The following is a 72,089-nucleotide window of genomic DNA, read 5'->3' on the forward strand; positions in this document are numbered from 1 at the left end:
TTCCTATTAGCTGCTATCTCAACCTTTTAATTTAACTGATAATACTAAGGATCGAACCTAGAACATTCTGAATGAGAATAATTTTCAGCTATATCACTAAATCTTTCCAACCACAATTTGCATTTGTATAAAGAACTTGTGTCTGAATCCTACCAGTCACATGTGAATTAAGACTCTATAAGTTAAAAAAAACCATTATTTGGCTTCTAAAGAACATTATGTAGTCTCTCTCCTGCCACAGCCCCTCTATTCCACTAAACTATATTCAGCAAAATCCTCGGTGGCTTAACTGGAAGAGCTTCAAAGGCATTTGTTCATATAAATAATGATAGATACAGTAGTAATTCAGGAATTCTATGATTTTTTTTTTTTTTGTCTCTTCGAGTCAGCTTTGATTCCTGGCAACTGCCTAGACAGGTCTCTGTAGTTTTATTGACAGGATTTCAGAAGTGGATTGCTATTGTCTTCTTCCTAGGACTGAGAGAGTAACTGATTCAAGGTCACTGCCCAAAGCAGAACTACAACTGATCTAGATATCCACTCTTCCGTTTTCTAGCTCGACACCTAAACATTACACCAGACTGGCTCTATATGATTTATACATATTTTATATGCTATTGGTGGACTACTTGAAGAGTCATTTCAGCTTTTTAGAAGATGCCATTCTCCACCCCTCATACCTAAACAGAATTAGACTACTAGAGTATGGAGTGCAACTTCATTTTGTAAAGAGGCAGGCATTGTGAAGTAAAACTTCATTCATGCTTGTCAGGTTCTCTTCAGTTCTTCAATGTCTTTAAAGTGTTTCCTCTTCAGAAATGGTTGTTATATCCACCTTGCCACACCTACTTTTGAGTTAAGGTACACTGAACATGGATTGTTACAGGTATATTTCCATATTAGCAAAGTATTCATGAACAATTTGAGCTATAATCAATAGGGCCTCTATGAAAACAGTATAGATTTTTCGTAAAATCCAATACAATCCATTTGCACAACACTCTACTCTTCGGTGGATTAATGTCTTACATCCTGCAAATCAGGATTCGAGATATTCTTTAAAGATTATTAACAGAGAATATGTTCCTTCCAATAACAACTTACAGACCACTTTTTTTTTCTATTTTACAAAGCTGCAAAGCGGTAGCATATGCGTTCCAAAATACATCAGGGGTTTGTCTCATTATGTCTGGTCAATGTTTGGCATAGCCAAATGGGTATGTTTTTTGCTACAAAGTACATAATTAAAGACAAGGAAATTCATATAGAAGTGGTTCCTATTCATGTAAAAGACTTTATAAAGGGTGGTGTTTTAGAACTATTGTACTAACGCACTAACCCGGTAACCCTTCCCTATTTAAAGGCAGGTTTGACTGACGGAATGCTTCAAAAGACAGAAATCCCTTTTGAGTTGCCTATTCTTTTGTATTTTGTATTCTTTATATTTTATATTTTCTTTTTAATAATTCCACAAAATACAAATTTATTCAGTGAGGAAAGTCCAAGTGTGTTGTTCTTTTTAAAAATGAAAGGACACCGTGCAATACTTCCATTTGCCAGATGCTCTCTCCCTAAGCCAGCAAACTAAGAACCTCAGTTTACAGTCATGCAGCAGAAACATAAAGAGGTACTTCAGAAATAGGAATCCAGACTGCAGGTCCTGACATTTATAGATGCAAAGAAGTGCTCCTGGATGCAGGAGGTATATTTGGGTAAGGCTGAAGCCCCATCTGTTTGTTATCTTTCAGTTTTTGCACTATGATTCTAGCGACGTCCTCTCCTTGACTGTCAGTAGTATCAAGCAGTTGCCTGACTCTTGAGGTCCTTGTAGGTTTGGTGTTAACAAGTTCATAATCCTCTTTCATGATTAAATCCCTGGAAAGAAGGGCATCTAAACACTGGTTAATGCAAGTGTCAGTCATCTGATGGACAATATCCTCTCTTTTAGTTTGGATCCAATGATGAGCTACAGCGAAATCTTGTGATTGCATAGTCCTCAATATAAAGTCTAATATAGAGAAGGAAAGAAACAACAAAATCTGACTCAGTCCTAAAAGAAAAATAACATCAATCTACACAGAGCAACTTAAGAGAAAAGAACATATTTTCCTATTTTTTTTTAGATAACAGTATGATACTTCAAAACTACCATATTTCCTTTCACCCTTATTAAAATAAAAGCTGTGTTCTCCCATTATTCACTACATACTAGCTCTTCCTTCAGCACCTCAGCACGTCCTTAATTGTGTTATCTACCACTTTATCACATCTGGAGACACAGCCATTGCTTTTGTTAGATAAAGACAATGGCCAGTTATGATCAAATGCATTTGAAGGTGAAAGAAGGTAACATAGACCATACATATTGTTGCAGTGTGAAAATCCCAAACTTTAGATTAACATTTTACCTAAATATTAGGGTCACTTAAAGCATTTGGAGACTGTTCTTCAGAGTTATTAAGCAGATAGCGTGTTTCAAAAGTCAGTGCGTCCCACACTTTGAAGTCATCTCCAACATGAAAGAGACAATCCTGGCAGAAATATGTCCACACTTTTCAGAAATAAGTGCCTTCTGTACATGTACCTCCAAATGTTTTGTACAACATAGCTTACACAAAGACTCTTTTTTCATGATTAGTTATGTTTCTTTTAGATGTTCACTTCATTTTTTATTCTACTTATTTTGTTCTAAATACCCTTTTAAGGAACACATTTTTAATGTTATTTAATATTGTAAATTGAAATATCAGAACATTAATTATAATCCTCATTGTTTAAAGCAATCACAAACTCTGCAGCGACATGTAGATTCTGTCCAAAAGTTCTACCTTCTCTATAGTTTCCACTTTCTTCCATACTCGTAAACTGTGTATAAGCTGAAACCATAAAATGATTTAATAGTTCCAGTATATACTATCTGAAGAATTCTATTTCTGATCAATCTTTGTGATAGATAGTATGTACATTGCTACCAAGAAAAAATAGTTAAGTTTTCTTTTTATAAATTCCCCCATAAAGTAACTCTCACAAAGATGTAAAAGAGAATAATGCATGCACACTTGTAGAAACGGTGTTATTCTAGGGATCTGATCCAGTTATATGATAAAACAAACTGATCATGAGTAGGGTTCAAAACTCTCAGCTGCATACCTGGATTAGCTCCCGAAAGCTGCAGCAAGCCTGGTGTGGAATTTGATGAATTAGAACTATCTGTGTTAGATGAAGAACTTTGTTGAGATACATAAGACTCAGTACTCTGAGAGTGTGGAACATAACTGAGCAGCGAGTGTGGTTCATCCTTAACTATCACAAAACAAAAGCATCTTATTAATTAATAAAAAAGAATAAAAATAAAAACAAAGCACAAAATAAACCCAGAACTACTCCGGCATTTACCTACAAATTACCTAACATCCCAGCCACACTGCAAACACAACCAGTAGATTGATTTCTCTCATTATCCTAACAGATAACATCAAACATTATTTTCTATCAATCTAAAAGCACTTTTGTTCTCCTGAAACATAATCTGGTATCTTCCAAATGTGTTGCATTGTACAGTACGGCTGTTGGTAGTGCAGTTGGGAGTGCTGCTCAGAGATGAGACCAGCTGCAGCCCAATGGGTCTAGGAGTACCAGGTTAGTATAGGTACTTGCTGCTTCTTAAAAGAATGGCCCTGCAATCAAATTCCCAAATCAGAAAGGCAGGATATACTAGAAGGAAAGACAAATGGATTGAAAAAGAAAGCAGGGAGATCAAGGCCACAATGAAATGTTAAACATAAAGTGATTGATATTTATAGTTGCAACCAAGTTTTTTATTTTTTGTTGGTATTTTTTTTTCTGCTAGAAAACTAAATGTTGCATCTTGGCATAGTGAGACTGAACTTACTTTTAAATCTACAGATCTAGGGTAAATCTATCTTTTATTACACAATTTGATTTTTATTTAAAACAATATAGTTGGAATCTATCTATTTACCCACATAATACTTTAAAAAGAATATTGTTTATTGATACTGATTATTGTAGAATACAGGTAGTCTTCGACTTACGACCACAATTAAACCCAAAATTTCTGTTGCTAATAAGACATTAAATGAATTTTACCCCATTTTACGACCTTTGTTATAGTTGTTAAGTGAATCACTGCAGATGTTAAATTAGTAACACAGTTGTTAAGTGAATCTAGTTTCCCCATTGAATTTGCTTGTCAGATGGTTATAAAAGCTGATCACATGACCATTATAAATATGAGTCAGTGCTAAGTGTCTCAATTTTAATCACATGACCATGGAGAATGCTGCAATGGTCATAAGTGAGAAAAATGGTCATAAGTCACTTTTTCAATGACATTGTAACTTTGAAAGGTCACTGAATGAACTGTTATAAGTCAAGGACTACCTGTACTAATCTTCAGTCTAAAACAGTGGTTCTCAACCTGTGGGTCGGGACCCCATTTGGGGTCGAACAACCATTTCACGGGTGTCGCCAAACAATGCAGTCCGCCATTTTTTTTCCCTTTTCCTTAGCTGTGCTACTCCCTTTTATTCTATTGGCTTTTGAAAGCCAATAGAATAGGCTCTCTTGAATAGAGTCTAATTCTATTGGCTTTCAAAAGCCAATAGGAATTGTCCAGGCTGTCTCTGCCCTGCTGAGCCCGCCAAAAGTCCCATTCTGCAAATGGTGCTGCACCAGTTGAGTAGTCCTTGACTTACGACCGGTTGAGTAGTCCTCGACTTACGACCGGTTGGGGGTCACGGCATTAAAAAGGTTGAGAACCACTGGTCTAAAATATCCTGGATATCTGTTCAACACTCTGTTTTGGTTCAATTCATCATTAACATTCTGTGAACCAGAGAGACACTATCTTGTTATGCTTTATCCATAAGAGGTGAGGGGTCCTTGGTGCTCTCTGAGTGTGGTTATTTTCTTGCAGATGTTTCCTTACCCCAACTAAGTAATATCATCAGTGCTAGTCTGATGACTCTAGCACTGATAAAGTTGCCTACTTTGCGTAATGAAATGGCTTTAAGAAATCAATCAAGCTCAGACAGCACAAAGGATGCCTCATTTCAAATCTAAGCTCCAAATATTCTCCTTTATTGATATCCATAAGAGGATTATGTAATTGCCACTAGTAAACTTCAATTGTGTGCAGAGGACATACCATCTGAAAGGAGGTTGCATGGTTTTGATATATTCTGGGGAACACTTGATAGATAAGATTGATCATCTTGGGATGAACAGGAATTCTGGAAAGGACAGAATCACATGGAACAAAGATTTTTGGTTTAATTTTTTAATTGGCAAAATTTAGCAAACAAATACAATGACCACAAAATGCACTAGTGATTATTTTTAAATTCCTATTCACATATCAGTAATTAAAATAAATGCACACAAAAAGAAAAACTTACAATAAAATTCTATATAGTATCAATTTTGTTTCAACATGGAATTAGTTTAATCTTTAAACTCATAATGGGGTCTCAATACTAGCTGTCCAGAGCCGCATATGGCCCATGGGCTGGACATACCTGAAGTACATGAAGTAATGGCTTGACTCCATGTACCCCACATATATGAAACATCTTGTTTTTTTTCTCTGCACATTTTTCCTATGCAGTATGAATCTAGTAGGACATATTTTTGAACAGAAATAGCATTGCAGATTTCTCAATGGTACCCTTAATACCATTAATTCTACTTTATATTGAGGTCTGAGGGCATATAGAATATTTTACTCATTCTTATGAGTAAAAATTTGTTTAGTTTGAATTTTTCAGAATGTATAATCAATATAGCTAAAGTCTAATCTGTCTGAGGGTGCCAGGAAAGCTATTTTAAAATGTTACATTCATACCAAAATTGTTGGTTATAAATACTACACACAAACACTAATTGCCACAGCTGTATTGTAGTTCATTTAGAATGCAGCAAAAGTACTGCAAAGATTTTTGGGGAAAACTAAAGCTAAATTCATTGTTCAATTCCTGCATATAGCTCTTCATCAAGTGACATCATTTTCTCAGCCTTAAATAATGATACACCTCCCCCACCCATAATAAAAGAGCACTGTCACTTGCCTTCAAATTTCCACATAAAAATTACCAATGTTCTTTTATTTTTTGTCATTTTAGTAATAACAAACTGACATAAATTATATCTATACTTTTAATTAATGACAACTCTGTGAAGAACATCTCACTGAATGTGACTAGCCCAAAGTCACCTGGGAAAACTTCCATGGCCAATGGTGTACTTGAACCCAAGATTTCCAGGCCTAACCTAACATTAATAACTGTATAGATTCTCTACCACTGTTATTGCCATTAAATCAATTCATTATGCCTATTCTCTGATTCTACAGGGATATTCATCAAATTCAGGGTCAAATTAAAGGTTATCCCTAGTATGATCAAAGACTGAGGTGAAATTGTATCACCTTTTTATATGGTCATTTGCTCTTCTCCAAATGTCTGCGGTGTATCTCTGTGAATGCATGAAAGTGATTTCCCCAATGGAAAAAGCCATTTTTTCTTCCTTTAAGAACCTGTGGTAAGGATGCTGTATTTTAAAGGTAATGCAAATTCCCATCTGTCCCAAATTAGGTAGTTAACATAGCAGGAGGCAGCCTAAAATCACTTGATAATCTATACTGGTGTAAAGTTTGTCTCCCCACCTTCTTCCCAAAGAAAACTAAAAAAAATCTGATCTTTCAAGGACGAGCCCTACCCCAAAGTTCAGAGATTTCCACACAGGCATTTCCCAAACCCTTTCTAGAGGTACTGGGGGTTAAACAGCACAGAGAATATCAGCTACTGAGTGACTGAAATGACCCTGAATGTTAGATATCTTTCACTGTCTTCAACAGAGGAATGTATTATTCATGCAAATATTATATAGCTTCTGAAATGATACTGAATTATAAGTGCTGGAAGATCTATTTATTTCAAGGAAGACAACAGTGGTCCGAAAACATGACACCTCTCTGTGCCTATATGTTATCTCAGTTTCACCCTTTGGAAGCTATTCTTTTTAAAATTCATATCTATTCTGTGGCATTCAAACATGGAGCAGGTGTCCCTCTGTATCATAGTATGGTAAGCAGGAATCAGTACCATATATGCCAGCGTATTAGGTGACCCGATGTATAAGACGACCCCCGTCTTTGGCACTGAGTCACATTCCTAGAACATCGTCTTATACACCGGAAACTACCAGTATTTCCAGCGTATAAGATGACCCCCGTCTTTGGCGCCAATTTTAATGCTTGCGGAAGTTGCTTTATACGCCGGCATATACGGTAATTATCCATGTTGGGCATTTGCCATTTATCAGAGTTTATCTCCTGCCTTGAGCGGATATATGAATATGCTAATTTATAGGGTGCCTATGATTAGCATAGTATAAAATTGTTAGCTATCCCCTGAAAGAGCCTCAACATAGGTCTGAAATGCTGAAAAATGCTGTATGTTTATCCTTGGCATTGTTTAGCTCACCATAAATCTTTGCATCACTTGCTGAGACTTAATGTGTTCCAACTTCCAACCCAATATAGTTTACACATGAAATAATCTTATGTATTCTCTATGACTCTCTACAAAACCAACCATTGATCTTTGGCAAAAAAAACCAAAACAACAGTTTAAGAATATTAAGGTGTTTATGTTAATAATAGAAAAAATGTTTTACCTCTTGTATACTAATGTTCAGTGGTATATTTAAAGATATTGATTCATTACTGGATATCTTGTTAGGCAAATGAATACATGTCCACTCATACTGTGCCTGAAAGAGTTATCAGCATAAAACAAAATGGTGTTATGAAATCAAAGCATAATTATGAGATAAAATATCCAAGAGTCCTGCGTCTGAGTAAAAGCACAATTTGGGACATGTGCTTACCTACAGCCAACTGCTTGCAAAGATTTTTATTGTTTAACACAGCAATAAATAAATTTATTCTATCAATAAACAATAAATAAACAATTTCTGTTTACATTATATACATATATTAAACTATAATAATACAAATAAACAATACATAAATAAATGAACAGGATATCCCTTTAGCTAAACATGCTTATAGTTCTATCTGTGATCAGGCATCCAAACAGAGCAGTTTTCTGATTACATATATCTCAATGGACTTATGATCCCATAAGACCCCATATATCTTAGCATAACTCAGTCTGGGGAAGTGAACATTCTGTATATGATTAATAGTGCGAGAATTCTAGCTTCATATATATGGATGTCCTGTTTCTTTTTGGGAATAATTTCTACTCATAACAATTATAATATGAGCACTTACTTTGGCCCTCTTTATCTCTATTACTGCTTCAAGCATAGGTATCTCTTCAAAGGTCCTCATCACAGATTCTAGTTCTATTAAGCAACCTAAACAAAGACAGTCACTATTAGGTCTCTTAACAGAACATTTAAATTATGGAAATTACATTCCTGAAAAATATTTTATAACATACTCCCTAAGGCTAGTTTCAAGGATGTCAAAAACAGCTGTTCCTGGGTAAAATTAGCTATGCTGGTCACATAACCATGGAAATTATCTTCAGACAACACTGGCTCTCTCAGCCAAGGAACGGAGAAGAGCAAAATTCTACATTCAAGGAAAACTACAGTTAATTTTAAAGGAAAAAAAGATAAGTAATTCATTTTTTCAACTTTTGCACTAAATATTGAAAAGAGAAGGTGAAGTGGAAAGCTACACAGGCAGGTTATAACCTCATTTGACAATTTTAAGATTTTTTTTTGTTGCAATTTGTTCTTTTGAAAGAAAAACAACTCTTATTAGAATCTTCAAAATGTCCATATTTTGGTTAAATAATACCTGCAATTAAATATAAAAGGCAACCACCGGTACATTTAAATTTTAAAATCTGAAACATCAGGTTTATTGCATGTTTTGGAACTGTAGTTTTGACATTATTTCACATAATTACTATTTTAATGAGCACTTAATTCTGGTTAAAATTAAGTATGTTTCCATAAACCTATGTTACAATGTAATAATGCATTATTTCAGATACTACATGACCTAAACTGAAACTATTACATAAACCTTGCTTATATCTGATTAAAGTGTAAAGTGACTCTTAACACAGAAGCTAAGAAATCATATGTTTTTGATTTTAAAACTTTCCAGAATTTTCATAAAAAAGTTCCTGTCATACCATATTCCAAAACCTGGCAAAAGATTTAAATCCTTTAAATCTTAAGAAAGTATTTCTCACCAAATTATTATTATTTGTTATTATATTTATTATTTACTTTCACCAAAACTGAAAAAACAACAACAAGATTAAGATTTCAGGTATTCCTATTATAATTTAAAACAATGACTTTTAGAATTTTCCTTCTTAATGAAGAGAAAAAGAAATACTGAATGAACACACCAAATCACAATCTATGTAGTATATGATATGATTTTGAGTGCATTTCAGTGCTAAATAACTGGCATACATTGTTTCTGAGTGCAGAACAGGAACCAGGAAATATCAGAGTTAAGAATTTGCGTGCAATGAACACACTAGATGGCCTTAGGTAAAATAGTATGCTGCGACCTATGGGAAGAATAATATTGACCTGTTCACTCTTCAGTCATTCCAAAATTGGATAGAGATCAGGCTACAATACAGAAACAACGCTTCCATTCAAACACAGGTGTACAGCATAAAAAAAATCAAGGTCCAGACCCTACAGACAGCTCTATTTCAGTTCATCCAATTGCAGAAAGCCTCTCCTTCAGCTAAATGTATGAAAACTGGGAAGAGAAGTTCCACTCTTCCTCAATTTAGAACTCCTACACATATGCAGGTGAATGGCTGGAAGATGTGAGAAACTTCCTAATACACTGAAAACATTTGTTTATTATGTGCCACTTTTTTTGTCAAGAAAAGCCCATCTTTAAGGTCATAAATAACAAATATATATATATATATATATGGTGAAAATATAAAATGAACACCAGGGTAATAAAAACTGTAAAAGTTTTTAATAAATTAAAACTATAAAAGTTTTAAAAAGCGCCAAGCTTTCGCCGTCACCTGCCGGCATCCTCAGGGCTGGCGCGCCAGAGAATGAGAAGGTCTTTTATAGGCGTGTCAAGGCTTGCGCCCGGCTCCTTGATCTTGTTATCGGGCCTAATTGGTTCAGCCGTGTGCAATTAACCTGTACTTCTTTTCTCTTTTTGGTTGCATTTTTATCCTCATCCATTTCCAATTCTCCCAACTCCGGATTAGCTAGATGGCAATTCCAGTTATTTCGGTTGCCTTTATGTTCTGACCTCACCTCAGGCTCAGGTAGTGCACATTCCACATTCCTTTCTCCACCGTATCTTGTCCGGTTGTTACTTATAGAATCACATTCATTTCCGGTCTCAATACTTTCGTTTTTAATGTGTCCGTCATCCTGATGATCTCGTAAGTTACTATGGGTCCGGTGCAGCGTGGAGGGGTATTCCGCCAGGTGGAGGGGTCGTCTCTTATTCGTTGTCATGCCCAGCTGTCTTGCGCGTGTCCTACTCCGAGTACTCAGTCCAGGGGGTGTGTGTACAGCAATCAAGCCGCGCCCCTCCTGGTTGCAGTGCTCTTCCTCAGTTCTCCCCTTTTTTACGTTGTTAAAAGCATTCGCATGTGTTCCATGGGAGTCCTCAGGATCGTCGGGTAGTGGGTGTGACGGCTCGATCTCCCGCACCCTGCCGCTCTCCGATCTTCCCTCCTCCTCTATAACGGTGTGCGAGAGTTCATCATCAACCACCTCCTGTGGTTTGTCCTCATTGGAGCTGATCGTTCCGGCTGCATGAGGGGGTCTTCTCCTCCTTTCCGGACCAGCCGTGATGTTTCTTTTGATGTGTAGGCAGGCCGTTACGTTTGGCGGTTCGCCCGCACTTCCACCTGCCGTATCTTCCCTCGTCTCTTCTTTGCTGTCAGGGGTCCGGACCGTGGTTCTTATCACCCCCCTAATCCTCTGGGATTGCAGCAGTCTCACGGGGGTGGTCGAGGTATCTCGCGATTGCTTTTCTTCCTCTGAATTGCACATGGTTTGTGGGGTAGTTCGGGTACTGCCCAAGTTGTTATTGGGCCATCGGGGGTGTTGCCGCTGATTATTGGCACTCCATGATCTTAAGGCCAAATAGGACGGACATAGGTCAATATGCCTGTTAATGGACTTACTGTCCGAGAGCTATGCCTCTCTAAGAAGGCGGCCCCCTTTAGTACTATCATTTGCCAATACACTGACGCCACTAAAGTTAAACTTATGGCCCAGATCCACCGTGTGGGCCCATATTTGGGAGTGACAATCTCTCCTTCTCACTGCCCATTCGTGCTCATGGACCCTGGTCTTAATGCGTTTAGCAGTCTCCCCAATATAATTGCATTGGCAGTCCATACAGTCAATCCTATAGACGGCTGCCGATCTTTCGATGCTGGGGAGCGGGTCCGTAGGGCGCATTATTGCCGCCCGCAGTGTTTGGTTGGGTCTATGGGCCACCTGTATTTTATATGGTGCCAGGATCCTAGCTGTGGCTTCTGATACATTATGGATGTAGGGGAGGGCAATGCGTGTGGTGGCTTGAGGCATGGATTCTTGAGATACGGAGTTACTCCGGAGTCCAGGTAATTTCCTGAACTGGTTAATAAATTTGACTGGGTAGCCGTTACGTCTACATATTTGGAAGAGGTAGTTTCTCTCTTCCTTTTTAGCTCTGACGGTGCTGCAGTGTGTCTCCACCCGTTTGAATAGCGTCCTGACACAACTGGCTTTATGGGCCCTCGGGTGATTACTCCCAAAGTGGAGAATCCTGTCTGTACATGTTGGTTTTCGGTATACCCTGGTAGCTAGACATCCATCCACCTGGCGCTGCACTAATACATCCAGAAATGCTAAACTGCCCTGATCTTCCTCTTCCATGGTGAATTGGATGTCCGGGTATACCAAATTCAGGACGCCCATAAAGTCAGTCTTGTGTTGTTTCTTAATGACCGCAAACGTATCGTCCACATAGCGGGCCCAAAATTTTGGTTGATGCTGGGCCATCGCTATGTGTTCTAGCTGCTGGAGTACCATCTCTGCAACCACACTGGAGATCGGCGACCCCATAGGTGTTCCTTTAATTTGCTCATATATAACACCCTGAAAGGTGAAATAGGTGTTGAGGCATATTTCCATCAGCTTTACAAGGTCCTCCGTTTGAAGGGAGTCCTGATGCTGCCCATGGTCTCCCTGATTAAGCCGGTCTCTTAGGACCGCAACCGCAAGTTCTTGCGGGATGGAAGTGAATAGAGAAACTACATCAAAGGAGACCCAACCAAACACTGCGGGCGGCAATAATGCGCCCTAAGGACCCGCTCCCCAGCATCGAAAGATCGGCAGCCGTCTATAGGATTGACTGCATGGACTGCCAATGCAATTATATTGGGGAGACTGCTAAACGCATTAAGACCAGGGTCCATGAGCACGAATTGGCAGTGAGAAGGAGAGACTGTCACTCCCAAATATGGGCCCACACGGTGGATCTGGGCCATAAGTTTAACTTTAGTGGCGTCAGTGTATTGGCAAATGATAGTACTAAAAGGGGCCGCCTTCTTAGAGAGGCATGGCTCTCGGACAGTAAGTCCATTAACAGGCATATTGACCTATGTCCGTCCTATTTGGCCTTAAGATCATGGAGTGCCAATAATCAGCGGCAACACCCCCGATGGCCCAATAACAACTTGGGCAGTACCCGAACTACCCCACAAACCATGTGCAATTCAGAGGAAGAAAAGCAATCGCGAGATACCTCGACCACCCCCGTGAGACTGCTGCAATCCCAGAGGATTAGGGGGGTGATAAGAACCAAGGTCCGGACCCCTGACAGTAAAGAAGAGACGAGGGAAGATACGGCAGGTGGAAGTGCGGGCGAACCGCCAAACGTAACGGCCTGCCTACACATCAAAAGAAACATCACGGCTGGTCCGGAAAGGAGGAGAAGACCCCCTCATGCAGCCGGAACGATCAGCTCCAATGAGGACAAACCACAGGAGGTGGTTGATGATGAACTCTCGCACACCGTTATAGAGGAGGAGGGAAGATCGGAGAGCGGCAGGGTGCGGGAGATCGAGCCGTCACACCCCCTACCCAACGATCCTGAGGACTCCCATGGAACACATGCGAACGCTTTTAACAACGTAAAAAAGGGGAGAACTGAGGAAGAGCGCTGCAACCAGGAGGGGCGCGGCTTGATTGCTGTACACACACCCCCTGGACTGAGTACTCGGAGTAGGACACGCGCAAGACAGCTGGGCATGACAACGAATAAGAGACGACCCCTCCACCTTGCGGAATACCCCTCCACGCTGCACCGGACCCATAGTAACTTACGAGATCATCAGGATGACGGACACATTAAAAACGAAAGTATTGAGACCGGAAATGAATATGATCCTAAAAGTAACAACTGGACAAGATATGGTGGAGAAAGGAATGTAGAATGTGCACTACCACCTGAGCCTAAGGGGAGGTTAGAATATAAAGGCAACCGAAATAACTGCAATTGCCATCTAGCTAATCCGGAGTTGGGAGAATTGGAGACGGATGAGGATAAAAATGCAACCAAAAAGAGAAAAGAAGCACAGGTTAATTGCACACGGCTGAACCAATTAGGCCCGATAACAAGATCGAGGAGCCGGGCGCAGACCTCGACACGCCTATAAAAGACCTTCTCATTCTCTGGCGCGCCAGCCCTGAGGATGCCGGCAGGTGACGGCGAAAGCTTGGCGCTTTTTTAAAACTTTTATAGTTTTAATTTATTAAAAACTTTTATAGTTTTTATTACCCTGGTGTTCATTTTATATTTTCATTATGAATATCCCCAGGGTTCATATTTTTAACCTTTTTAATCGCATATATATATATATATATATATATATATATATATATATATATATATATATATTCGCGATTAAAAAGGTTAAAAATAGGTCTTTGGTTGTTCGGGTTTTCTCGCGTAAAATTGGAAGTGTCTTGGCGACGTTTCGACGAAGTCCCATTCGTCATCTTCAGGCTGGTGTTTTCAGCTTCGTGCTTCGAGCAACAATGTGTGGTCTTAGCTGTTTCTTCCCTTTAACTGGCAGTGGGGGTATGAACTGATTGGGTGGGAGCTTGGCTGTGTTCTGATTGGGTGGAGGTGTGTTGTGATTGGCTAGGGGCTTGGCTGTGCTCTGATTGGCTGGGGGGTTGGCTGTGCTCTGATTGGCTGGGGGGTTGGTTGTGCTCTGATTGGCTGGGGGAGTGTTCTGTTTGGTTGTGCTCAGGTTAGTCTGAGTTGCAGAGGGGTTTAAGATTTTGGGCTGCCTTGCTATTTTTTGGCTTCGCGTTCGTGGTCGTGCCTCCTCTTCATACCCCCACTGGCAGTTAAAAGGAAGAAACAGCTAAGACCACACATTGCTGCTCGAAGCACGAAGCTGAAAACACCAGCCTGAAGATGACGAATGGGACTTCGTCGAAACGTTGCCAAGACACTTCCAATTTTACGCGGGAGAAAACCCGAACAACCAAAGACCTATATATATATATATATATATATATATATATATATATATATATGTATGTATGTATGTATGTATGTATGTATGTATGTATGTATGTATATGTGTGTATGTATATATATATATATATATATATATATATATATATATATATGTATATATATATGTATATATATATGTGTATATATATATATATAAGTGAGAAAAACAGAGTATTAATATAAAAATTGTTCTAGATTTTTCTAAGTCTAGAATACTGACACTTTTCTGATTTGTATGCCAATATAAAATACATGAATATAAGTGGTCCTCAATTTACCACCAGTTGCTTAGCAACTGTTATGACCGACATGAAAAAGGAGGTCCAAGACCTGGATGTGACGTGTTAGTCACATGATTGAACTTTGAGTACTCAACAACATGGTTGCATTTTACGGCCATTATTGTAGCATTTTACCATGGTTTTGCTGAAAATTGGAATTAGCTTCCAGATTTTGGCAAAACTGCACTCATAGCGAGCCTTTATTTTCTTAATGACTGCTGCAAAAAAAAAAAAAAGGCATAAAATGGAGTCAGTTACATGAACAACTATTTTTATGACCATTATGATATATCACTGCAATGATCAGGCTCCACTATAGTCACATATTGAAGATTACCTGTACCTAAGAAGGCAACCAGACTATTTTCTCTGCATTCACCCTGTTTAAATTTAAGTATTAGAATATTTATATCAATTGACTAGAATAATATAGTACCAGATATTTGATTAGTACAAATGTATCTGATATTATTGGATAGTTGTGTTACTATCTGGATGGTCCTAAAGCACTAAACATTTTACAAATAAGGATAATATATGCATCATAAAATTAAAGCAGGCCACAGAAGCCACATGAGATTTGCTAAGTATTGATCGCTTTAATGGTTCAAGAAGAAGTGTTTCACTCAAGCTCACTTGCTTGGAGAATTACCATTTTTATTCCTCCATTTCTAGCAACTGTCTCAGTTTTGAAATTCAGCTGTAAAATGGAAAAAAGAGTAACCATATGCTCACAGGGAGTTTAAAGGGCACAAGGAAGAACTGCTTGACTGAGCAACTTTCAGTGAACAGATAATCTCAAAACCTTCCACTGCAACTGAATCACAAAATAAATATAGGGTTACCTATTAGGTGTATATTCCCCTTAGTCGACAGACCTGTACAAGATTACAATTTTTAACGAAAAAGGTGCTTCAAATTAATTGGTTGTGGATCAAGCATTGGCCCACAATTCCTTAATATGTATTTTTTACATATGTATAACAAGTTTTAATAAAATATGTTTTAATAAGTTCTTTACTAGTGCTACACTACGCCTGTTCCAAAGCATCTTTACCCATTGAATCCAGCTATCTTGTGGTGATGGGGAAGACCCACCCATTGAATCCAGCTAACTTGTGGTGATGGGGTAGCCCTATTTTTATAATGGTAAAATAAAGCTTAAAGGTCAATGAAAATTATACTTAATAACTTTAATATACAAATAAAGCAATCTCAAGTAATCCTTGAGATGCTTTCAGCCATTGAATAGTCTTGAACATTATGTTCAAGTGTGGCTTTTCCTCATTTCAGTAGTTGATGTGGAAAAGAAGTAGTTCAGAAGGTGCAACAAATATCTAACACCAGAGTGTAGCCAGAGTTGCTGCGTTACCTATCATACAGAGCAAACGAGAAACTCACTTGAAAAAGATGGCCTTTCCTCTGGATTAGGTGCCCAAGCAGATTCCATTAAAGACACCATCAATTCTCGGTAAGGAATATCAAGGGGCAAAGTTTCTTCCCCAACATCTGGGCGCTTCCCTCGTGACATGCTAAACATAATTTGCAAGTGATGTATAACATCTGCAAAAGTCAATACATGCATGTATTAGAAATATATGTGCATTTCTTCCAATTCTACAAATTGGAGCACAAGTAGTAAATTCACATTTTAAATTATATTATATTGTGATCTAAACCTAATTTGAAAATGTTAAATGCAAAATATATCACCTCCCCTTCCTACCAATATTCTGCAATACATGGTATTTTACTACAATACAATAGTACAATACAATGCAAGCTTAAGACAAAGGGGAAACAATGGCTTTTTAAAAAAACACTGTTTACATTAATCTTACATTAAACTTAACAGGTTAGTCTATCTCAGCTATTCTTTAACAGAATTAGACAAAGACAAAAATCTGACCTTCGAATGGTTTTTTTCTTGACATCACTTCCCACATAATAATGGCATAACTGTTCCAAACAAAAATGCACGTTAGTATGTATTTTTTAAATTTGTTCATTTTTTCCCCCAAGACAAAATAATTTCAGTAAAATGAAAATATCCCAGATTGTTGTTTTGTGGGAAATCTACATCCCACTCCAACAGCAAAGTAGGAATATTAATATTCAAATATTTTCAGTCACTAGTTGGGACAAGTACCTTTGGTATCTTAAAAAAATAGTAATTTCTTTATATATACAGCATTTGTGTATATAAATAAATACATCATATAGACCTATTACACCTAATACAAATACAGGGATACTTTTTCAAATGTTATTTAAATGTTAACTTTATCAACTGCATTCTTGTATCAGTATATATGACTTACTAGAAATTAAGTAGAATAAATTTTAGGTTTCCATGCTAATTCTCCTCTTATATAGCTGCAAAGGAAAGTTTGGAAGACTTCACATTTATTTTTTATTGAATGCAGCTCCTTTTTGAATAAATTTAGCAAAACTTCCTTCCTTACAAGATATGTCATCTTCAAATCAGAAGCTGACTTCATTCAAGAACAAAGTTTACGATGAACCTTTTTAAAGCTTTTTAAAATTTGAAATGGAAGCAATGTTTTTGAAAATATGCAGGAAGCTGTATTGAAAGAGAACACAAAGCAGAAGTTATTTCAGTAAACCAGAGTTTATTGTGATAGCTGGATTCAGGCTCTTTGGATACGTATCATTGTTTATTGTTACTGTAAATACATGAAGCACTAGGAGCAGCCAAAGTCCTTAAGAAATCTGTAAACTCTATACTTTGACTTACATTGTTAATTAGTTAATATCCCTGTAAAATTTTCAGGTTAGCTTTTCACTAAATTAAAGATGCTTGACCTGCTTTAAGTAACTTGAAAAAGGGTTAAAATGTTCCTTTCAAGAAGCTAGAAATAATGAGTTTGAATTGACATTTTGTGATCCTATTTCACAATAAGATATGTCCGTGTGTGTGTTATTTGAAACTTAGGGATGAATTAGATTTTCCAAGCATATATATAATACAAAGCCTGAGAGAAGATATGTATGAAAAAACTTGAATTATGCAAGCCATAACTGGACAGCATAATTGCTAGCATAGGAACCCATCCTTAAATTGATTCCAGAGACACTTTAAACATTTAATGAAACTGATTCACAAATACTAGATGCAAAAGTCCATTGATTTGTTGACTTCCATTGAATAGAAAAAGAAAGGAAATATATCCCAAACACATAGCTGATTACAAACACCACCAAGAAAACAAATTTTCCTAATAAAAATATGTGCTGACTTTAACCTCGATAGAGAAGTGTCAAATAGTTCTGTGGAGACTGAGACACCAAAATATACAACATTTTGGGCTTTAATCTCATTGCATTTTACATACACTGTCTATAATGCCCGATATGGCTGGTTTTTTTTTTATATTTTGAAAAAATAAGCACACATTGTTCCAAAACTCCGTAACAGAATAACATACCTGTATATATCATGCTTTACACTTGAGCGGATTTTGCTGCCATCATAACATTCAGGTGGTATGTAAATGATGGTCCCTCCCTCAGATATTGATTTATCCCCTTTTGAAAGTGACATGGACACCATGCGCCACTTTGATAAACCAAAATCTGCAATCTGAAAGATAGAAAAGAAGCTTAGGCCACCATGTGCAGCTGAGAGACAAAGGTTTTTAGGTCCATTAAAATATATACTTTGGTCACAGAAGAGCAGAGTTCAAATTTACAAACAGTTTCATGCTTTATGTTGTAAAACTAGAATCACAGTCATCACAACCCTTCTAAAAGTTCTTACTCCGTAAGTGGCAATTTTTACTTCCCCCTTTAAGGCAGAAATACTGCTTTTCTGTATATCAATTACACAAATGAATAAGAAATTTGAAAGGATATTTAATAATTTGCAAACTTCTAAAATATGGTATGTGGAAATATGATGGAAACTGATCTCTTTTGAAATTCAAGAGAGGACTCGGATTAATAGGTTAAAATTAAAAGAGAGGAGATTCACAATGAGTATTAGGAGGAATTTCCTTCTAAGAGCTGTTAAGCAGTGGAATAAAGTCCAGAACAATGGTGGACTCTTCTTGCAGGAGGTTTTCAAACAGTGGTTCAAGCTGCCTGTCAGGGTAGTTTAGTAGATTCCACTCATTAATAATGAGTATGTAAAAAAGGGACAAGGGTTCAAGTTATGAAGTTGTACTTGCCATCTGCTGCAGGTGCCCCTGTACCTCACTGAGCAGGGGATTGGGCTAGATGACTATAAGGATCCACTCAAATAATAAAACTGGGAAAACTGCATTAAAAAATAAACTACTTGAATATATAGCCAACTAAGATGATTTGTTTTTAAATTGGTAAATTCTTTAAATTGGTAAAGAATTTGGGAGTATTCGGTACAAATTTTACTGAAATAAAGTTGTGATTATAGCTTTCCCTTTTTCGTTTAAAAGGATTTAAAACTTTAGCAGCAGAACAGCTTCAAAAGACTTTTGATAGCACTTGGCATAATTTTAGGAAGCTTTTAAAAATAGAACTTGGAACACTCCAAGTGTAAAATGCCCTTTTCTTATATAAAATGCCCTTCTCTTATGTAACATACCCTTCTCTCTCTCTCTCTCTCTCTGATTTTTTTTGCCACCCATCTCATCTAAGGGACTCTTTTCAACATTGATCTGTCTTATCTCCCTTATGTGCAAGATTTTTTTCTGTACTGTAACGTTGCTACCCCTGATTTTTCCACTTCTTCTCTGTAGAAGAGCCCAGCCTTACCTTAACATGGAACTCACTGTCAAGTAAAATATTCTGGGTCTTCAAATCATGGTGCATGAGTGGAGGACTCAGGTTGTGAAGATAATTTACTCCCAAAGCGATTTCATACAAAATGCGATACCTGAGTGACCAAGCAATATCGGGATAGATGTTTTTCTATTTAGAAAAGAGAAAGAACACAACACATGATGATATAGCGAGACAAACTGGAATATTCGAAAGAGCATCTTGAAACTAGCTGATCTACTAGCTTATGTATTTATTTATCCAATTCTAAAACTACCCATCTCCCATCTGGGTACAGTACAGATAAAATATTAAAATGTAAAAACAGTATATAAAATTAATAATAATAATAATAATAATAATAACAACAACAACAACAACAACAAAACAACAATAACAATATTACTACTACTATGATGATGGAAGGGACCATGAAGGTCATCTAGTAAATCCCCTGCTCAGGCAGGAAACCCTATACCAGGGGTGTCAAACTCGCAATGTCATGTGATGTATTGTGATACATTGTGACTTTTTTTCCATTGCCGGCAATGGGGGGGCGTGGTTTTGCCATGACACATTCGGCCTGCGGGCTGGCAGTTTGACACCCCTGTCCTATACCATTTCAGACAAATGGCTATCCAGTCTCTTCTTAAAAAACTTCCAGTGTTGGAGCACTCACAGCTTCTGGAAGCAGGTTATTATTCCACTGATTAATTGTTCTAACTGTCAGGAAATTGGTTAGTTTCCATCTGTTGCTTTTTGTCTTATCTTCAGGTGCTTTGGAGAATAGCTTGACTCTCTCTTCTTTGTAGCAACCCAAGATATTGGAACACTGCTATCATGTCCCCCCCCCCTTGTCTTTCTCTTCATTAAACTAGACATATCCAGTTTCAGCAACCATTCCTTGTATGTTTTAGCTTCCAGTCCCCTAATTATCTTTGTTGCTCTTCTCTGTACTCTTTGTAGAGTCTCAACATCTTTATTACATCGTGGTGACCAAAACTGGATACAGTATTACAAGTGTGGCCTTACCAAGGCATTGTAAAGTGGTATTAACACTTCACGTGATCTTGATTCTATCCCTCTGTAAATACAGCCTAGCACTGTGTTGGCTTTTTTGGCAGCTGCAGAACACTGCTGGCTCATATTTAAGTGATTGTCCACTAGGACTTCAAGATCCCTCTCACAGTTACTACTATTGAGCAAGGTACCACCTATACTATAGCTGTGCATATGTTTTTTCTTGCCTAAATGTAGAACCTTACTTTTCTCACCATTGAATTTCATTTTGTTATATAGCACCAAATGTTCAAGTCTGTCACGATCCTTCTGTATCTTAAGCCTATCTTCTGGAGTGTGGGCTATTCCTGCCAGCTTGGTGTCATCTGCAAATTTGATGAGTTCCCCATCTGTTCCCTCAACCAAATCATTGATGAAGATGTTGAAGACCACTGGGCCAGAACAGAGCCCTGGGGCACCCCACTACACACTCCCCTCAATGTAGATGTGGTTCCATTGAGGACTACATGCTGAGTATGGCTGGTCAGCCAGCTACGAATTCATCTGGTTGTGATGCTATCTAACCCACATTTTTCTATCTTTTCTATTTAAAATAGGCAAGGATGTTAAGATGTTAAAAGTTAATTTTAAAAAGTGGGGGGACCCTTTTCAGAGCACTAACCAGCCCCACAGCTGACTGCTCCTCTGTGAGCTCCAAGCAAAGCAACCGAGCCATGTTTTCAAACCTTTGCAAAAGGTCCACCTCATTTCTGGAGGGAGGATGGAGGAGGCAACACAGAGAAGGCTTTTTTCTGGACCCCACCAGTCAGAATTCTTTAGCTGACAGGTTCACAATATACCTTTCCACTGATTGACAGGATGGGCTGGGCTGTGTAATGGGCTACTATTACGAGACTTGGTAGCAAATATTGCAGGCAAATTCCACCCACAATCAGGAGTTTGATCCTGACTGGCTCAAGGTTGACTCAGCCCTCTCTTCTTCTGAGGTCAGTAAAATGAGGACTCAAATAGTTTGGGCAATATGCTGATATTGTAAAATGCCTACACAGTGTGGGACTTCTGGTTTGCATCGCGACATATCAGGACGGAGGAAGGTAGGAGTCTGCCTTCCATGCCCAATTTCTCCCTGCTGGGGCTCTAAAAAGGGCCTAAAATCATCTCGAAGAGGCGATGAAGAGGAGGGGTTGCCTTGTTCATCATGGTTTTTCTGTTTGATCCAAGGAAAGCCCTCCAAACTGGCAGGGGAAAGACCAGCTACATTTCCGTGGCCAGCCATTAGCTGCTGAGAACCAAAGAAAGAAGAAAGCACTACTTAATACATCGTAAACAGCATGATTGGAACTGGGTGAGAATATTGATCCTTTCTTTACTATTTTACAACTGAATTTCTTGGGAAAGGTTCCCAAGAAGCTAAAAACCTCTGAATGTAAACAGAAGCAGCATTTTAATCTTCTGGGGGACAGAAACATACAATATTGAAGTGGAAGAAAAATAAAGCTACAGTTTCAACAAATTTGAGAACTGAGATAACTGTTAAGATTTTCTCTTTGAAAAAAAACAAACACATTGAGGCGAAATATAAGAAATCAAGCCTTTGTTTTAAGAGTGGAAAATGGACTTTGAATGATATCTAGTGATGGATTTATGGACTATATTTTGCTTTGCTTGGTGATTCCTACCTTGGGAAAACAGTTGCTGGTAATAAAGGAAAATATTTTGCCATACTTATCATCCTGACCTTCTTGGATTATAAATACCTACTGATCTTGGACTTTTTAACTTCAAGAGCTAGTGGGACAGAAAGCGACTTGGCAAAGAAAGAAAGCGAGAATCAGATTTAAAAAACAGAAGATTTGACCTTTTAGAGGGGGCATTATATGTTTAAATACTTCTTTGAATAAGATTAAAAGAACGGAAGACTTTTAGATATAATTACACTGTTATAATGAAAGATATGATTTAGAATTAAGATAACATTGTCCCCTCTTTTTTGATATATAAATGTAATTAATATTGAGAAAATCATGATTTATAAAGATATTTCAAATACTGATGGAAATTAAACTTTAACAAGAGCACGAAAAACAGGATACTGATTAATGAATTGATATTATTGATTTATGAATTGATATTATTGTTATTTATATGATATTAGTAAAATATGATGAAGATGCTTATATCTAACACTATACATTAACAGTACCAAAAATTGCAAAGGTGCAATGAAGGGAAAATGGAAAAAATATGGAGAAGAAAGGAGGATCAGGGGAAAAAATACTGGATTGTGTAGTACTGAACAGATTTATACTGAAGAAGTTAATGTTAAATATTTGAACCCAGACAACATGTTGTTTACTAAGCATTAAAGACTGTAATTTTTAAAAATTAATAGAACTTTTACAAAAAAAATAAAGTAAAAGGCCTAGACAGTGCTGTAAAGGACTATAGAGTGATACAGAAGTCTAAGTGCTATTACTATTGCTATTGTCAAGATAACCTGTGTTCCTTAACGCTTGGTGAAGAATTGACCTGAACTAGATAGCACCTTCATCTTTTACCAATTGCCCACAGTTTATTTATATACACAATAACTAAAACTACACAATTAAAAATTAATAAAATTAATTACACAACTAAAACTATTTCATATTCATTCTCAATCTATAACAATATTTTGACTCTAATAAAGAAAACGTATAAGTTCTGGAGAATGGCTATATTCAGTAGCTTTTTAGAGGCTCTCTAAAAGCACTTATCACTCCATATCAATGCATGAAGATGGGAAACTTGTTCTCAAATTGCCCCTTTCTGGATTAAGACACAACATTGGTTAGAACATGTGCTCTTCTTCTTTCTGAAGCATTAACTGAGTATTTCTCAACTTTAGCAATTACAAAAAAATGTGCACTTCAATTCCCAGAATTCCCCAGCAAGTATGAGTTTCTGAGATTGGTTCCCAAACACTTCCTTATTTTAAAATTAATATTACAGTTATTACAGTTGTTCACACTTACCTCATATAAAAGTTGGTTCAGTGATCCATTAGGCATATATTCTGTCACAATACCAAGAAACTGAGGTTCATTGCAAATTCCTAAAATTGGTAGAATGTAACTGAATCTTGCCTGATGTAAAATTTCAGCTTCTTTTAAGAGACTGTCTCTCTCACTACAAGAATAAATGGCAAAACAATAGTCAAATTTACTTATCTTCCAGATAATAGACTTAAAATATACACTGTGGAAAGACATGGTTAAAGAAAAAGAATAAAAATCTTGTTTACATATTAATTTATTTACATGCGCCCATTCTTTTTGCATCTTTCACCAGCTGCTGAAGTCAAAATATACAGCTGTTTTCAATTCTATTCCCAGATTTTCCATTTTGAAGCTAGTTTTACTTTTGCTAGTCATTCTGTGTAATATAGCAAATTATATTTTCTATAGCTTCATGGATTTTTACCTTAAAATCAGTCCTAGCAAGTTTCTTCAGATGTTAAGATAATTTAGAATTTTAAAGAGGGACCAAATCATAGCATGAATTTCTGCTTCCACTTTAGGTGTGAATAAAGGGTGCAATTTGAAAATGTTAGCTTCTTATTTGTATTTCCATAATTATTCAACTACTGTATGTTTTATTAAAATAAGCTGGTTGCAAACTAAATAAGAATGCTCATAAAACCAGTTAGGGATAACTAGTTTTTTTTTTTTACATAATGCTAAAGAGTACCTACAAGATAGCTGCATCTTGTTTCTGTGATGAAAACTAAGTTTCTCTTCTTTGCAGGAACTAGCACCTTGGCTCTAATAAAGACATCCAAATTCTAATTATCTTCTGATAGTCGTTTCACATCTCCAATTCATCTGACATGGTGACCATATCTGGGCTGCAAAATCTAGATCATGAATAAATTCAGCAAAGAGAACCATCTTTACTGCCTTCTACTGGTTGTTTGGATTTTTTCCAGTCTAGACATAATAATATCAACCATACTACAAGGCAGTGTACAGGTGAGCTTGTGCCATTATCTAGTAGGGCAGCTGAGTATAATCCTCAAAACTAGACCTTTGTAATTCAGAATACAAAAATATATACTGTTAAGACTCAAGAAAAAGCAGTAATGCCTTTAGAAACATATGCATTAGGTTGAAAGATCACAGATGTTAAGGCTATGCTGGAACTGTGCCAAAAATGATAGTCTAGGAAATAGTTAATATAATAAGAGTTGTGGTAAACAAAAAAGGAATCTTACACTCAAATTAAGGAAGTATTAAAACAGCATTTCTTAGTCTAGACATAATAGTGTCTTTTAAAAATTGCAAAGGTTCTGTATATCATTTACAAAAATATTTTCCCCAAAGGGAAATCCGTAAGTAGAGACTAGATCAGGGGTTCTCAACCTTGGCAACTTTAAGACTTGTGGACTTCAATACCCAGAATTCTTCAGCTGGCTGAGGAATTCTGGGAGTTGAAGTCCACAAGTCTTAAAGTTGCCAAGGTTGAAAACTCCTGGACTAGACTATATATGATGATGCTTCAGAAATGCTTTAAGAAACCAGTATATGAGACACACCTTTTAATTTTGTACACCCACCTCATTTCCATAGATGGAATCTACAAATTTGGCCACCACCACAAAACCAAAACTTGTGTACAGTTGAAGAAAAAAGAAAGAATCACAGAAGTGAATCATTCCAAACTATAACATTCAGCATTACGGCAGGGGAAGTAAGCCTTTCATTAACCAAAACCAAATTGTGAAAGTAAAAGTAAAGTCTTCCTTATCTGAATTAATGTTACCACTATTTTAATTTTCAAAATATTGCAAGCCAGTAATTAACTTGTTTGATTGAAGTTTTGATTCTTTTCAACTGAAGGCCGAAATATAGCCTGTGTCAAGCATGAGAAATCAGGAAATCCAGGCAGTTCAAATGAATGTAAAGGTTTCTTGTAAGCTTAAGCTCTCTACAAGAATCTGAATTACTAATTGTCAAAGCAAATTGGCGGTAGATAAGAGTCAATGGAATTCAAGGTGGGCTGGACTTAGATCTCTTGTGGGTGCAAAGGGACTTGAAACTGATGATATGTTTGACCTCTCCCTCAGGCTCAGCCTGTCATCTCCCACAGCAGCTTTATATTCTCTATGTCTGTTTGGAGAATTTTGGGGGGAGAAACTCCAACTACATGTCAATATCCAATTCAAGAATCCAAATAAAACTCCAGGTTCATTCCATTCCCAAAAATCTTAGTTTATTGAATATACTGCATGGTAATGTCAAAGCAAAACTAACTCTGAGATTCCCAGACATAGAATTAAACAATAATTTCTCCAACCAAAGCTCCAACCTCTCATGTAGTCCATATAAACAATTTCACTTTGTTATGTGAACCGTCTGCTTTCTCTCCATACCTGCTACGGTGTCCTTGGAAAGGTTTCAAGCTCTCAGTCTTCAGCGGAATCATAGAGGTTTTGTTTCTCCATCTAATCCATTCTAAAGCAACACCCCTCTCTTACTCTAATGGCAAGTTGAAACAAAGAGGCACATAGTTGCCAAAGTTTTATTAGCGACATTACACTTATTTCCCCTCCCTTATGTGTGTGTGTGTGTGTGTGTGTGTGTGTGTGTGTGTGTGTAAACAAAATCTGGGCAATGTCCCAGATTTTATCATTAGATTGTCCTAATTCCCCAACATTTATCAATGACCTTCTTATCCAGTCAACGTTTGAACTAGAATGACACTTTTTGTTCATGTCATACTTTTTTGAGATAGGCAGGTGAGCCTTTGCCCAGGGATCCTCATTCGTAAGATAAGTACCAGCAAAGAGTTGAACCCAGGTATCCCACAAAGGTGGCACTCTAACATATGTTGTACTATCTAGCCACTCACCAGAAGACAGCATTGATGATAGAGCAGTGCCAAGTAACAGTAATATCAAGAGAAAAAAGTATGAGAAGCTGGAGAAATACCAGGATTTGAAGGAGGAATGAGAGAGCATTTGGAAAATAAAGGCCAAAGTAGTCCCAATGGTGCACTCGAGGAGCACTCAATACTATAACTCTTAAGCTGGGAAGTAGCTCCAACACATCCTAGGAATAACATCAAAGTTCTCTGTCCAAAAGAGTGCAGTGTTAAGGACAGATAAGATCCTGAGCAGAACCTTCAAACTCCCAGGCCATTGGTAGAGTGACCATGATTGAGGATAAGAAGGGAATTTTTATACATTTATCTAGAGAAAGAAAGTATGAGTGAGATAAATATATTCCCAAATGTATTCTTCTGGCAAGCAAACAAATTAGGTAAACAAAATTGGAAAATTTGAAGTCTAACAAATTTGAAAGTTGCTAGTGAAGAGGCTATTGAATGTAACCATTTATAGATGAAGACTAAAAAACAATCAAGCCAATGAATTGGATTTGAAGTGGGCTTTGTTTAATGCAAAGGGCATAATCCTGGGAACTGCAAATTATTATTCATTAGAATATTATAAACAAAAGCATGAGAAATTGACACACCAATCCATATAGAAAACTGCTGTTGGTTTTCTATGTTTCTAAGTTTCTAATTACATTTCAAGAGGGAGGCAATATTTTTCCTTTAGGAAGAGATTCATTATCTGCTCCTCCCAAAAAGTCACATTTCACTGTCTGGAAAATGTCTAGAGTTCCCCTTTTGCAAATTTTACAACAGTCTTACTAGAGAAGAATGCATGAGTCATACACATGGTTGTCCTGTCATTTCTTCACAAAGGCTGGGACTATTCTCAGAATACAGCTTTGCTGTTAATAATTTATCAGAAGGCAAATAATCTTCCTAAAACTTCAAAACAAATAGACCCAATTCTTAGGTGTAGCCACCTAAACTATCTCTGAAGGCTATCACAAAGTGCAATTTTGAAAACCAAAAAAAGTTAATTGGAATAATCATACATATTGTATTCTGATTAAATCTAGTTTATTTATTTGTTTTTGTTTTTAGTCTGCTGGTTGTTAGTTACAAAATGCCCCCACTTAAATGTCAGAAAGTTACATGTGCCTTTTAAATAAGGCTATCATCCTTTCATAACTGGGTGGGAATTTGAAAGCCAGAGTGACTAGCACTCATTCTGAGGAGTGTTTAAATTTTCAGAAACACAAATTCTCTTGAATCTGATGACTACATTAGCTTATCCAGGTGGTTTTCTTAACAATAAGACAAACATGAGTTGTCATTGCCCTTTCTCAGAATGATAAAAACAAAAACAAAACCTTTCTAGTTCAGTTTTGTCTTGATAGTTCCCATATAGCAATTTGAAGAGCAGCAAGGTGCTGCTATCTGCACTTTCCCTCCAAAAACAAAAGCACGCCTGTTTTCAGCGTTCAGAATCCACCCCTCCCAATGCTTATCCCAGCAGGCTTCATTCTGGGGAAGGGTATAGGATTGGGAAAGCAAAAGAGCAAAATGGGTGCGTTAGCTATTATATGGGTTTAAAGTGATTGCTTTAATACTTAAATATTTTCACTTTGCAATAAAAGAAGTCCTGTCTCTGCCCATTTTTTCATCACATGCTGCATTAAGAAAAAATTGCATACCTTCATAATTACTTTAGGGAATGCTTAATATTAGGGATCTGCAGTATTGTATTAAAGTCTGTTTAAATTGGCCTAGTACTAGCTCATGTGATCTTTCTGGCTTTATTTATTTATTTAGAAAATGTATATCGGCTGCCCGTTTTAAGTACATTTGCAAAAAAAAAAAAAATCCACATAAAAGAAATCCAAAACTAGATAAAATTAAAATAATCCAAATATATTAAAAAAAACCCTACAGGGTAACAAGTAACTTGCAAATGGGAAAGCCTAATATCCCAATTCTAAAACCTAAGGAAAAAGACAGATCGTAGCAGCCTTCTGATGGCCAAGAGAGTTAGAGCTGAGGGAAGTTAGTCCAGAGAAGGCAATATTAAAAGGGCAGAAAAATATATTTTTCCTCAAAAGGATTTTTAAAATCAAAAACCAACCCTGGCCTCATCTCTTTGCCCCAAGCAGTAGCCAGCCCTATACAAATGCAGATGTAAAACCATCAGAAAGTTGGAGCCAGAGAAGGCTAGAGGGGGTATAAAAACCTACTGCCCATGTGCTCAGCTCCTTCTTCTTCCCTCTGCTCTTTCTTGCAAGAACCATCTTTCTGCCTCTTCAATAAACTGTAACCTTCTTCCCAACGAGTCACCATGTTGCATATTTATTCCTGGCTTGGATGAATCAGGATGAAGACCTTACTTCTGACAGAGCCAAGAAAATAATTATCTTCTCAAAGCACAAATTGTGCTTGATTGATTTTAAATGAATTGATTCTTTTTCAATTCTTATTCTTTTCTTACTCAACTTATTCTTTTCTTACTACTCAATTCTTATTCAATACTTATTCTAACACTTTTGTTTTTATTGGGGAAAAATATCATTATGTTAATCTCTACCTTCAATAAGTTTAAAGTAAAGAGATGGGACCCTACTAAAATAAAGAAGCACAAACTCTGTGCATTGGTGATTTTCTTTTGTTACCAGGTTCTTTCATTACACATGTAGCTTCTGTCTTGCCCCCAATACCTGTCAGCCTGATTTTTATTTCCTTAGGGTGCTCAGCAACCAGGTACACATACGTTGATTGTATCTTGGCTCTATTCCCTTATCTTTAAATCAAAATATTTTGCTGTTAGCATGAGCAAACACTAGGCCAGGGGTAGGCAACCTTGGCTCTTTATGACTCGTGGACTTCAACTCCCAGAATTCCTGAGCCAGCCATGCTGAGGGTAAAGGGAGAGGTTTCCAAGCTGAGCCATGCTGGCTCAGGAAGTCTGAGAGTTGAAGTCCACGAATCATAAAAGAGCCAAGGTTGCCTACCCCTGCACTAGGCCATCACAAAATGCTTTGATTCATCTTGGGGAGGCAGAATTGAGTTCATGTTTGTTATTAACAGAAACATGGCTCTGTCTTAAATGATAATGCAGGACATGGCTTCTCCTCTGGAAATCAGAGCAGCAATCCCAAGAGGAACCCCCCAAGAGGAAGCAAACTGTCTTTAATATATTCATGAACTATAAATAGAACCATAAGGGACTAAGAGTGAAATTAAGGTGTCTGTGTGTCCTCAAGTCAGTTTCTCGCTCCTGACCACTACTAGGAAAAGTCCCTGCAGTTTTCTTCGCAAGATTTCAGAAGTGGTTTGCTATTACCCTCTTCCTAGGGCTGAGAGAGAGTGACAGGCCCAAGGTTACCCAGATGATTTCATAGCTAAGATGGGACTCATGGACTCCTACTTTCAAGCCTAATACCTTAACCACTACACCAAATTGGCTCTTCAGTTTATTAACTGAATTAAGAGGAAATATAGAAAATAAAAGTGGTGATACTTCTATTTATTAAAAAAATAAATAAAGACCAGCTGATAATAGAAATAAAAATTAACATCTGTAGTGCAGTTAAAACACACACACACACACACATACACACACACACACACACACACACATTGCAAGTTGATCTGAGTTTCGGAAAGTGGTACTGAACTTTCAGGTGAATTGTACATTATTATCTATCATTTTGCGCTGAGCAAGAATGATCGCTTCCAATTTTATTATTATTCTACCTTGTTCACTACTAAGCAAAGCATTTGTACTAAACAGGATTGGGTATTCAATTTATAGGATTGCTTTTTTATTGTCTACTACTCTTTCTACACTGCATCCAGCCTTGCCTCATTTCTTCTTCATCTAGATGCATCAGCTAGTTAACTAGAGAGAACTTTTGGTTATTGTAGTCCATTAGCCTTTGAATATATCTCTTTGCCAGCTTAGAAACAAAATTTTTGTTAAGGAAATTATAGTACAAAGAAATCAAATAAAAGTTTATGTTCTATAGATGACCAGAAAACATTCTTGATTACACAGATTCAACCTGAATAAATATGGAATGCGATTAGATTTCAACATATATCAAATTAATCTTATCAAGATTCCAGCCCTTAACATGTGTTGATTTATTTCTTGCTTTATTCCACTTTTCTGCTGATGACAATCAGTCCACTGATGATTCTGCCTTAGATTGTTTAAGCTCCTCTCTCTTTTTTGGCCTACAATTTTTACATATGCGTATACCATTATATTCCTCCAAGTCTATATAGTAATTGAACAATATAATTGGAAGCAATGCTGATTTTACCTTTTTGTAGTTCCTTGTACTAACGAGAAGTAGTTTTACAAATACAGGCATGTTAGATTATTTCTCAAAACTGTAGTTCTAATCTGACAATATTTGTAGAAGTAGTCCACATCTCAATTTCCAAAGGTAGGCAGTGTGTTAACATATTGTATAAGTATTTTTTACCACATGTCTTGAAAGGAGGTAATTCCTAGTTAGCAGGCCTTATGTGTTAGTATTTTAGAAAGTGTTCTGGCTAGAGATTTGATCAGATATCGTACAATTTGGATAAGTTCTGCCATTTAGCGAAACCAAAAACATTAGGAGTGCCTGACTTTATATTAACCAAGAAGGAAATTGTAATTGAGGAAGTAGAAGTAGCAAAAACCTGGCGAAATGTTGGCATTCTTGATTTAATGAAAACTAAACCTGAATAAAATGGAACCAATATTTCTGACTTCAAAAGCAGAGATTTTGAGTATGATGTGTAGAATTCCATGACAAATAGGAAAAGTTGCCTTCAATAGGTGAGCAATAAAATAAGGCCATGCAAAATATTCAAAATGGACACCTCACAAGCTAGTTTAGTACAACTGAACACATCTTGCTGAACATTTAGATATATAATCAGGAAATGTACATGTACATATTACTGAGACATTCTTCCAAGCAACTGTACAAGCCTAAGACTAAAAAGAAAATTGGAAAGAAATGGAGGATAACAAAATGATACTCAGTAAAATGTGCAAGAACATTAATGGAGATTTCAAAGCAATGAGGACGTATTTAAGAGATTGTAAGAAAGCCATCTTTTCAAGGAAGAGTTTACAGGAAGCGAAGATGTGGTGTCAGGAAATTTCTAGCCCAGAAGGAGCTAAGACTGGCAGAGGATGCTATGAACATCAGAAAGATTTCCAAATTATGAACAGATTAAAGTGAATTAGGAGGAAAAACTCAGTATACTAGTTCAGGGATCCCTAACCCTAGGCTATTACCAAGCCGTGTAAGCAGTGGGTGAACCGGCAAAGCTCCATTTATGCAAGTGGCGGGTACAGACGCAAAACCATCCCCTCCCCCTCCCCGCTGCCACCAGTCCACAGAGACGGAAAGAACTGGCTACTTAATGAAGAACTTTAAATAAGTAACACAGGTAACAGAAAGACTCCTTATTTTCAGTTAGTTTAAGGATTTAGATTAAATCTTTAAAGTCAGATGAATTACATCCTAGGATATGAATTGCTAGAGAACCCGAATGGAAGTGCCAATGGGAATAGGAAGTGTGCCATTTCCTTGGCAGCCTAAAATTCAGCAGGCCTTTATCCCTTTAACTTTCTGTAAAACCTTAAAGACCTGATTCTCCCCCCCCCCCAAAAAAAAAGCATTAGGGGATTAGATAAAGATATGTTTGTATGGATTGGAGCCCGGTTTTGTTTTTACTTTTTAAAATATTTTTTATGCTTTGAGTTTGTTTTACCGTTTTAAAAATAATTTTACTGAGGGCCACACAGAGTTATATAAGTGACTATATAAATGTTTAAAACAAACAAGCACATTTGCTAATAACATATGCCACACAACTGGAGAAAGCTGTTTTCTTTATTTTTAGATATGAAAATAATAAGGATCCAGGGACCACAGATCACCTAATCTGGTAATAATACACGGAATAATACTAAAGCAAATTACAAAGATTATAAATATTACAAATCTATAACCATTTTGAAAACAACGGTTATATTACCACAAGCCAGCAAAGATTTTGACAATAACCAGACTTGTTTTGTTGTTGTTGGACAGTTCTTGTTTATATTGTGGGAATGCTCTAGGTTTAAGTATAACTTGATTTCAGCAAAACATCTGACAAAGTACCCCATGATATGCTATAAAAGTAAAGGTTTCTCTTCCCAGTTGTGTCCGACTCAAGGTAGTGGTGCTCATCTTTGTTTCCTAGCTGAGGGAGCCAGCATTGTCTGAAGACACTTCCATGATTATGTGGGTAGCGTGGCTATACGCAAAGGTGCATGGAACACTGTTACCTTCCACTGAAGTGGTACCTATTTATCTACTTGCATTTGCATGCTTTTGAACTGCTACCTTGGCAGGAGCTGGAACAAGAGAGGAACCTCACTCTATCACATGGGGTCTCGAACTGCCAACCTTCCAGTTGATGGCCAGCCTTTTAACCACTAGGCCACCACGACCTATCATATGCTATATGGCATGACAATTAGCTGGACACAACAGTTAGCTAAAAAATCATGCTGAAAGAGTGCTTATATCAGACACGGGAAACCAAGAACAAAATGTATAAACATTCAAAGCAGTTTCTTTATTCCGTGTTCAGGTACAAACAAAATCTTAATAGACTCAAGCATGCTCTGTTAACTGTAAACCAAAAATGCTGAGAAGAAATTAGGGAAGATCCCTCCTGGGCCACTTCCTGAATAGCAACAATTCAAGGCTGCTCATATTTTTCTTTATGTCCCCATCTCACAGCTCAATGCCAGATTCCATCACATCTCGATAGAGATTTCTTATAAATGATCACTGACTTAAATATCACAAAGTTCAGTCTGACTCAACTAAAAATAAGCTTATTAATATTGACAATGAAACAAAACTGGTTAAGATAACTAAATACAGAGAGAAAATTCAAAAGATGTTGATAGAGTAAATAAATGGCTGAGAAAAGAACGAAATTCAAAGAGACAAATGCAATTTTCTTCACCTAGGCTAGGGCAATCAAATCTGAATGTAAATGGGATGGAGGCTATCTAGCTTGGCAACAGTAATTCTTTAAAAAAAACAAAAACAAACCTGGAACAAGCATTACAAACTGAACTTATTGGATATGATAGGACTGCAAAAATGCCAAAGGTAATTTTAGAGTGCAAAACCAGAAACATTGTTTCAAAAAATGAGCTGCAATTGTTTCATTTTGTTCTGTTTGGTCATATGCCAGCAGCAATTGGTGTGTCCTGGTATTGCATTGCATAAAGAATTTAAGCAATCTGGTTTGGAGAAAAGCAACAAGGATGATCTGGAGATTTAAAAACGAAATCCTATGAAGACAAGTAGAAGGATCCTTATCATTCCAGAGTGGATAGCTGCAAACTGGAAACAGTGGTGTCCTAAAATGGCCTAAGACAGGGGTATCAAACTGCTGGCCCATGGGCCGGACGCGTCACGCGGAAGCCACGCCCACCCAATTGCCGGCAATGGCAAAACTGTCCTGATACATTGCGTAACATCACATGACGTCACGAGTTTGACATGTCTGGCCTAAGAGCTTCAAATTATTGATGGTCAACATTGAAATAATGAGTTATTTCAAATATCTGGGGTTGAATTCTTATACAACACTTACATTCTATCTTTTTAAAATATGGCAGGATCTTCTAATAGTTCCTATACTACTTGTATTCTCAAAGGACCAGCTAATATTAGATTCATTGAAAAGATAAACTGAACTTGATATCCTCCCCTTACCACCCCAAAATAGTGCCCACTTGCTTTAGGTTGCTCACCTAGACTTGCCAATTGCCTACTGAAATTCAGGAAATTCCTTCCCACACAAAATTCCTTCCCATACACCCGTCTTCCTAGATGTATGCAGGTATTATTTACCTGACAGAAGGGGTAAACCAAACCAGGATAAGGTTGGAATACAAATATATATTAACTCAATTAAAAATATGAATTAAAACTATTTGCCTGCAATGCAATGTACCCCATTTACAAGGATATTATCTCTCTGCATGCACAATCCTCGAGAAATGTACGCATATACACAAATATAGCCCTTCCTTCCTCTTGCAAAATAAAACAAATAAAAAGTCCAGAATAGCAATTATGGGACAAGACGTTAGGAATCCCACCCAAAACTGTATTGCAGAACCATATTGCTTTCCTCCGCAGGCATACTAATATCCTCCCAAAACTCTGCAGTATTTCCTTTTTTTTTTCTAAACAGAAAGTGAAAGAAACTTCCAGAATTTATCAGTCTGAGGATTCTTTATCATGCCCATTGATGATGTTACCTAGTTTGGATAATGAAACGTCTTAAAGAAAACAAGCAAGCTCAGAGAGCACCAAGGAGCCCTCATGTCAACCCTGAGCTACAAATATTCTCCTTTATTTACCAGTCTGATCCCCCACGAGTTACTTTACCAACCTATACAATAGCATTCACCATCAGAGTTCTAATAAACTTGTGCTTAACGTGCAAATTAAATTTCTTGTAATGTTGATCCGACTGCTTTGCCCTTAGTACTCATTCTTTAGCTCACGCGGCCAATAGCAAGAACTGGTGGGAGAAGAGCAGGCCTTATGGTGGGTAAGCGTACAATCCCATATGAACCACAGATAAAAAAAATGCCCAAATAGGGCTACCCCCCAAAGAAAGCATAGATCGAACAATTATTAGACTTCGTCCAGGCTTGGGTTTTTTATTTTTGAAAAGGAGAACGACAACTTTTTAAAAAACTTTTCGAAAAAGCAATGGAGAAACGGCTTGTCTACCAGGAAGAGGCTGGGTTAGAGTAAAGTTCCCCAAACTTTATAGACTGGCGGTACTGGGAGGTGGGACAAGCGATGATTCCGCACGAGTGGCTGGCAAGCGCACCTGTGCGCGCCGCTTCATTTGCACGAATAGGGTGCATGCACGCCCGCCACTCCTGCAATTGGAGCGCATGTGCACGCGCTCGCCCAAGTTTGGATGTGTCGCGCGCTTGCTGGCCGTTTTCGCAGCCCGGTTGCAAACAGCTTGGGGGCCCCTGGGTTAGAGGGAAGCAGGGGCTCTTAACAACGTCTAGCTAGCAGGCATTCATTCGCCCTTAGCCCTAAAGGTTACCTTTCTAACAGGCTGCCTTGCAAGGACTTGACAGCTACCGGGAGTCGCCAGTCTGCGTGACGCGCGGAGGACACCGTCCCGTAGGCCCCGCGGCTAACGAAGCGCTGGTCCGGTAGCTTGTTGGAAGAGATGATGGGGAGAGTGTAGCTGATGTTGCAAGGCGCACAACTGGTGCTGCTCCCGCGGTCAAGGCCTCCGCCGTTCGTCCTCATGCTGCCGTCAGCGGCCATCGAACTAGGGGAGTTCTCCGAAACGCGTCCCTCGCGAGGGAATTCAGCCAAGGGATCCCAAACGGTGCCCCGCCCGCCGAACGGGCGGGACCTCAGCCTTTCCAGCTACCCTCAACAATCTCGGCCAAGAGGCGCCAGTTCGTCCGCGATTCACTTCTAACTTTTCTTTGCATCACATCCTGCTCTCTTTAACTGGCTCTTCACCAGCGGCTTTCCCGAATCGTCCCGAACTTCAACCTACTTATTTTTTTTACAAACTCCTCATAATACTATTCCCGACCCGTCCTTTCTCGGCTGCCATCTCTTCCGCTCCGAATCCGGCTGGTCTGGGCGAACTTTCCAGGAGCCGCTCCGGCTTTCCTTTTGCAAAACTTTCCCTCCACCTCTTGACGCCTCTTCTCCCACTCCCTCGCCCGGAACAGGTGACAGAACCTCGCGCCACAAAGAGCGTCGGGCTTTCGAGCTTGCGATTCGCAGGACGGCGAGCCAACGCACCCTTCGCCTCTGAGGGGCGGGGAAGAACCTCGAGGCACCGCAGGCCTCAATAGCGATGCAAGATTTCCAAGGTTCAAAAGTCGAACCAGGCCTCCCGGGACTGCTGAGCTTCCGATGGAAGGAGAAAACACGGAGGGCGAGGGACGCTGAAGAAAGCCAGCTGCTGCGACTGGCGATGTCCGCGTCAGTGGCGCCCTAAAATCTTCAAGGCCCCGTCTTCTCGCGGGGACTTAGATACTCCTCCAGCCTCGGAGGGTTAGCCGGAGAGAAACGCGCTCGGGCAGGAAGGCGTTGCCTGGGCTGCCTTCCCAAAACCTCAGACTCCCTGCTACAGTATTCCGGAAGAGCAGAGGCGCACGGACAGGAAAGTCTGGCTAGTGCCTGCCCCTCCCCACTGGGTCATTTGCCTCCTCCTTTGTCGCTGCGGGTTGCGGTTCTCCTCCCCTTAGTTGCTTAAGGCGGAATCGTTCATGAAGACCCGTTGGCCGGCAACTCAGCAGCAGGCTTCGGAGAGGAGAAAGTCGCAATCCCGTAATACAACCTAGTCCTCGACTTAAGGACCACAATTGAGCGCTCAATTTATGCGGCTAAGAGAGACGTTTGTTAAGTGAATTTTGCCCCATTTTACGACGTTTCTTGCCATCGTTGTTCAGTGACTCACTGTAGTTGTCAAGTTAGTAACACGATTGTTAAGTGAATCTGGTTTCCCCATTGACTTTGCTTGTCGGAAAGTCTCAAAAGCTGGTGCTTTTGGATGCCAGGACACTGCAGCTGTCATAAGCATGAACTAGTTGTCAAGTGTCTGAATTTTGATCACGTGGCCATGGGGATGCTGCGCTAGTCGTATGTGTGAAAAACAGTCATAAGTCACTTTTTTCAGTGCTGTTGTAACTTTGAACGGTCACTAAATGAATTGTAAGTTGATGACTACCTCTACTTGTAGGCAAGCAAGAGGAAATATATCTGAAGTCCACAAACTGATTTATTTGGGCTAAAGGTGCTAAAGCTTTAAGCTGCAGTCCTGTCACTTTGTATTTCACTACTTTTACAAGTACTTTTACAAGCTTACATATTTGTGGTTATCTTAAGAAGCGTCACACCCTATTAGGTTGTGTTAAGTGTCAGCTAACCACACACTCTTTAGTCTGTGTTTACATAAACATTAAGAATACTTAACAAGCAAATAATATTTTGTCTTAGATTATTACATGATTCAAGCTTATCCTACCTCAGTGTATAAACCTCAGTGAACGGAAAGTGATCATAGAGTTTAATTAATGCAGAAGAAATAAAATGTCATTTTTAAAAGTATTTTCCACAGACTCTATTCTGGTTCCTTTCTGAGGAAAAGAGGAACCACTCCATATCTACCGAGATCAAAGAATCTAACCTAATTTCCAAATAAGCAGAGAGAGATGTTTTTGGTTCTGCCTTATGTTTAGTTTTAATCATATGGAAGCCAGCGGAGAAGGGTGATTTCCAGAAATCCACCGAATTAGAGTGCTTTTTCAGAGGAAGCAGAAGTTTTGTAAAAAAAAAAAAGCCATACTTTTTGCCACCAAAATCCAATAGAGGAAACCAATATTAACATCAAGAATTACATTTGAAATTAAGAAGCAATTCTCTTTTAATTCTTCCATAATTCCATCAGTCTTGAGAGAGCATGGAGTCTCATCAAAACACTGATGTTACCTAGTTTGGTAATAAAATGTCCTGAAGGATTTTTCTTTCTCTTTCTGTCTTTCTCATCTATTTATCTCCCTCCATCTATTTCCTTCCTTCCTTCCTTCCTTTCTTCCTTCCTTCCTTCCTTTGATTCTCTAAAATTGGACTTGCACTTGACTAACCTTGTTCCCCCCTCCTCACCTTTCTGCTGGCTTCAGAGTTATCCTAATATCTGCTGATTTTCCCTAGTTAGTTTTGATGACTTCATGAGATCTGCATGGAGAACCTTGTTCTGTCTTAATATTCATTTTTTTAAATTTGGCAGTTAATTACTATAATTTATAAAAACAAGACATTATAACATTCTTTCCCTAGAAACAAGTTTTTGAATTTTGAAAGGAGAATAATCGGAATTCCCAAGGAAAGAGCAACTGGTCAGCATTCTTCACATCTGGAAATCAGAAATTATTTCCTTTCATGTATTTGGGAAAATTCCCTGTCAGAGGTCTTCATCAAATTTGGCATTTTCCTAGTTATTTATAATAGCCTTGGATCCTATAAGCAATCTAATCTATGTTGTTTTGTAAAATGATGTACTATTTTCTGTTTTTATGTATTTATTTATTTATTAGATTTAGATTCCACCCATCTCAGTCCTAGAAGAGAACAACCCTAACTGCTGTTTAGAAGGCCAGATCCTGAAGTTGAAACTCAAATAGTCTGGCCACCTAATGAGAAGGAAGGACTCACTGGAGAAGGGCCTAATGCTGGGAAAGATTGAGGGCAATAGAAGAAGGGGACGACAGAGAATGAGATGGCTGGATGGAGTCACTGAAGCAGTAGCTGTGAACTTAAATGGACTCCAGAAGATGGTAGAGGACAGGAAGACCTGGAGGAACGTTGTCCATGGGGTCGTGATGGGTCGGACACGACTTTGCAATTAACAACAACAACAACATCTCACTTTGAAAAATGTCTGGGCTACTTTTTAAGTTTCTAAAGTACAGAGTTAGAAACTGAAGTTCTAGTTCCAGTTAGAAACTGGATGATATAATTGATAAACTAGGTGAATATTTTATTACACATTATATTAATTTAGTATAGGATATTGTATCATGTAACAACTGGAAATATTTCCAAATTCTGTATCTTTCTCCTCTTCAACCTGGTGCCTTCCACGAAACCCAGGCAGTTTATGCAGCTGTTCCATCTTTACTTTCTTCTCTTTATAGTAAAAAAAAAAGTGGAGAAACACCAGAAAACATTTTTCAAGCATTGTCACGAAGGATTGGTGTGGTGTACTGGTGGGAATGGGAGGGGGGGGCATGGGACCACAACTAGAAAGACTAGAAAGAAAAAAACTAGAAAGAAATTTAAAGCACCCCGAGTGTTGAAAAAAAAAAATCAGTGGGTGATTTTGGACCAATAATTGTCTTTTAGCCCAACTGACCCTCTAGAATAAGTTAGGTGGAAGTAGTGCAAATGTGTGTGGAGCCTTCTTGGCTGAAGGTTGGTTTTCTGCCCTGTGTCTCTTCACTGTTGGGGACAGGCATGGGCTGTTGGGGATGAGTCTGTATTATCTGCATCTCGAAGTGCAAGAAGCTTTTTGGATGAGAAGCGAAACGTCTTCAAAGAAAAACAAGAAGTCCAGCTGCCTTCTGAAAAAGCACCTTTGGGTCAACCATGACCTGGATAACTGAGAATCTCCATAGACATTTACCTATGCCCTTTGGGATGAACATCCCTTGAATGGTGCGGGAGTATGAATGGATTTCCAGAAAACATTGTGGACTACAGGAACCACCTGTGCCTGTCTGAGATGCAGACAACACAGACTCGTCCCCAACAGCCTGGCCTATCTTCGGCAATGAGGGGACATCCTGCAGCCAAGAAGGTCCACATGTTTGCACTACTCAGGTGACTCTGAGGATACAGGTAAACCTCCAAGTGCTCTCAATGACTCTATGAAAGAATGCAAATGACCAGCTGTCTGCAAGGAATATAAATCCTTCCATTCCCCATCATCCAGTCAGAGTTGAAGAAGCTTCTTGGATGAGAAATGAAACGTCTTCAAAGAAAAACAAGGAAGTCCAGTTGCTTCCTGAAACAAATGGAAGGAATGTTCTGTACAATCTTCCAACGGAAAGATAGAATAAATAAGTAACAAAGAAATGAATTTGAACCCTTTGTGAAATTCTGTGTTTGAGAAAGGCTATTGTGCAATTAAAGCCTAATCTGGAAACACCCTGAAAGGGGGCACCAAGCAGTGCCTACGAAAGAAAAAAAGTCCTTTGTTGAGGTAATGCATTTGGCCACAGGTTTGGGTCAGCTGTTAAGCAGAAAAAACAGACTTATCTCAGATTGGACACAGAAGTCAGGCCAGGCAGAAATGCTGGGAAATTCCCTTACTCCCCCTCCCTTCTGGCTAAGTTAGTTGTCAACAGGAAGGAGGAAATAGTTCAGTTGCTCTACAGAAGAGCTACAGGAGCAAGCAGAGATTCTGCAAATGCATGGCTTTGGGGAGGAGGGCAGAAGGAGCTCTGTGCAAACTGCAGACCTTTATCGTTAACGATTTTAATTGTATCCTTTTAATACACATTGCTTTGCATGTGTTCAGTTGTCCAGTTGGAGCATTTCATGGAAATTCCCACTGAACGGATCCTGAATGTAGTGAAAATGAAACCAGCAGTTGGGGACGGGGGGGAGAAGGGTGAATTAACAGCACTGAGGAACTGGATTTCATCTAGTTTTTGGTTTGTAGTGTTTTATTACCATTTTTATGTTAAAACTACTATGACACTATTTGTCATAACATTTGACGATTAAACAATTTGAGAAATGAACAGTTGATTTAATTGATTACTTGTCAATCACTCTGAAACAATTGAAGTTTGGGGAGTGTTTGAATTGAAATAAATATAAAGTGTAGACATTTTTTAAAGGTCCAGTGAGTATCGATTGGAACTCTTCCATGATCCCTTTTCTTTTTCTCTAGATTTTCTTTTCCTTGTCCTACTTGCTCTCTACTGCCAGCTGTCATTCCAGGCTTCCTAATCACACCTCATCCTCCTGGAGCTGTTGAACCAGTTTCCCTCCACTCTCTTCTTCTCCGCTCCCTTCCCCTCCCAACCTTTCCCCCTCTCCTCTCCCACAGCCTTTTCTTCTGTGTTTCTGCATATCTCTGGGTTTCCCCTCCTTCTTTCAATACCTCCCTCTTGTTTGCAGTCATTACTTATTTTTAACTGTCCACGCACCTGAAAGTGGAATGTAAATTATTACATGTGCTGTTCATTTTGAAACCTCTTATTAGGAAAAATGTCTGTTTCTCACTTTACCTTTCTCCCTACAGCCAATTAATTTACAAGTAAAATCTGGCTCAGCGGTACAGTCTTGCATTTCATTTGATTTGCTTTAAGATGTCAGAAATCGGCTTGGGCATCTTTGGAGAAAAGAGGGTGCAAATGAGCTGCCTGACCTGGAGAGGTAAGGGAGACCACAATGACGTCACTAAAAGAGGGAGAACCATCCTGCCCCCCAGCCCATATTGGTGGAGCAGATGGGATGCAGATTGGGAGAAAGCAATTCATTGGAGGCAATCCATTCTGAACCCCACCCTTATTACATCGATAAATAAAGTCTGAAATAACAACATTTGAGCTGATTTGGGCTATTTGGGAAATTTTTAAGAATAAGGTGAGAATAGTTTTATTGTCCTTGCCTCCTGTTCCCACACCCCAGAAAGCAAAATGATTGGCAAAATTGGATCAAGAAACAAGATTTGATGTTCATGAGCTTGAGGGAATAAGGGGAATTGGAAGCATCTGGCTCCATGTTACCACCCGTTTTGAAGAAAAACCATCAAATTTAGCTACTAAAATTGTAATATGGTCATGGAAATTAAAAATGGGGTGTGAATAAACAGAAAGTTTTCAGATTTCTGTTGCTAGACTGTTGACTTGTGGATTATGTCTTTGTTATTGAAGGTCCTCTAGCTCAGACATGTCAAACTTGCAACGTCATGTGACGTTGCGTGACGTATCGGAGCTTTTTCCCCATTGCCGGTAATGGGGTGGGCGCAGTTTCCTCATGACACGTCCAGCCCGTGGGCCGGCAGTTTGAAACCACTGCTCTAGCTGTTCCTCAGCATAATAAAATGCTGATTATGGCTTATAAAGAAGAGAATTGTTCTAAAATATTAGATGAGAAACCTTTATTGGCGCTTCACATAATGAGTCCAGACACACAGTTTGGTTGTTAGTCAGTGCATCAGAGGGCAGTTTCATCTGGGTCCTAAGAAAGTGTTTTCACAGAAGACAAAGTAGGTCTTTCTTTAATAGTGGCTCCCACCTGTGCAGGTAGCAAAGTACATAATCATCAGGAATCATGGCTATCGGCATACCTGGCTCTGATAGGATTTGTAATCTCTAGTACCTAAAAGTTACCAGGTTGAAGAAGGTTATTCAATATTATGCTTGCAATAGAAGTGCTTCTTAATACAATAAGTCAGGGAATGTATGTCATGCTGGGAATAATAATAATGACCACAAATAATATTCAGTAATATATTAAAAAATTGCTGAAATAAAATTCACTGTCAGGAAGTTTCTCCTTAGTTCTAGGTTGCTTCTCTCCTTGATTAGTTTCCACCCATTGCTTCTTATCCTGTCTTCAGGTGCTTTGGAAAATAGCTTGATTCCCTCTTCTTTATGGCAACCCCTGAGATATTGGAATACTGCTATCATGTCCCCCCTTGTCCTTCTCTTCGTTAAACTAGACATACCCAATTCTAGCAACCGTTCCTTATATGTTTTAGCCTCCAGTCCCCTAATCATCTTTGTTGCTCTTCTCTGTACTCTTTCTAGAGTCTCAACATCTTTTTTACATCGTGGTGACCAAAACTGGATGCAGTATTCCAAGTGTGGCCTTACCAAGACATTGTAGAGTGGTATTAATACTTCACGTGATCTTGATTCTATCCCTCTGTTAATGCAGCCTAGCACTGTGCTGGACTTTTGGCAACTGCAGCACACTGCTGGCTCATATTTAGGTGATTGTCTACTAGAACCCCGAGGTCCCTCTCACAGTTACTACTATTGAGCATGGTGCCACCTATGCTGTACTTGTGCATTTGTTTTTCTTGCCTAAATGTAGAACCTTGCTTTTTTCACCATTGAATTTCATTTTGTTAGTTAGTGCCCAGTGTTCAAGTCTGTCCAGATCCTTCTGTATCTTAAGCCTGTCTTCTGGAGTGTTGGCTATTCCTGCCAGCTTGGTGTCGTCTGCAAATTTGATGAGTTCCCCATCTTTCCCTTCATCCAAATTGTTGTTGAAGATGTTGAAGAGCACTGGGCCAAGAACAGAGCCCTGGGGCACCCCACTACACACTTCCCTCCATATAGCTGCAGTTCCATTGAGGACCACTCGCTGAGTACGGCCGGTCAGCCAGCTACGGATGCATCTGGTGGTTTTAATTGTTTTCATGACATTAAAGAAAAAAAATGTGAATTTTTTTATTTTAAGAGAATCTCTGCTAAATTATTGCTGTACTTATAAATGTTTAAAATAGAAGAAAAAGAACAAGAAAAAATATCACCCTAAACCAAATTAGATATTATATTGCTGTAGGAGTTCTGTTATGTACTTAAAACATACAATGAAAGCAAGTCTATCAGATTTATCTATTATGCAGGGAGATACTCTCAAAATATCCATTCTAGCGGTGGATAGTTTTTATAGCTTGCTGCTCATGCAGGAGAAAAGGATTAAGAGGAAAGCTACCTTAAACTGGATAGTTTATTTAATAGCAAAAAGACAAAACAAAAATAGACTTTTGAGTTTATGAATAAAAGTTTACAAATCTGCTTAATCTATTTACATGCTATCAGAAAAATACTGTACATCTGTTTGTGGGTCTTTCACTACAGGAATAAGATTATTGGTGAACTTTGCCCGCCTTGGCATCCCAAAATCTGGGACTTCACAGATATGTTGAACTTCAGGTTCTGTAATCTGCCAGTCAGCATTCCATTGGTTACACCAATTCTGTTGGTTATGGAATTATGGGAGATGGTAATAGACTTTGGAAATTACCTGAATGAAGAAACCTTATAGCAATGTATTTTACATATCTTGACTGCCATCTTGTGGTAGTATAGCAGTATGATTTGTTTTCATTGATGACAATCCTCTCTATACATATCTAAAGTAATACATTATAAAATGTCATATTTATTAAAGAATGTGAAACTTAAACAGGATCAATGGGGTGATTATAGCTTGCTTGACTGTCATGAGGAGCTGTTCAGATAAAACTAAAGTTATTGGAGAGGAGATAAGCTAACAAAAGTGTTTAATACATTCTCTTTCTCTTCCTGATAACACCAGGAACAACAATTTAAAAGGAATATTACTAACAGAGGCTGGGCTAGGCTAGGCTAGGCTACATCATAGAACCTCTTCATTCACTGGAACTTAAGATTCCTTCTAGACAATTCCTCAACAATCAAGAAAGTTTTTTAGACTGTATTTATTAACATAAATTGTCTAGATGCTAGTTACAAGTTAGTATGATCCATTCTGGATTCCATTCATATTACACAATAATTGGATATCCATCTCTCACTTGTATTATTTATATATCATGACCTGAACAGGCTGGTATAATACAGACATCTAATGATGTCTCTTTCCTCCCTTTATTCTTTTGTTTGTGTTATGTACAATACTTTTGTTCTATAGTTATCTCAGTTTTTTTAATAACTGAAACCATCACCTCTTGTCCTAGGTGATATTTCTTTTTAGTCAGTTCATTAACTGCATTTAAGTTTGCAGTGGAGAATATGGTTGCATTCTTACATTTGTAAGTAGATTCTATAATAAAAATTGCCCTTATAGCTCTAAAAAATACAATAAAATATTATGAAAGTTGCTGCTTCCTACATCAATCATTCAACCTCTTATTACTTTATTTTCATCTTTTTGATTGTCAAAAACGATGTGCTCACTCTTTTTTAATTTTTTTTTATTTTTTATACAACAAATTTTATACAACAAAAATAAAAATACATTTTTCCCTTAACAGTACTGTGTTATACATCTCATATATATTATTTACAATTATTTACATTAGTAATCATATCTTTTTGTTTCTCTGTTCTAGCCAATCATAACATTTGTTCCATATCTCATAGAATTCTGTTGCCTCCTTGTCTTTTAGTTCTAGTGTAAGTTTGTTCATTTCCGCGCATTCTAGTATTTTATATATAAGCATATCATTTGTAGGCATGTTTTCACCTTTCCAACACTGGGCATTTACTATGCGGGCTGCTGTTAATATATGTACAATGATGTATTGGAGTTGTTTTTCCATCTTTAAATTTATTATACCCAAAAGAAATAGCTAAGGTTTGAGTTCAATTTTCACCTTTGTTATCTCCTGTATCCAGTTCCTTATCCGTTCCTAATAGATCTTTGCTTTAGGGCACAGCCACCACATATGATAGAATGTTCTCTCCTTATTTTTGCATTTCCAGCATTCCGGATTCATATTTTTGTACATTTTAGCTCAATCTCATTAGCACATTCCATTTATTTAGGGTTGAAATTAGCATGTTTACATGGAGAGCAACTTATGTGTACAGGTAGTCCTTGACTTATGACCACAATTGAGCCCAAAATTTCTGTTGCTAAATGAGATAGTTGTTAAGTGAGTTTTGCCCCATTTTACAAACTTTCTTGCCACTGTTGTTAAGTGAATCACTGCAGTTGTTAAGTTAGTGACATGATTGTTAAGTGAATCTGGCTTCCCAATTGACTTTGCTTATTAGAAGGTTACAAAGGGTGATCACATGATCTTGGGACATAAATATGAGTCATAAATATGAGTCAGGTGCCAAGCATCTGAATTTTTATCACGTGACCATGGGGATGCTGTAACGGTCATAAGTGTAAAACACAGAAGTCACTTTTTTCAATGCCATTGTAAACGTTCAACGGTCACTAAATGAACTGTTGTAAGTTGAGGACTACCTGTATTTTGGAAGTCCCAAATTACAATAGCAAAATGGCAGTTTTTAGAAATATTATATTTGCCTTTTTATTTGGTGGAATGAGCAATATCCTAAAATAGGTGTATTAAAACCTTTTAAGATGTTTAATACATTTACTTTATTCCCCCAAGTAGCATTGCCAAATTTAAACAAAAGTATAAAAAGTTTTATTAAAGCTAAATGCTATTCTATTACAGTTAAAATGAAATTACAAACTTTTGGAGAATTTTCAGGGAACTGAAGCTGGCACTCTGCCTAGCCACTTGATGTCACTGTTGCGACAAATTCTCTGATCTTCTAAAAATAAATAGGAGAAAATTATCTCTCATTTATAATGACACTTGTATTAATAAGAATTTGAATGAAACATTCTCAGCTAGTCTTATCTCTGTATGTAACCATTTTAAGAATAAATTGGCCCTATTTGAAGCAATTCTCATCCCATCTTAGCTTTTGAAAATGATTCAAGCGCTTGTGGAACATAGCAGTGCTTAGGTTTTATTTTCTTAAATGTTTTGGAAATGTCAGATTTTGTTGGAAAAATGTTCATGGAGCTACTTGACAGAACTTTACTTTTGGGGGTGCTACAAAATCCTTGTATAGATCCAACTGAGTAAAACTTCAGAACTGATTGATATGTGACATTAAGTCATTCCTAGCAACCACATAGATTGTGGTCTATCAGAATAGTCAGAATTCAGTAGTTAGAATTCATTTTTCAGAGTAATTACATTCAAATATCATTTTCTTAATAGCTCTACAAAGTTATTCAAGTTGCTCAAACAATAAGGGAGGAGGAGATCAGCTCTACCTTCTCCATTGACAAACATCTTACCCACTATGCTTCGCTGTGCAGATCCTTCACCACTTTTGGAAAGTCCAAGTGCATTTAGCATGTGAAAATGTTCCCTGATCAAAACTGTGCAGCAAAGTCTCCCTTGCAAACAGTTACTTCAAACTTGTAGATGGGAACTGGGGGTGGTAGTGGCCAAATAGGGCTAAGGAAAGTTCCCATCTCTGTTTCTACTCATTACATCACTAATTTGAATGCCAGCATTTGCTTAAAACAATTCAGTTTAAAATAAAATTTTATCTCAAAGTTGATTACAATGTATCTAAATCAAAAATGGTCAGCTGACAGCCTATGAGTCATATGTGCCCTCCCCCTGGACACCTCTGAATTGTTAATATTTGGCTGGGAATTATAGACCAATATACTTGGAAGGGTGTGATAGCTCAGCAGTTAAAGGTGCTGAGCTTGTCAGCTGAGAGTTGACAGTCTGGTATTGAGACTCCAGTGCCATGCAACAGGATGAGCTCCTGTTACTTGTCCTAAGTCCTGCCCAGCTAACAGTTCAAAAGCATGCAAATCTGAATAGATTAATAGATACCACTTCGATAGGAAGGTAACAGCATTCTGTGTGCCTTTTGCGTATAGCCATGCTGGCCACATGACCATGGAAAATGTCTTTGGACAATGCTGGCTCCCGTGGTGAAGAAATGGAGATGAGCATTCTAGAGTCAATGTGACCGGACAGGGAAACCTTTATGGAAGGAAAAGGTTACAAAAGGCTGCCTTGGAAAACAATAGAAGATTAGAATTATTTGTTTATTTATTTATTTGTTTAACAATAGAAGATTAGAATTATTTGTTTATTTATTTATTTAGCATATGGCTTACAAGGAGGCTACAATGTTATGCACACAGTAGAAGTCTTGGCACCTGACAGTTGCTAGTCTGTTTGTTGCACCGGTGCACCACAAAAGGACACACTAGCTTAACACCGGCTGGCCTGCAGTATCCTTAGAAGAAGTCAGCTCATCCGGGACTTTCCTCCACCACTCCTCTGCCAATCATGGCCAGGCAGATCCAGCATCGGTTCCAGCTCCCCATGCAGAACACAGCCAGCAGTTTCCCACGACCGAAATGGTGGTACTTATTTATCCACTCCCACACAATGTTTTCAAATTGCTAGGTGGGCAAGAGCTAGGGACAAGAGACAGGAGCTCACCTTGTCCTGCAGAACTGCACTCGAACTACTGGAGTGCTGGTAATTGCTCAGCATATCCAAGCGTCATTAAGCCTCTGCACCACTGCATCCCCACAGAAGGTTAGAAATAATTAGAAATAGAATATTAGATACAGATATATTAACTATGGTAGATTCTTTTCTTCATTGGACAATTTTTGATGTTTAATCTTTTTTCCTGAATCCAGATATGTTCTAATAGCATGTGTTATTCATTATTTCTAACTGTAATTGTCCTTAAAGTAAAAAGTGTGTGGCAGTGATGCTAATGGTAAGATGCTGGACTTATTCTTGTTTTTAGAAATTTCAGTTTTTTAAATAAACTATTGTCTTATCTGCCATCAATCAGATTCTTTTCTTCTTTGGTTTCTTTATTCTGTATAGGAATAGCACTTAGACTTATATACCATTCCATAGTGCTTTACAACACTCTCGGGGCAGTTTATAGTGTCAGCATATTACCCTTAACAATCTGGGTCCTCATTACAAATAAACCTCACAAGTCTATTAGCTAATCCTGCTCTTTTTATAATTGACATTTTGTTGTTCAGGAATGTTATCCATCCTGTTGTCCATAAAAGGCAATTTACTCTGTAATGCAGTCTGACATTGGGAAACGTTAGTCCACATCTTTCTTTTGAGTCCTGCAAGGCCTTGTCCCCCGTGCCCCCCAAATTCATCTAAATCTGTTTATTGCTCTTTGCCAGTCCTGCATATTTTGTCTGAAATTCGAATTGGTGCCATTTGGAATAAATATTTCAACTTGGGAAGTATATTCATTTTTATTATCCTAGCCAAGGAAGTTTTATTTTTTTCCCACCTTTCAGTGTTTTGTTTTATTTGTTGTAATTATTGTTGTAATTATTTTGAAGCATATCTTTATTACTTCCTATCAAGTGGAGTTCTAGATACTTCACTGAATCTTTTACTATTTCACAATTTCACAATTTTTTATTCAGAGGTTAAATGCTTTGCTATTATCTAAGTTTTCTTTTCACTGATCTTATATTCAGAAAAACAGCCGAAGTCTTTGATTACATGAATCAACTGTCATATGGAGCTTTGTGGTTGTGAAATTGTTAATATTATATAATCTTCATAGTATTTCATCTTGCATTCCTCTCACTGAATTTTAATTCTGATTGATTGTGTATTTTTTGGGTCTTGTTTGCTAGAACTTGCAAAATGATTACAAACAGTATCAGGGAGAATGGACAACCTTACCTTGTATCTTTACATATAGAAAACCTTATATAGAGAGTTTTTCATTCATTGTAATCTTTGCTGTTTGCTGTTGATATATGCTTTCCACCCATTCTTCTCTGGGACTTATTTTGTCTAGAACTTCCAATAGAAATATCCAATTCAAGTTGTCAAAGGCTTTTTCCACATCTAAAATATTACCACTGGTTTCTGTCAGGCTCAAAAAACCAAGAAAAAGATGCAGAGTTACTTTTAAGTAGTTTCCTTTATTGTTCTTCACCTATAGATAGAAATCTTGCCAAACTAAAGCAAATGTTTACATCATTTAAAGACATACTGTATGAATTTTCAGGAAGTAGTAATTTTGACCCTCGTCCGCCCAAGTAAACTGTCTGAACTTCATTGTGTTTTGGTTCTCTGAGATGCAGCCACATTCTCCTGGATATCCAGACTAGCTTCCACCACAGTTTTTTTTTTATCTTAATGTTGATATTTGCAGTACCTTTATGATAAATCCAGTGTAGTCTATCATGTTCCTCTTTGCTATAGTAAGTACTAATTTGAAAGTATTCTATCTTGTACGCTCAACAGCTATAATGATAAATATCTTATAATTAACGTTCAATAAATAAATTTGTCTCTATGGCTGACATTGCTTTGGGTCCCTCCCTTCTTTGTGTATTAAAGTTATACATCATATGCTGCTTTCCATATTGTTGTTATTGTTATTTGAATTTTATTCATTGTCTTCTTTAGTGTTTTCTCCAGTCTTTTCTTCTAATTTCTTATAATATTGGGCCATTAACTGTTGTGGTCTGATGCCCAATTCTAATTTTATTTATTGTTTCAATGTAGTTTTCTTGAACTGTTATAGAATTACTTTGTATGTATCCGTATTCTTCAGTGAATACATTACATTCTGACTCTTAAATGCATGCTTTCTGATTTTTCCTGTCAGCTTTATGTTTTGTACAAAATTTCAAAGATGCAATCATTCTGTATGAATTGGAAAACTAAAGGGAAAAAGTCAATAAAATTTACTTCAAGTTATACTTTAAGGGCAAATTGCTGTAAAATGTTTTACAGATGCTATATAAATAACTCTGTCAATTGCCAAGATCGACGAAGTATCTAACAACAAATACGAATGGATCTTTGTTGGAAATGCTGTGACAAAGAAGAAACTTTTTACTATATGAGATGGTTATGTAAAAAACTCCACAAAATACTGAAAAGTAATACATCATTATATTTTTTAAAAATCCTAAAAATACAGTTTAAACTGACAGCACAGATGTTTTTATTAACTATAATCCCTGAAAACAGAAGTTAAAAGTATCAACATTTATTAAGATATATGGACACTTGCAAGAACAAACCTTGTTCAAAACTGGAAAAAAGAAACCTTGCCAACAATAGTAAAATAAAATATTTCCTGTAATGGCAGCCATATTCCAAAGCAGAGCAGGCAGCAACAAATTAGCAGGTTTTTAACAAGGAATAAAAATAATTTTACCTCCATTATAGCCTACATTAGTGCCTATGGATATATTAATGAATAGTGGGGTAGATTATATTATATACATTCTGTTATCATTAAATTTACCTGCTTCTATAGCTTTTAACTGTATTGATTGATGGAATTTAAACAAAATTTTAATTGAAGGTTTGTTCACTGTGTTATTCTTGCAAATCATGATATGAGTCAGCTGCTAAATATTAAAATAGAAATTGAAGGAAATCAGTAGAGATTTTAAAGATGCCAATTTTACTTATTTAGAAATTTTGCTTGCAAGATGATCCCGATCCAGGTACCAAAATATTTAGTTAAAGGAGTCATGGTGGACTAGACAATTACTGAATATTATTTCTAATGTTGTCTTTACTAATAGTAGTCACTGTTAATCAGTGGAAAACAACATGGTATTGGGCTTATGTCTACTTTATAAATGTCCCATGGGACAGGGAACATAATATTGATTTAGGTAGGTTTTTAATCCAATCCAATAGGTGGACCTTATAGGAACAATAATCAACAAGGGATCATATCATAAAATCTGTTTTTTTGTTAATTGTGATGTTTAGAGCAGTGCAAGAGATGGCTAAGTTTCTAAATCCTAACTATTTAAGACCAGGATTTCTTAAAAATGTACTTGTCCTCTCTGGACTTGTTGATGACTTCACACTTTTTTCATAAAAAAGAACATTTTTAGTGGTGCTTCCAAGATTTTTCCACCTGTAAATCACACTAAGAGACACAAGTTATTTATGAAAGAGTCTATTGCTGAGCATATATTGCATGGAGGACTGAAATTGAGATATCTCTGTGTAAGCACTTCCTTCTTGACACTCATCTTAATATATGAAAGAAAGGCCAACATATTGCAGAGACTTCTTATGACTCAAATGAAGAGGTTCTGTCAGAAAAGCGTCCCCCATTGCTCTGGAAATTCATGGCTCCCTTTTGAGAGATGACTTATTTCAGGAAAGATCATTACTGAACAAAACCAAAGGTGAGACCTTTTCATTGCCTGTGAATCAGACAAGCTTTTTTTGGGGGGGGGGCAGATATCATTAGGGAAATATAGTTTCAACTTATTTGCTAAAATCTGGGGTTTTTTGTAGCAAATTTGCCATTTGTTTATCATTTTAGTCCTTGAGACAGTGCCAAAATTTATGCTTATGTTTGGCAAGAGTGAGGTATCCATGGGTCACAGTGAATCATTGTGGAGGATATGTCCTGTACATTGTCCACCTTTTTCTGAGACCTCCTTAACACGCTGCTTTTTGAGAGAGTTGCTTTGCTCTTGTGACTGTTTTGCAGGCCTGGGCAAAGCCTCAATCAAGGCATCAACAAAATATCTTTTGATTTGGTTCAGTGATGAAGAGAAGCCTCCTGCTATCCAGCTCCCCATTGGATGCAAATATTTCCATGAAGTAAAAGGACCAGGAAGATGGCAACCTCCAAAGTGGGGATACAAAGTGTTAAAGCAAAAGGCCTTTCTTTGGTGAGTTAGATGCTATCTTGAAGTAGATGGCTTCCGCAATTGGAATCAAGGGTGACTTCAAAAGTAAACTTGTTTTCCTCTCTTCCTCCTGTTGTATTCATTCATTATTGGTTTACAGGGGTTAAAATAATGCCCAAAATTGAATTCTTATCTTCACTATTTTGCCCATGCAGGAAACAAAAGAAAAACATCTAATGATGTTTTCCCTTAGTTATTTTGGATGATTGTGCAACTGATTATGAGTGATTCCTGTAATTCAAAGAACTGATTTTTTGAAGTCCATCAAATATGCATTGGCATTTTTACCCATCCCCTGTGAATATGGGGTAATGAAAAAGGGTGACACTGTGTAAAAATTGATTGTCTTTGGTCTGAACCGGTGACATTTCTTTTCTCTGCATCTAATCACATATGCACAAAGTTCTGTGTTGCAGAGGCAGGTGAGCAACAGCTATTGACATAAGATTCATCTGAGCAACTTTGTGTAAGTCATCTGTGTGATTTATTACAGCATTACATTTTTGGTTATGAGGGAGAAAACAAGAGAGAGAGTATTTTCAGTTTAAATTATATAACAGATTCAGACTCTGAGGCTCAAAAAAAATCATACATAAAAACGTATTTTAGTAAAGATGTGTTGGTTTTTTTCCCTGTCTTCAGTAAAGTAGGAAAAAATCAGTATAATTATGTATTGGGAATTGCAGATTTATTTCTTTGTATGGTATAGTGCATGAAAACAATAATAGCACTGACTCTTTTACCATTTTTGAAATTACTATATGGTCTCATGTCACATATGAAATCTTAGAACTTCAATCAAGTCATATTAGACTAATTATGTGGATACAGATTCTCTTCATACAACATAACAAGAAAGGAGGCAGGTAAGGTATTTTCTCTCCCTATCCTTTCCTCCTCAAAAGTGTTTAAAAAAAATCAATGAACATTTGGCTGCATTGTTCTAAAAAGATAATTTCATACTAATATATCTCTTGCATTTTTAGAAGAATCTACACAGTTTGGTTAAGTACCTTTCTCCATACTGGATTTGGGATTTTATATCCCTTCTCTTCCCCAGTGGGGTCAAAAGTAGAATTTCTTGGCAATTGATGACTATTTTCTTTATATTGCTAGTATGGATAGCAACCCAACATGGTCAAAAGCCAACAGTCCTTGGAACATGAGCGTCCTTGGGGAAGGCTGTCTTAAAACATTCAGGAAAGCTTTATAGCTGTATCTTACTTGGTTGAGTAGTACTTGCACTACTTTGGTATCAAATCATCAAAAGGTGCTCTGAAACACCTGTCTGCCCCATTTTAAGGTAGCTCTATCTTTTCCCAGGTTCTAAAACATCTTTTTCTAATTGAATTCAAAATGTTGCAAAGTCCTATTTAAGCATTAGCAAATCAACTCTTTCTTGAAATAAGACTACAGAAGAAAAAAAACAGTAAGATAATATATATACATGTGGGTGTTGACTTGGTCTAAAGTAGCTTCCTACATTAATTCTTAATACATTGGCAAAATAAATGATAGTTGAACTTCATATTGCTATCAAGTAAATATTTTAATAACTACAGCAATGAAACATTGCGGTTTGACTTTTGGGATAAAAAACTCTTTGGTTTTATAGCAGAAAATGGATGGCACTTCAAAAATAAAGTAGCTAAGCAGCCCACCCCAGTACTTTTAATAGCAGACCTTTGATGAAGTTCAGAAATCTTTATAGGTATTCCCAGCATTATTAAAAAAATGCCTTTGTAGCAGTTCTTTCCATAAAAAGCAGAACATTATATAAAAATAAATAGTCTATGGGGAAGGATTATTTCTTCAAAGACTCCCATGCCTGCAAAAGCAGCCAGTCAAATTTGAACAGATGCTCCCTTGACAGATAATGCAGCATGCGGCATTGGTAAATCAGTCATAGGCTATACTTATAAATCACAACATTTCATAGGACTCACTTCAGCTCTTGCAGTTAAAATGCACTCTCTCTCTCTCTCTCTCTCTCTCTCTCTCTCTCTCTCTCTCTCTCTCTCTCTCTCTCTCTCTCTCTTCTTAATAAGTGCAAAGGGCCAGGTTGATATTGAACTTGAAATTGAAAATTATGTCATAGAAGTGAACAGTGTGATCCATTGTTTGGGTTCAGTGCTCAAGGTTGATACTGCGTTACAGTCTTTTCTATCTATTCTACAGATCTTTTTGAAAATGTGCATGAGACACCGGCTGGTATTTAGACTGGGTTTGTTCATTGGGTTGTGAAAGGATACTTAAAATCTACCCTTGTTTTTGAATATATTTTATATATTTTTACTTTATTGTAGCTCAGGATCAAGCTGGAATTCTAACCTGAATTGTAGAGTTGTGCCTTGAACATACATGCTAGGTTTTGTACTAATAAAACAAAAAATATCCAGTTCTCATACACTTGTTTAATTCTTGCATACTGCAAGATGGAATGGAATTAAGTTTGTAGCCCCAAATGACTGTATTCAAATATTAAACCAGGTTAATTAAAGATGTAACAACTACATACACTCTAATAAGTTTGGTTAGTATTAATCTTAGCTAGTTGTTGTAGTTGCTAAGTATCTTATATTAGCCCAGCCTTTTTGATTAGTTTCTGGTTCAATGCATTGTGCACACCAAGAAAATAAGACAATTCAGTAACCAGGTGAAACGTGTGAACCTAGCCATTTTGCACACATGCATCTCACTGTATGCAAGACTGGAAAGCAACAGACATGTATTGAGTTATTTCTGCCAATGATGAACCTAGAAGATGCAATTTAACTTCTGTATTGTGTTGATGGAATATAGGGAAGAGAGCATGATACAGGAATGGTATGCAGGAACAAAGTAGTAGTTTATATAAAAGATGATCTAGCAAGCAGACTTGCCATTTCCTCAAAGTACAGAAAGTGTCTGAATGAAAAAAACTAAAGAATCTGTGATTTCAAGGGAGGAGATTCTGTAGTCAAGCATCCTAAGTTTGAGTTATCAAAAGAACCCAAAAGATGCGGTTCCCAAGCCCAGGTTCAGTGTGAGCCATCAGGTTTACAACTGATTGGGTTAGCATGCTCAGAATTTGCTCTTTTAAAAAAGAGAAAATAACTGAATGTTTAGGCCAGAAGACTGTTTCTCCAGTGCTTTTTATTTTGTAAAGAAAAGAAAGAGTTTGAGAGAGAAATGTGAAAGTTGAGGCATGCGAGTCTTCATTCTAATCTGCAGTTTGAGTGAATTGCTCCCTTGATATAGCAACATCTGGATTATTATGCTACTCCATGATCAAATGGCTTCTTGAAACCAGAATCTGCCACCAAGAGATACATCTTAATTAACAGAAAACTGCCAAATAGGCAAATCAAATGAAAACATTCATACTGTTTAATTGTTTGGAGATGATGAGGCTATGGATCTGTGCATAGGGAATGGGATTCCTTTTTGGTTTCTTTTTTCTGTTCTTTCTTCAGTAATTCTAACTGGGCTCCAAATGACTTCAATTACATATTGATGAAAACTCTATTCCATCTTTTAAGTAACTCATTCTAAAATAATTTTCCATAAACAAATAAAGAGGATTAAAAAGAGAGTGATAGCAAATCAAATAAATCAATAAATAGATATGTTCTGTGCATAAATTTGAAAAGAAATTAAACAATCAATTTACAGTTCCTGCATACATTCCTGTGTCAACATAATATGAATCTTAGCGAGAACTAAATGAGAGGTTATTATTGGGTTGTTAGACCCAAAAAATCAATTGCTAATTTGCCTTTAGTCTAACTACTTTATTACAACAATCCTAAAGATCAAGGTAAAGCAGATGTTTAATAATAAATACCAAAGAAAGTTATATTAACAAATCAACTTTTTTTGAACAAACAAAAATCCTTTATGGCTGCAATCTCTCTATCAAATTGCACAGATTCTTGCTGCTGAATATGAAGCTATATATGAATACTTCTGAATGGAAATGAATGAAAATAAAATACCACTTCAATAAGAATTGAACCACAACAGTACTACTTTCACACTAGTCAAAATTAAAACCCAGTATTTAGCTTGCTTATTTATCTGGGACAAGAAGTGAAACTTCTCTTGTAGCTTTATACAGCTTGCCTGAATCCCCCCCCCCAATTAACTATGTTTATCAAAATGAAGTCTCTGAACATCCCACTGCACAGACATAGGAGGTTAATGGTGTATGAAGCATTAGCAAAATCAGGACTGAATGTGCTGATGTCTGAAAGAATTGGCAGCTTATACGAGGAATGCAACATCATGAGTTTTTTTTTTTTAGAGGTGAATCCCTCAGTCAGGACACCAGCCAGAGATGAGGCTGTTTCTGCAGGATTAATTCAGCCTCCAATCCTTTCTGTGGGATGTATGAACCTTTTTCTCTACTTTCATTCAACCTAATATGACCAGGAGTGGAGGTGGGATAGACAGTAGTAGAAGTATGGTGTCCCACTCAACAAAATAAGCCCCAAAGCAGAAAGTCTGGATTACCATATTCTGAAACAAGAACATATTGCCATCTATGAAGTGCTCCAAATTAAGTCTTGCTTCATCTCATCTACTACTGATTAGCCAGAATAAGAATGGCCAATCTTTGGTTCATGTGATGCAAAGCAATAAGTAAACAGTACACCTGTAAACGTAGACACACAAGCAAACTCATTTCCTCATGCACTTTTGTACATATAAACAGTATTCCACTCCCAAACATTTTCATAATCTCAACTATGGAGTAGCAAGGATAAAGATTCTGCTATTACAAGCTGTTCTGCTGCTAGCATGTTGCCCTGAACTTCAGCCTTGCGAGAACAGAAATTTTCAATAAATGGGAGTAAGCAATAGAGGCAGGCAGAAAAAGAGCAGTCAAGTGGAAGTTCCTGAACTTTTATTTACTTACTTGCAAATGGAAAGAAAGCAGGGAGGATTTGAGGAGGCTAGTTGTAAGCAAAAGAATAAACATTCCAATGGCAGATCAAAGCTCTTTTGAGGGCCAGGAGTAGTTCACATATTCCAGATGAGTTAGAATATAGAAGGAAAAACTATTGGCAAACTATTAATAAATATAAATATAAATAAATATTAATAAACTATTAATAAGACAAAAGATGCCCAAAGAAGAAAAACATTTTATCAGTTTTGTCAACACTATTAATCAAGGCTTTATTCTTCAGCATGTCAGTATATATAGAAATGCTGCAGTTTCTAGATACATAGAAACTTCCCTGTTCAGATTTTTTTTTCTCTGGTTTGTCTAAGAGTTTCATAATTTAAATCAAATTTATAACAACTGGTTATCAGTTACACTTTTTCTCAAGTGATACGCAAAGCAATGCAAACTTCAAATAAGTAAGCAATACTAAGCGAAATAAAATTCATGAGAAACAAAATAAAATATTCCCTATGTTTCATGAGAGAATCTAGCCGTATAGGTGGGGAAAACACAGAGCTTCAAGTTATAAAATTTCAGGCATAGAACCAGGGGATAGAGAATAATTTTTTTAAACACTGGAATTGGAAAATGTTGATAGAGTGAAAAAAAAATGACAATAATTTAGGAAGGATATAAATACAAGAGTGGTGCAAAGCAGTGCTTTTCCATGCTGAGGCATTTTCTTAATGCAGACCATTGCAGGAGGTATCCAGTTTGAGACAGTGCTTCAGCTCAGAAATTCACTTGCTTCCACCCAAGGCTCAAAATGCCAGCTGCTTTACTCCAGTGGGAAAGAGCCTCTGCTGCTGCTTCAGATGACTGATTCAATCTAAGCTTGTTGAACCATAACACCCTTTCCGAGATCTGCTCAAATAAACACAAATGGCCTTTTGAAATGGTCGCCTAAATCTGTAGGCAAAGGGCTCAAAAACACCAGAGAAGGATTTTCTTCATTCAAATTATGCTGGGAATGTAATGAAATGGGAACAGTCAGGAAGGCTACTGGCTGCTACAGTGAAGGTTAATTAAAGGCAAGACTGTAATAGACACATGTGATGGCCACCTAATGTTTAAAGAAGTGGATAACGCCACACTTTTTCCATAAGAATTTAACTGCAATAAACAATCAAAATCAAATTATCTTTCATCAGACTAAATGAGAACTGGTAGGAAAAAATGCAAGACACATTCTCTATGCAAGATTAATTTATACAGGTACATAGAGTCCATGGCAGGTATCGTCAGAATAAATGCACTATATCCAATGTGCGATGTCTCCCATATGTGGGATCAAAAATTATTATTGAGTCAGTAATACTTTATATTGCACTGAAGTGCTGCCTTGTGTCCTCCAATTAAAAAAGGAAAACCTGTTAAAAAGATGAGTGTGTGTTTCTTCTCAAAGCTAACAATAGTCCACAGGGACACATTCTGCAGCTATTTGCCTATGCATGGGAACCAAATGAGGTATGAGTCATCAGAAGGTGTAAAGAAGTGTTGACAATGAACACAAAGAGAAATGAGGAATAATTCTGAAGCACAGCAGCTGAACAAGCGACAGACTGTAATGTCTAACAAATACTGGCAAATGAAGATAAGAGGTGTCTGAATGTAATGTAAAAATAGACAAATATTACATAGAAAGAGACAATAAAGGCAGTTTATTGGTGGGAGAAAAGCAAACAAAAAATTCCCAACACTTGAAGCACTGAAGAAAACTTCTGAAAAAATAAAATTGTAGAAAAATGATAAATGATTACACAAACAGAAATTGAGAAAATAATGGGAGCAAGAAAGATCAGAGCCATTAGACTGTACCATTTGGTTGGCTTTGTTGCTGAGGGATCCAGAACTTGTATGGGCTGTGACTTGGATAAATCTGAAGCAGACATTTGTATTATTATTGTGATTTACTAATTGATGATTATGTGCTATCAAGTTGGTGCCAATTTTAGTGACTACACAGATTTTCTCCAGATCTCTTCTCAAACTGGTTCTTCAGATTTTTTCATGGTGCACTCTGTAATTGAGTCAGTTGACCCTACTGCTGATCATCCTCTTCCTGTTCTTTCCTTCCACCATTATATTCTTTCTACTTTCTTCTTTAAAATCCAACTTTTGCTTCCATAAACTGCCACGTACCAAAAATTGCAAATGATTGCCTGCAAAGTTCTGATCTTTGTAATTATCTCCTGGCAACAGAATGTCTTTTTCAAGCCCTTCATGGCTTTTTGTTTCACATTTTACATTATGACATATTTATTGACTGCTGGTTCCTTTATTGCTGATACACTATCCTAAAAGGAAGAAATGGTCCACCTCTTCAATATTTTCATTGCCAATTCTAAGGCTGGTTGCTGTACCCATAATAATTTAGTCTTCTTTATTTTTGGGATGCAAGGCACATTTTTTTTTTTCAGACTGATTCAGAAATCTGAACTGAATCCAGCCAACTTAAAACATAAGTGTGGACTTCCAAATCTTAAATTTTGGAGTGAATTAAAAGTAACAATTGGATCAATTTTCTGAATCAAATTCAAATAATCAGATCTTGCTTGTTTTAAGAGATATACTTTTCAATTGCAGTTATGCTACTACTATATTCTATTTGTGGTCTTGTTTGCTTGGCTTTTTGCTACAAAATAATGGACGATTTTGGTTTGTAATCCTGCTCAGTTTTTATTTTCCAGGACAAAATTTTTTACTGTAGGGAAACAACCAGAGGAGCAAGAACAAGGATCGTTAGATCGTTGCCCACTCCAGGAAGAATATCACAAAATTTAATTAGCCTGGCCTTAGCTATCAGCCAGAGAATGAACAGTTATAGTTAGTGAAGTGCCAATCAATATGAATCTGATTCATTCTACTACCTTGGTTAATAAGACAATTTTCAGATCATTCAGGATATTTGAGGTGGACATCCATAACTTTCCCCAATAAATGGACTTTCACCTGCAAATTCTCCTGATGGGTATGATTTTTAAGCCCATATAGACTGATTAGGAAGAATTTGTTTAATGAGAATTTGTTACTTAAGTTTTTCAGTATAGGATTATTTTTTACATAAAAAATGTAAGTTGCCTTTATTTAAACAAGCAACCAAAATACAATTGGAAAAAACCAGAGTAAAACAACAAGAATATATATTCCTTTATATTCCATTATATTTAGGTTCATCATACTTATGTGTACAGTTTTTCCTAGCAAGTTCACTATTGATTGGCCATTCAAATGGTAATTATACTTAACTAATCTATGCCTGTAATGATTAGATGTATCTTGCCAGTACTGAAGGACTGGTCTTTTAGCATTAAAGAACAATACAATCTAATTTTTCATACACAATTATTTGAAAGTAATGCTGGTTTTTGTTTTTTTGTTTTTGCATTGGTTCTGGGTTTGCAGAAGTAAGAAAAAAAATCATGCTAGCATTTATTACCAGCTGAACAAGCAAAGACTAGCAAATAAATTTCATTTGGCTGCAAATCTCTTTAATACCATTTGATCAAAAGGATTCACTTAGAGTCTGATGATAATTGAGTGTTGCTTTTCTTCACTACCACTTCTCATTTAATTTGTTAAGGACATTTGCTTTTGACTTTTTGAATTTCAGGGTATGTTGCTATCAACACTCATTAACAAGGTGGCCATTGTGCAATATTTTTCCAGGGGTCTATAGCCTACTGCTCTTGCACACTTTAATTAATTCCCAATGAAAGAAATTAAGAAAATTAGGATATCCTCTCTCCCATGGAGTTTTCCAGATTGGGAAGTGTGATCATCCACTTTGAGGCTTTGAGATGGAGGAAAACTGAAGAACAGAAGAGGAATGATAGAGTTCTCTGACACCTTCAATGGTAAAGTAAGCTCACTATGAAAAATTTGGAAAACAAACAGAAAAAAAAGAAAACGTACTCTCAAACAGACTGAGATTAAAGCAGAGAAATATAAACCTCTTTAGTGGGAGGGACATTCTATGGGAGAGAATTGCTAGACAGCAGTATTAAGTGCTATCATGATACCAATCAAGAGATGAAGTAGGAAAAGTGATAGAACTCACTTTTGTTTTGTGACAATTTGATTCTCCATAGAAAGTTATTATGTCTAGTGATCCTCTATTTCTGTCCATCTCCTTTCAACCAAACATTGTTACTATGCTGCTTCACTAAGAGACTGAAGAAGCTGCACACATAACTGAAATGAAGGATGGATGAGCAGTGCTCAAACTGACTTTTGTTTGATGAGATGTTTTATCTGCAAATGCAAAACCATTTTTGACAAAACAATCAGAAACTAATGGATTTAAAAAGCAAACTAAAAATGTGAACAGGTCATTGATGTTATGAAAATTAGCATGACCCCCTCTATCAATTGAGGTAGATTTTGAAGAAACAATGGACAGAAATAAGTCAAAAGTAATAATACGTGACTTACATCCACAGATCATAAATCAAAGGTATTTGATAGTGCCATAATAGAGATCTGCAACATTTCAAGAGCTACAAAGGCTAAGTCTGAAATCCTAAAGATTGACATATTATCCAAAGCTCAAACTAATTATCACATGTAAAGCTGGAGGGAAAAACAGTGATGATCAAATACAAACTCTAAACAATATGTGCAGTACTGACTGTAGTCGATATTTTATGTCAATACAGAAGATGTAAATCATTATAGGAGACTGTACAATATTGCAGTTAACAACAATGCTATATTGAAAATATGTCAATGAGTTGAGAAGGTATATTTTGAGGTTTGTTTGGTTTTTAATATGTTTAAAGGAATGAAATGCCCATAGTTTATAGAATGGATCTGGCTGAATGAAGTTTTTTTTTTAAATCAAAGCATTTCTTATCTGCCTGTATTCTGACTCTAATAATGGAGTTCCTATAAGGTTGTATTCATTTTGCAAGAGATGATTTGAAAACATAGCAAAATATGGGTAATGAGAGATATTTATGAACTAATGTGATGATCAAAATCTAAACTGCTTAAGAATTCTTTTAATTGGGTATTCTATCACGAATAAACAATAAGTCAGAAGATGCTAGATAAACTCAGATACTCATCAGCCTAACTATCTGATGGAATAAAAACAATTTGAGGCTAACAATTTGAATACTATAAAAGAAACAGCCAAATGTTCTACAGGGGGAAATGAAGGCGATCTTATGAAAATCTGCAACTTTATTTAGCTATCCTGGAGACAAATTGGATCAGAGAATTATAGAATTGGAAGAAGAATGTGAAGTCATGAAGTCAAACTCCTTGTTCACTGCAAAAATTAACTTGTTTTGCAAAATAAATTGAAAATTACTGATAAATTTTTATGTTAGACATGTTGTGAAAAATGCCTCGCTATACAAAATAGTCTTGTGGCAAAAATTTCCAAACATTTTGCCCTTGTAAAAAAGACATTATTTGTCTTCCACATAGAACTGACATTCACGTCTCTTTCTTTTGCACAGCTCTTCATCACTGTGCAGGCTCCATTGGTAGCGACACTTTCTGTTCTGAAAAAATCCAGTGGGAAGTATTTGTACATTGTGTCTTCTCTTGAATTTAAGGCAAATATGAGGGGGAAACTCCAGACTGCTTATGTTGTAATGATGAAAGACAAGATACACACTGCCATAGATCCACCTCAACTACTTCATAATTAAATTCAATTTAAAAATCTACTCCCTACCTATGAAAATGTTCTTCTTGTCTTTAGGGGATTTTGTTTTACATGAAATTGAAGTGGAATGGTTCAGTAAGGAGATTAGAACTTTGATTTTGCAAGGTTACAAATGTACTAAAATGATGGATTTGAATTAAGATTTTGGAATTAATCATAAGAATTCTTCCTTAGGGAAATGCTTTTCTTTAAATTCTCTTTAAAAATGATACGATGAGACTTTGAAAATTGGACACTAGTTGGACTTATTAACACAGAATGAAGCAAATATTTTAATATTGGACATACTGAAGGATGTTTTGGAATAGTGGGCTCAGAAGTTAATTTTAAGAATATCTGCTTCTTTAGATACACAATGTTTAAAAGATGTTATGAAAAATGAACAAGTTATATTTGAGAAGATTGAGACTAATCTGAAAACGGATTTTAAAATGACAAGCTATAAAAATGATATGGAAAAGGTGCTACACTGGATATGCAAAATAAGTTGGCTGAAGTATTAATAATTAAAATGGATGTACAAATATCAAACCAAGAAAGGAAACTGGATATTTTTCTTACACTAGATTTACAAAAGAGTCTTATTAAAGCTTTGAAAAATTTTGTAAAACAAACAAAAAAATGAAAAGAAACCAAATTCTAGGATATCATTTGAAGGGATTAAAGATCAAGGTGATTAGAAGTAAAAGAAGGAATATAAAGTTGGTTTATTTGATCAAGGTTAAAATAGATACGTTGTTATCCCTGGTGGCCATTAATGGATTTTTGCTGATCAGAACTGAAATGGGGGGGGGGGGGCTTTAAGTATTTGTGCATGGATAAGAGATGAGAAATGGGAAAAAGAGACCTTTTTATTTTAAGAGAAAGTGATAAGTCCCAAAGGTGCTTTTCCAGGAGACAACTGGACGTTCTTGTTTTTTTTTCATTGAAGATGTTTTGTTTCTCATCAAGAAGCTTCTTCAGCTCTGACTAGAGTGTGGGGAATGGAAGGATCCCCATCATCTAGTTCCCATCATCTAGTCAGAGCTGAAGAAACTTCTTGGATGAGAAGCGAAATGTCTTCAAAGAAAAAAAACCCAAGAAAGTCCAGTTGCCTCCTGAAAAAGCACCTTTGGGACAACCATGACCTGGATGAAAGAGAAACGCCATAGATAGAAGGTGATAAATTATTACATTTATTTATACTTGTGATGAAGGCAGAAGTCATTTCTTTTTACATTTCTTTTCTTTTTCTTTACTATATTCTTATTTTTCTTTCTTTTCTATTTTTATTTCTATTTTTTCTTTTCTACACTTTCAATTATTTTCTTTTTATTCTTGTTTTAGTTTGTATTAGTTTTTATCCTTTTAATTGGAATAAAATTGCTACTGGAATCTGCCTAAATTTTCTGAAATAATATGATTCCTTTTGCATAGTTTCAAAAACATCTCTCAGCCTATCGTACCGGTAACTGAAGTTAACAAGAAAATCTGCAAGAAAAGAAACAGAGTGGCATGTCTGTAAAATAAAGAATGGACTCATTCACAAAACAGATTGAAATAAATAGTTCTAATACATTGAACTAGGAACATCTTTTAAATTGAACCAGGGCAAAAAGAGCCCAAAACACTGACTTATTACCTAAAAAGTTGTTTCCTTAGTGTCAAGATTGGTACTAAACAATATGTGTTGCATCTCATGAGATCACTTGCAAAATATATACAGTTAAGTGTACAAAATAGCTTTGGCTAAAGGAGATGAACTGAATTGGACCTAAGAATTAGCCCTATTTTTTTCTTGCTTCTTTCCTGAGCCTGTTAATAGTTTCTTTGATATAAGAACTATCCAGGATAGAGGAAAAAGAATCAAACTATCTTTCCTGATTAATTATCTTCTGCTATAGGCCATTTCTACAAATTGTCAGCTTTTTGGGAACAGAACACTGCTGCTGTTTATCTTGACTGAACTCAACAGGACTCACTTCTGTGTAGCAGGCACAGGATAATGCTATAAAAATCCAAGTCTCAGCTTGGGAGAAATAAACTTAGCCATTTCAAGGCAAAGAAACTTTATATTGCAGTTCCATGTTGGGAGCCAGATTGGAACCTCCAAGTTGTGGTGGATAATGGGACATTCCTGGAAGCTCTTTTTCCATCATTTTGATAAACCAGAAAACAAATAAAAGCCTCTTGTTTATCTCTGATGATATATATTTGGCAGCCTGGATTCTTGGGTCATTGCCCACTACAAACTTGACATAGTGCGGTGTAATTGATCATATGCATCATTTTTTAATTTGTGTGGATAGTCTACATAAAAATGTAATCACACAACTTTGCTCTAGATGCAGTAAATTGCTGAACCAAGATTTACTCCCTCTGCAGATTGCTTAGCAATGTAAATCTACCCCTCATTTGTGCAAAAGAGGAACTTTCCTTTGTGTAAAGTGGCTTGTTCCACCTTGAGATGTGTGTGTTTTCTCATTCATAAGCTTTAGCAACCTTCAACTTAAAACATAAGATGGAATATATATTTTTGTCAGCTGTTGACTTACAAACCAATACTCTGTTGTGATATCACCTGTTGAACAATATGTATACTGGGAAGGATGCCAGTGGTTCCACAATTAAATATTTTCAAGTTGTGTACAAAGGAACTGTTGTTCTTCAGTTCAAAGTATATAAACCAAGTTCAACGAAACAATGAATCCTATTAAAGCATGTAATGCTTCCCTGCCTCTCTCCACAAAAAAGACAGTTATTTATACTGCTACTTGGAAAATAAATGGCCTTGAATTTGTAATAGCCAGAAGGCTGAACCTTTCAAGACAAGAATGCAAATTGCATGCATTCACATTAGTGTCAATGCATCTTAAAAACAAATATTTCCTCACAGTCAGTTCTGGTTTACTAAACTGAATCAGAAAAAGTTAGGGAGGTTCATTCTTCTTGGAGAATGTGACACAACCTAGTTTTAGAAGGCTTTTTGAGTCTGTTGCACTGGTATTGCAATCTCAATTTAGGACCATATACTTGCTTGACTCCAGAATGGACTCCAGAAGATGGTAGAGGACAGGAAGACCTGGGGGAACGTTGTCCATGGGGTCGCGATGGGTCGGACACGACTTTGCAATTAACAACAACAACAACAACTTGCTTGACTTGTTTATTTGCTCTTTGGTTACTTAGTCCTTTACCTTAACTGGATATAATTTCTGATGTCCCAATCAACCAGAAAGAAACCTTTTTATTTACCATAGTGGACACCAGTTCCCTCCCTATACCTCTGTGGAGCAAACAAATAACAATTCCATGGTGACCTAAGTAAGGGTCAAGGGAAAGCTAACCCATCCTCAAACAGCTAATAGTCAGTACACATGATAACTACCAAGTAGTACTGGTATCATGATGATGATGTTACCATTGTCCCTTGTTTGTTCCTATTTTCCTCATTTCATGCTGGTGATATACACAAGCACGGGAGAACCTAGGCCCTTTCACCTTTGGCTAAAACAGCTTACAACAATGAGCTGTTGAGAATTGTCACTCAGAAATACCTGGAGGGCTACATGTTTCTTACCAACAGAAGTCATTCCACAGATGTGGGTTTAGCTGGCTGCAAAAATCCTGCTAAAAGGCAGGAAATAATTTTTCTATCACATCGCTAACCCTTAATAATTGTCCAGACACGATAACCCCCAAAGCTATATGGAACTAACAGCCATCTTAAACCTTGCTTTGTTCCTTCTCAAGAGGCAAATGTTTTAAGCTAATGTTACTTGAACAGAGATATTTTGTAAATCATCTACTCTGTGGGAGAAGTGTCAGTACCTATTTCTGTCTCACTAACATGATGGAGTCTGATTTCAAAGAACAAACTGCAAGGGACTCTTTATGGCTGAGGCTGCTCATTGTATTCAGCACTTGTTCTTCTCTGTATCACATGCCTGCATGACAGAAGGAGTAGCAGGTTTGTTTGGGCACATGCAAAGTACATGTGAAGTTCAACACAATCAGTTGGCTTCCTTTTATAACCTTTCCAGGCATGAACATAAAAAACATCACTGATAGATTACAGCTTAAAAAAAAAAATCTCCCAAGGCTGAAATGATTTTCAAATTACTTCTGATGTTACTCTTTGCCCTGCTTCTAGTTCAGACTAACAACACATCCATCTTGCTGAAATTTAATCGGAGAGTTTAGAATCACAATTTAGATATGGCAATGGGGCTGCGGTTATATAGCATTTATTGACTGGAAATATAAGAGACAAGATCCAACAGTACAGTAATATACAGGTAATCCTTGAGTTAGAACCATTTGTTTACCAACTATTAAAAGGTACAACAACTCTGTAAAAAGGGACTTATAACTGGTCCTCACATTTATGATTGTTGCAGCATCCCTATAGTCCTGTGATCAAAATTTGGTAATTGGCCATTGGCATGTATTTACAATAGTTGCAACATTCCAAGGTCACATAATTGCCATTTTTGATCTTCCCAGCCAGGTTCCGACAAGCAAAGCCAATGTGGAAGGCAGAATTTGCTTAACAAACCTTTGATTCACTTAATAACTGAAGTGATTTACTTAACATCTGTGATAAAAAAGATTGTAAAGTCAGGTGTGATTCACTTAACTACCTGTACATAGCATTTCTTCCTCTTGCCCAGGTAGCTAAATTTGGTTGCTCCTGAAATTGCAGCATTTTTTGTTGCCATTCTCAACAAAAAACCCTTCAAAAGTTGCAACTCTATGCAGACATTTCTTTAAAGCACCATTTGAAAATGGGGCTCATTTCTGCATAACAGGCTTGTACTCTCAGTGACTACAATTGCATACTGCCAGCAAGAAGTCAAAAATGCTATTTCTTAAGCAGCTTTTCACACCTTGCTGTATGCTTAGTTTTGACCTTAATTCTGACTTCAAAACACTTAGGAATAAAACAATGTTATTAATGTAAATTAATAAATAACCTGCATCACATTGTTACCAGATCAGAAGAGAAAGATTTTTTTAGATAAAACTGGTTATAACTTCAGATAGAATCAGATTAAAGATCAAATTGCATCTTTACCTTGAAGTTAACCTCTTAGGGCTAATTTTATCTAGTCATTTAGCTTATTTTATAGTTATTTTGCTTTTAGATTACTCTGTTGCTACATTCCAAATGAGGCTTTCATCTAACAATAACAGAAAACCAACCTGCTGAAAAAATAGAATGTTGATAAATGTATTACTAGTGGTAGTCACCAGGTTAATGTAGCTTTAAACCACATAAGAGCAGGGAATAAACTGATTGGTGCCATAACGTTTCACAAGGCTATCTTGTTAAGGAATAGGGTAGTGCATATGTCAAAAATAATCCTAAATAATTATTTCTGATCAAGCGCAAGTGCAGCATTTTTATGTTGTTCTGCAAATCAGAAAAAAATATCATTTATTAATTAAACTTAATGCCAAATTTAAGATGTGTATTGCTGCACCTTTAAGAAACAAGCTGCACTGATCTGTCATACTAAAGCAGGGGTGTCAAACTGTTGGCCCACGGGCCGGTTGCATCATGCTGAAATCACACCCACCCCATTGCCGGCAATGGAAAAAAGTCATGATACGGCACGACATGTCATGTGACACCATGAGTTTGACACCCGTGTACTAGAGTTTCTGCCTTGCAATAACTGCTCAGGGTGAAGCAGGTTACAGTTATATTTGCTACTGGTTAATGATATCATTAGACAGCCAGAGTGGTTAAGGTATCAAGCTATAAACCAGGAGACTAGTCCCATTTGGACCAGTCATTTTCTCTCAGCCCTAGGAAAGAGGTAATGACAATCACTTCTGAGCAAGTTGTCCAGGCAATCTTGGGGAAATTGAACATAACTGAAAGGAAGACAAATATGTCATTAATAGTTTCTTTATATATAGTTGAGGGGATCCCTTATTATGTAATCTATACCAACAATGAAATATCTGGAGATTTCTAATAGGGCGCTGCCAGTCAGGAGAGGAAGAAAATTCAATCAGTCTGAGCATGCTTCTGGAAGAGAGCACAATAAGGATTGCTACTAGTCATTGAGTCTTTCCAGTTGGAGATTTAGAGCCTTTTAAACCTTTTTCTGGACTTGTATTATCTGGGAACCTAGAAGAAAACTAAGCAGGTGATAACAGATATGACAGCTGTAGTTTGTCTCCAAACTACATGTCCTCAGACCCAACCATCAAAGGAAAACAAATTGTGTTTTCTTTCTCAGTATGAGCGAGGGAGGTAAAGAAACAAAGGAATCCAATAATAGGGATTCTGGTCAAAGCAATCTGGACAGAATATTGGAGCATCACCCTGGACAAGTTACAAGAAGAATGTGAAATGCAGAAAGGATGTTTTGAAGGCAGCTTCTTTTCCAAATGGTTTGCACCTGGGAGACAAGCAATTTATGGTTGCAGTATGGAAAAAGCCCTGGGACAGAACCAGACAGTCTGATAACTTCACTATAGAGGTATGATGAGTAAGAACCCCTCCATGTTCAGCAATAGCTGGAAGCAATTGAAACTAATGGCTAGAAGGTAGAAATGATTTGGAAAAGTGTGTATGTGTCTTCTTTTCCCAAGACGTGGAGTGTGGTTAGAAAGAATCCACTCTTCAGATCCTTGCTTCTACTTTAACATTATTATAACAACTTCTATTTCTTGCATTCTATTCCTATCTGACTTTCCCCTCCCCTTCTCTCTACAGTTGTATGTGTGTAAGTATCTGACAATTTGAGATAAAGTGAGATTTGGTGCATGGAAGCTTATGTTTTAATAAAAGAGTTTTTAAGATGACATGAGATTCTTTGTTGTTTTTATAGTTAAGGGAATCCTGGCTTACAGTCTTCAGGGAATGCCTAAAGAAAGATCTTAGAGGAAGTGTGGAGTAGCTCATTTAAATACTAGGCAATTTTCAGAGCACAGCACCACTTACACATACTAATAAGGATCAATTTGTATGCATTAGCTAAAGACTTGCTGGAAGTAATTTAATATTTTGTAAAACAAAGGCCTTTATCATATTTGAGTCACAGCATGACACTGAACAAGGTCACCAAATAAATTTGTTTATGTGTATCTGGTCTAGGCTTAAGATAAGAGCACTATATTTACAAAAGACAGGGATCAAGGTTCTTAGCAGCTTTTTTGCTTTTTGATAAGCAAATATCTTTTTTGTACTTAAGGATTTATTTATTAAAAGGTCTTAAGATATTCAGATTGTTTTCCAGAATCTTTTGCAATGGAATCTGCATAGAATCCTCATTCTCTCTGGTTTCCTTTTTGCAATATCCCAGCTTCTGAAGAATGTAGACATATTTTTAATAACATGCACTTTATTGACTCTATAAAGTTATAGCATGACTGTAGATGTTAGATATTTCTACCCTATGTTGGCCTCTCATCTCTGAAATGTCCCTTTCAAAACTGGATGTTTTATAGAAAAACTGCATGGATGTTGCTATTATTCTGGTCAACAAGTTTACTTCCATGATATTAATTTTTTCCTCCTACCATTAACTATTTTAATTTCAGAACTTTTAGAAATGTTTTTAATGGGTTCCATGCTTTAAATTGTATTCCACTGGTCTAAAAATTGGAGGAATGGAATCACCATATGCATTATGTCAGCTAAGACATGACTATTTTGCTATTTACAAATCTTGGCATTAAATAATCGTACAAAAGAATATTATGACCAGGAATACTCATGTCAAAGGAAACCATTGCTTGAATTCTTGTACAACTAACCTGGTTTGAATTCCACTGCTCTGCTTTCTTTATAAGACTTCATCCCTATGTTGACAAAATAGGGTAGCATGTAGACATAGGCAAGTAAGGATTGAAACTCCATTCTTCCTAGTTCATTTCCATTTTACAAGCACAGGATGGATAGGCTCAAATTAGTGGCAAATATAGCTATTGGAAATCTAACAGCAATATAAGAATCTGAAAAGAAATATTTTTTACATTTTCTAGAGACTACAAATCTAAGAACTTGTATTAGCCCAAGGACTGGAAATCTGCCAAGCCCTTTCTTAGAGTCCCTTGAGACTACCCCCTTTCCCCATGGCTGCTATTTTAGAAATGGCAGTTGCAGGAAAGAGCAATGAACGTTGTCCTTCTTTCCCATTGTCCAGAGTTTTTTCTTCTTCAGCCCCATCTTCTCAGTGGCCATCGTATTATACCACTATAATAAAGTTGAGTATTTTTCATTCTGTTTTCTGCTCAAACATTTGGAACATTTGATTATTGAGAATACATTCTCTGGCATAAATTGCTTCACCTGACCATGCTTTACCTCTTTTCCAAGGTAGATTTTCATTTTCTGCCTGGCTCATCATCAGTCCAGATCATCCAACTCTCTGTGGGTGCAGAAGTGAATGTTTTTCTCATCCCATGTTTGCAGCTTTGATTCAAAACTGATTCAAAGATATTTTAAGCTCTTCAGAGAGTATATTCATCACCAATTTCATCTAACAGAGGAGCAGCTTAGCTCCTGTTCACTGGAGTACCTGACACCCCCATCCCTCCAGCAGCTGAGCAGTGGCCTTTGAACTATTTTGTCCTGGGCTACTTATTTTTTAAAAACCTTGCAGTTGTTCCAACAATGGCATGATAAGTTCATGAAATATCCTTACTCTTATGAACTCATGCTTCATACAACCCTTTCATCTTCCAATGGGCACCCTTTCAATTTCTAGATGAAGCAAATTTCCCTTGCTTCTACCCACCCTGTCCACAATACTGCAAGTACTTCCCCCCCCCTTTTCCTTCTTATTACTTTGTTTCTATGAAACTGAACTATAGCTTATTCTTTGCTACAAAATTTTCCTGGACCTATAGAAGAATATAATAATGAAAGACGAATTGATACCCTTTTGTGTTGAATCTTATAGAATCAAAGCTATGGTGGTACTATAAAGAGATAAAAAAAATCTGGTTTAGTGTTAAAGGAGATAATGAGAGATGAAGGCTGAAATCATCCAAACATTTCAAAAGCAAAGAAAAGGCATGGGGACAAGCAATAATAGATCAATCCCAGAAAGGAAAAGACAGACACTGCTAGACTTGATCACACAGGATC

General features: G+C 37.0%; 1 protein-coding gene and 1 long non-coding RNA gene across 2 annotated transcripts; one reads left to right on the plus strand and one right to left on the minus strand.

Annotated features, from left to right (window-relative positions):
* Nucleotides 1-343: 343 nt before the first annotated feature.
* RIPK2 (receptor interacting serine/threonine kinase 2) lies at nt 344-37,714 on the minus strand. The gene is made up of 11 exons (XM_039346740.1): nt 35,689-37,714; nt 23,676-23,829; nt 19,636-19,791; nt 18,330-18,484; nt 16,790-16,839; nt 16,282-16,443; nt 8,321-8,406; nt 7,699-7,794; nt 5,171-5,255; nt 3,151-3,303; nt 344-2,008 (listed from the first exon to the last, which is right to left on the minus strand). The coding sequence occupies exons 1-11, from the start codon at nt 35,916-35,918 to the stop codon at nt 1,668-1,670; spliced, it is 1,668 nt and encodes a 555-aa protein (XP_039202674.1). The 5' UTR covers nt 35,919-37,714; the 3' UTR covers nt 344-1,667.
* Nucleotides 37,715-40,185: 2,471 nt separating this feature from the next.
* Nucleotides 40,186-43,000, plus strand: LOC120309464. Its single transcript, XR_005557085.1, has 3 exons — nt 40,186-40,831; nt 41,428-41,561; nt 42,941-43,000. It is a non-coding gene; the product is annotated as an uncharacterized LOC120309464 (long non-coding RNA).
* The last annotated feature ends 29,089 nt before the right edge of the window (nt 43,001-72,089 follow it).

The sequence above is a fragment of the Crotalus tigris genome, unplaced genomic scaffold (assembly GCF_016545835.1).
Source record: "Crotalus tigris isolate CLP2741 ecotype Arizona unplaced genomic scaffold, ASM1654583v1 scf7180000018017.554538, whole genome shotgun sequence".
NCBI lineage: Eukaryota > Metazoa > Chordata > Lepidosauria > Squamata > Viperidae > Crotalus > Crotalus tigris.

Coding starts and splice junctions, on each gene's coding strand:
- RIPK2 (XM_039346740.1), bottom strand. CDS start 35,918: ATGGCCGCTGACGGCAGCATGAGGACGAACGGCGGAGGCCTTGACCGC. Junction 8,407..16,281: donor GGAAAGGCCATCTTTTTCAA/GTGAGTTTCTCG, acceptor GTCTTTGTTTAG/GTTGCTTAATAGAACTAGAA. Junction 7,795..8,320: donor TAGAGATAAAGAGGGCCAAA/GTAAGTGCTCAT, acceptor TAACTCTTTCAG/GCACAGTATGAGTGGACATG.